This window comes from Tamandua tetradactyla, chromosome 14 (genome assembly GCF_023851605.1).
Source record: "Tamandua tetradactyla isolate mTamTet1 chromosome 14, mTamTet1.pri, whole genome shotgun sequence".
Taxonomy (NCBI): Eukaryota; Metazoa; Chordata; class Mammalia; order Pilosa; family Myrmecophagidae; genus Tamandua; species Tamandua tetradactyla.
Window position 1 is genome coordinate 26,901,304 of NC_135340.1, and position 72,089 is coordinate 26,973,392.

The window sequence follows — 72,089 nt, forward strand, 5'->3', positions numbered from 1 at the left end:
TATCTTACCCTGTTTCTACCTCCTGCTGGACTCTGTTATCAAGGACATATTCCAAATTTATTCTCAAGTGTCTGTTCACATCAGGGGGACCATACAGTATTTGTCCTTTAGTTTTTGGCTAGACTCACTCAGCATAATGTTCTCTAGGTCCATCCATGTTATTACATGCTTCATAAGTTTATCCTGTCTTAAAGCTGCATAGTATTCCATCGTATGTATATACCACAGTTTGTTTAGCCACTCTTCTGTTGATGGAGATTTCGGCTGTTTCCATCTCTTTGCTATTGTAAATAACGCTGCTATAAACATTGGTGTGCAAATGTCCGTTTGTGTCTTTGCCCTTAAGTCCTTTGAGTATATTCCCAGCAATGGTATTGCTGGGTCATATGGCAATTCTATATTCAGCTTTTTGAGGAACCGCCAAACTGCCTTCCACAGTGGTTGCACCCTTTGACATTCCCACCAACAGTGGATAAGTGTGCCTCTTTCTCCGCATCCTCTCCAGCACTTGTCATTTCTGTTTTGTTGATAATGGCCATTCTGGTGGGTGTGAGATGATATCTCATTGTGGTTTTGATTTGCATTTCTCTAATGGCCAGGGACACTGAGCATCTCTTCATGTGCCTTTTGGCCATTTGTATTTCCTCTTCTGATAGGTGTCTGTTCAAGTCTTTTTCCCATTTTGTAATTGGGTTGGCTGTCTTTTTGTTGTTGAGATGAACAATCTCTTTATAAATTCTGGATACTAGACCTTTATCTGATATATCATTTCCAAATATTGTCTCCCATTGTGAAGGCTGTCTTTCTACTTTCTTGATGAAGTTCTTTGATGCACAAAAGTGCTTAATTTTGAGGAGTTCCCATTTATTTATTTCCTTCTTCAGTGCTCTTGCTTTAGGTTTAAGGTCCATAAAACCGCCTCCAGTTGTAAGATCCATAAGATATCTCCCAACATTTTCCTCTATCTGTTTTATGGTCTTAGACCTAATGTTTAGATCTTTGATCCATTTTGAGTTAACTTTTGTATAAGGTGTGAGATATGGGTCGTCTTTCATTCTTTTGCATATGGATATCCAGTTCTCTAGGCACCATTTATTGAAGAGACTGCTCTGTCCCAGGTGAGTTGGCTTGACTGCCTTATCAAAGATCAAATGTCCATAGATGAGAGGGTCTATATCTGAGCACTCTATTCGATTCCATTAGTCAATATATCTATCTTTATGCCAATACCATGCTGTTTTGACCACTGTGGCTTCATAATATGCCTTAAAGTCAGGCAGCGTGAGACCTCCAGCTTCGTTTTTTTTCCTCAAGATGTTTTTAGCAATTCGGGGCACCCTGCCCTTCCAGATAAATTTGCTTATTGGTTTTTCTATTTCTGAAAAATAAGTTGTTGGGATTTTGATTGGTATTGCATTGAATCTGTAAATCAATTTAGGTACGATTGACATCTTAACTATATTTAGTCTTCCAATCCATGAACACGGTATGCCCTTCCATCTATTTAGGTCTTCTGTGATTTCTTTTAACAGTTTTTTGTAGTTTTCTTTATAGAGGTTTTTTGTCTCTTTAGTTAAATTTATTCCTAGGTATTTCATTCTTTTAGTTGCAATTGTAAATGGGATTCATTTCTTGATTTTCCCCTCAGCTTGTTCATTGCTAGTGTATAGAAATGCTACAGATTTTTCAATGTTGATCTTGTAACATGCTACTTTGCTGTACTCATTTATTAGCTCTAGTAGTTTTGTTGTGGATTTTTCCGGGTTTTCGACGTATAGTATCATATCGTCTGCAAACAGTGATAGTTTTACTTCTTCCTTTCCAATTTTGATGCCTTGTATTTCTTTTTCTTGTCTAATTGATCTGGCTAGAACCTCCAACACAATGTTGAATAATAGTGGTGATAGTGGGCATCCTTGTCTTGTTCCTGATCTTAGGGGAAAGTTTTCAATTTTTCCCCATTGAGGATGATATTAGCTGTGGGTTTTTCATATATTCCCTCTATCATTTTAAGGAAGTTCCCTCGCATTCCTATCTTTTGAAGTGTTTTCAACAGGAAAGGATGTTGAATCTTGTCGAATGCCTTCTCTGCATCAATTGAGATGATCATGTGATTTTTCTGCTTTGATTTGTTGATATGGTGTATTACATTAATTGATTTTCTTATGTTGAACCATCCTTGCATACCTGGGGTGAATCCTACTTGGTCATGATGTATAATTCTTTTAATGTGTTGTTGGATACGATTTGCTAGAATTTTATTGAGGATTTTTGCATCTGTATTCATTAGAGAGATTGGTCTGTAGTTTTCTTTTTTTGTAATATCTTTGCCTGGTTTTGGTATGAGGGTGATGTTGGCTTCATAGAATGAATTAGGCAGTTTTCCCTCCACTTCGATTTTTTTGAAGAGTTTGAGGAGAATTGGTACTAATTCTTTCTGGAACGTTTGGTAGAATTCACATGTGAAGCCATCTGGTCCTGGACTTTTCTTTTTAGGAAGCTTTTGAATGACTAATTCAATTTCTTTACTTGTGATTGGTTTATTGAGGTCATCTATGTCTTCTTGAGTCAAAGTTGGTTGTTCATGTCTTTCCAGGAACCCGTCCATTTCCTCTAAATTGTTGTATTTATTAGCGTAAAGTTGTTCATAGTATCCTGTTATTACCTCCTTTATTTCTGTGAGGTCAGTAGTTATGTCTCCTCTTCCATTTCTGATCTTATTTATTTGCATCCTCTCTCTTCTTCTTTTTGTCAATCTTGATAGGGGCCCATCAATCTTATTGATTTTCTCATAGAACCAACTTCTGCTCTTATTGATTTTCTCTACTGTTTTCATATTTTCAATTTCATTTATTTCTGCTCTTATCTTTGTTATTTCTTTCCTTTTGCTTGCTTTGGGATTAGTTTGCTGTTCTTTCTCCAGTTCTTCCAAGTGAACAGTTAATTCCTGCATTTTTGCCTTTTCTTCTTTTCTGATATAGGCATTTAGGGCAATAAATTTCCCTCTTAGCACTGCCTTTGCTGCGTCCCATGGGTTTTGATATGTTGTGTTTTCATTTTCATTTGCCTCGAGGTATTTACTAATTTCTCTTGCAATTTCTTCTTTGACCCACTCGTTGTTTAAGAGTGTGTTGTTGAGCCTCCAGGTATTTGTGAATTTTCTGGCATTCCGCCTATTATTGATTTCCAACTTCATTCCTTTATGATCCGAGAAAGTGTTGTGTATGATTTCAATCTTTTTAAATTTGTTAAGACTTGCTTTGTGACCCAGCATATGGTCTATCTTTGAGAATGATCCATGAGCACTTGAGAAAAAGGTGTATCCTGCTGTTGTGGGATGTAATGTCCTATAAATGTCTGTTAAGTCTAGCTCCTTTATAGTAATATTCAGATTCTCTATTTCTTTATTGATCCTCTGTCTAGATGTTCTGTCCATTGATGAGAGTGGGGAATTGAAGTCTCCAACTATTATGGTATTTGTGTCTATTTCCCTTTTCAGTGTTTGCAGTATATTCCTCACGTATTTTGGGGCATTCTGGTTCGGTGCATAAATATTTATGATTGTTATGTCTTCTTGTTTAATTGTTCCTTTTATTAGTATATAGTGTCCTTCTTTGTCTCGTTTAACTGTTTTACATTTGAAGTCTAACTTGTTGGATATTAGTATAGCCACTCCTGCTCTTTTCTGTTTGTTATTTGCATGAAATATCTTTTCCCAACCTTTCACTTTCATCCTATGTTTATCTTTGGGTCTAAGATGTGTTTCCTGTAGACAGCATATAGAAGGATCCTGTTTTTTAATCCATTCTGCCAATCTATGTCTTTTGATTGGGGAATTCAGTCCATTAACATTTAGTGTTATTACTGTTTGGATAATATTTTCCTCTGCCATTTTGCCTTTTGTATTATATATATCATATCTGACTTTCCTTCTTTCTACACTCTTCTCCATACCTCTCTCTTCTGTCTTTTAGGTTCTGACTCTAGTGCTCCCTTTAGTATTTCTTGCAGAGCTGGTCTCTTGGTCACATATTCTCTCAGTGACTTTTTGTCTGAGAATGTTTTAATTTCTCCCTCATTTTTGAAGGACAATTTTGCTGGATATAGGAGTCTTGGTTGGCAGTTTTTCTCTTTTAGTAACTTAAATGTATCATCCCACTGTTCTAGCTTCCATGGTTTCTGCTGAGAAATCTACACATAGTCTTATTGGGTTTCCCTTGTATGTGATGGATTGTTTTTCTCTTGCTGCTTTCAAGATCCTCTCTTTCTCTTTGACCTCTGACATTCTAACTAGTAAGTGTCTTGGAGAACGCCTATTTGGGTCTAATCTCTTTGGGGTGCGCTGCACTTCTTGGATCTGTAATTTTAGGTCTTTCATAGGAGTTGGGAAATTTTCAGTGAAAATTTCTTCCATTAGTTTTTCTCCTCCTTTTCCCTTCTCTTCTCCTTCTGGGACACCCACAACACGTATATTTGTGCGCTTCATATTGTCCTTGAGTTCCCTGATACCCTGTTCAAATTTTTCCATTCTTTTCCCGATAGTTTCTGTTTGTTTTTGGAATTCAGATGTTCCATCCTCCAAATCACTAATTCTATCTTCTGTCTCTTTGAATCTATCATTGTAGGTATCCATTGTTTTTTCTATCCTTTCTACTTTGTCCTTCACTTCCATAAGTTCTGTGATTTGTTTTTTCAGTTTTTCTATTTCTTCTTTATGTTCAGCCCATGTCTTCTTCATGTCCTCCCTCAATTTATCGATTTCGTTTTTGAAGAGGTTTTCCATTTCTGTTCGTATATTTAGCATTAGTTGTCTCAGCTCCTGTATCTCATTTGAACTATTGGTTTGTTCCTTTGACTGGGCCATATTTTCAATTATTTGAGCGTGATCCATTATCTTCTGTTGGCGTCTGCCCATTTAGACAGATTTCCCTGGGTATTGGATCCAAAAGTTTGGAAGATTTTTCTGTGAAATCTCTGGGTTCTGTTTTTCTTATCCTGTCCAGTAGGTGGCGCTCGTGGCACACGTTTGTCTGCGGGTCGCACCAGTAAAAGGTGCTGTGGGACCTTAAACTTTGGAAAACTCTCGCTGTCCGGGGGGTTCGCTAGCCGAAGCGGCTTGAGCCGGCCCGGGGTCCGAACGCAGGGAGGGTTGCTGGTCGCCACAGCCCGGGAATGAGCCCGTCCGAATTTCCTAGTCGGCCCTGGGCGACAAGCGTGGCGGGAGAGCGCCAGCGGCAGCAGCCCGCCCGAGAGAGTGCACGTTCCCCGGGAGTCACAGGTTTGGAAGGGGCCTCCCCCACCCGTCACCGTTCTCCGCGGCCTGGGGGTTTCCGATCCAATTCTCTCAGTTGGTCCGGGGGGCTGCGCGTCGTGTGGGTGCCAGCCGCCTTGGTTTCAGGGGACCGCCTCTCCAATTCTCCCAGCCGGCCCGGGAAGGGGGAAGGAAGTGACTCCGGCTGCTTGCCCCCCCGCCCGGTGAGGCCCGTGCGCCTCGGCGATCTCACCCGAGCTGCTTCTCTCAGCCAGCCAGCTGTTCCAGGATGGGGTATGCTGTCTTTTTTATCTCTGTTGTGGCTTTGGGCGCTTTCTGTATCGTTTCTACTCCCCTAGTAGCTGTCCTGGAGAAGAAACTAAGATTCACGCGTCTTACTAAGCCGCCATCTTCCAGGAAGTCCATATTCTCAGCTTTTAGAAGTGTAAGTTGTACATAGCGGGTAATATAAATATTAAGTACTGAGAAGTTTAATACTGAGCAGCAAAAAACTGAGCATAAGAACAATAATTACAACTAAACTAGTAGGCTTCCACAGCTTATTACCATATCCTGAGAACCTATTTTTTTTCCTGATCTCTGTTGTCATTTCTTCTCCACTCACAGACCTCAAATTTGGTATTAGTGTCCCAGATCAATCAGCCTTCTTCTTACTTCTGGCCATTTCCAGAGTGGTATTCACAGAAGGAAACACCTAGTGAATGTTAATTCTCCATCATCTCTCTGGAAAAACTTAGCTTAGTCTCTACTCCATAATTTTTGTGGTTCCAAATCCCCCATGTCTGTTTTCTGTTTGTTACTCCCAATTATCCAAATTTTCTTGGATAATTTAAAATAGTCAAGGATTGGGTCAATCATTGATTAGTCCAGAATTCATATTAGTCTCGTATAGGATGAATTTTTTTTCTTTTTTCTTTTTACATGAGCAGGCACCAGGAATTGAACCCGGGTCCTCTGGCATGGCAGGTGAGCATTCTTGCCTGCTGAGCCACCGTGGCCCACCCTAGGATGAATTTATAAAGGATATATTCCTTGGTGCCTTCTAGTAAAATATCACAAAGCATCAGCAAGGAATAATTTATATGTCATTAATTTCCGATCTCCAAAATTTGGAGTCTGTCAACTATTTTGCTATAAGAATGCAAATATAAAAGTTCTGAATAATGAAATGAAATAAGTACCCCTAAAAGCAAGTTTATACTCAGATTTTCTTAAAAGGGGAATAGATAAGAAAATATGCACCCTGTCTCTGACCCTTAATCATTATGTAATACTCAGAAGCACATTTCTTCTGAGGCTGTTTTTTCCAGAGGTAAAATAGGGACAATAATGACTTTCTTGCATGGCTCACAGAATTTCACCAAGAGTAACAGGAGATAAATGTTTATGAAAGTGTTTTATAAATATTGTAAAACACCATAATTATGAATGTAAGAGGGATGCGTGCTTTTCTTTGTACTAACTTTTCTGTTTCCAGCTGTTTGTTTGATTTCTAAATTTTAATACTGTTTTTCAGGTACATAATGTTTAACCACTGGCGTTTTTATATTAAATGTTTTCTGCAAAATGGTATGTAAATATAATAGTAATTTTACATACCAAATGGCTTAGTTAGAAATTCTATTGTGAACCCTTTGCAAAGAAAATAATTACATTCTAATTTAAATTTTGTGCAAATGAGAATAATTAAATATTTGGATTAAATAAGATAATGCATAAAAGCTGAATTTTCTTCCAGTTGTTGCACTGTTAAGACTAGTTTTAATTTACTTAAACTTACCAAGTGTTCCCAAGCAGAAGCAAACAATTATCTGGGTAAGTAAAACATTTGATCTAGAAAATTTTGGTCTTCAGATTCATGTAATGCCATCATTTTCCTCTTTTTTGTTTGGGACACTTATTCTTAATTAGCCATAAAATTGGGTCAATTTTGCACTTTTATTTTTCATTTTTTAAGTTTTAAATATGATGAGAGGAAAATAGAAGGCAAGGGAAAACTAAGACAGGAAAAGGAAATTGTAACCAAGTCACATAGACAATCTAAAGTCTTTGATTTATGTGAAATCTTCTGTTTGGTTGAGGATATAGAGGACAGAAAGGGATATTGAATTTCTGACAATACAGACACTTAGTACTTTGTCTAGCAGTGTGGTGAGCACATATGTATTTTTTCCCCTAAGCTTTCCATATTGAAACCTGTACATGATGAGCTTACTGTACAAATGAATTGAAAAAACAAACAAACAACAACAAACCCATGGTCTTTATTTTCTATTAGTCTATTTTCTCCTGATGTGACTGCCCCACACAAAGCCGTTTTAACCTCCTCATGTCTTTGACAGAGTGAGCATCTTGACATGACGCCAATCCCAATTCTGATGCATTGAAAGAATAAAAACACATACACTTAAAAATTGTAAAGCCTATTAACAATACCACAGAAGGCATTCCACTTTTGATAAGTCCATTAATTTTACTTTTGTTAACATGTTACAGCACGATTGAGGGATCAAGGTTTCACTCTATACAGATTACAGCTGTAGCAACTGCAGCTGCCAGGGAAAATAGCAAAATATTTTAAAAGCAAAAACATACAGCAAGGTTGCCACAAATACATATGTCTTCTCTCAGTTTGTGGTGTTTTTCTTCCTTACTCTAAATGTATATAGTGCAATACCTTCATCACAGTTATCATCCCTAAATTAAAGCTTAGAAAAAGAAGGAAAACATAGCCTGGAATTGATTTGCAGGCCATTTTACCCTGAGCAATGAGCACCAAGAGCGTTTTCATTTGCTTCCTCACTGGAGCTGGCTGCTGTGCATCTTCAGTGGAAACAGCACAGCGCTCTGTTTGTATTCTGGGGGTTGTTAGCTGCAATGTCCTGTAATGATAATGATCTATAGCAAAAGCATTTATGCAGATCATTAGAGTGGCAGACTGTGTTTTCCTAAGTGATTATCAGATTCTTGTCCACCCTAATGTCATCAAGGCCATGGACAGATTAAGCACAAGGGGGAAAGCCCCAAAACACACAGCAAACATCACCCGAGGTGGTGACACTTGTGAATGCTGTAGGCATATCAGTCCTCTGATAACAATGCAGTGCTAAGGACAAATAAGAGACTGTGCTTAAACTAAGATTCGGAGTGTGTGGATTACTGGGAAAGGCTCTAAAATTTATACCCTGTTGGTTTTAGCTTGCTCTGGAGCTAGAGCCTATACAAACTAGCAACAGTCAAACAGGATTTGTTTTTCTCTCCTTTCACTCAGAATTGGAATTTGCTTACTGCAGTTTGGGTTGTAGAGTCCACGGCGTATGAACTTGAGGTAAAAAGCCATGTAAGAAGGGGAATTTATAAGTGAGAGGGCAAGCTGAACTTACTGGCCTGCCTGACCTCTCCTGCAAATATTACTCACAGGATCAGTAGCATTCAAAATGCTGACAGAAAGATAGTAAGAGGTCAGCCCAGGGTGAGCCTGCCTGGGCAGCAAGGGACAGGATCTTTGAGAATTACAATATACCATTAGCTGTATATTGGCCACAATTGAAATGCAACTATGCAATTTGCTCCTTTTTTTGCTTTTCCTGACACATGCTCAAAACAATATTGCATAATCCCTCCTCTGTTGTGGAAACAATATATAAAAGCCTCAGAAGTCTAACCATGGATGCTTTAATAAAACAGTTGATAAATATTTGAAAATAGAGTATCATAGAGGCTTGCAGCTTTGTTCCCTCTGTTTCCTTTGTTTATGCCTTACTAAGAATGACACGGCCCCTACCATCGTAATCTTTCTTTCCATAAAGAAAAAAGGATTTTGTTGAGGCAAGGGCATTTCATAGATTTCCCATATGTCTATTTTGCCATGTAACTATGGCTTCTGGATTTTGATTCATAGTTAGATGGACATTCACCGCTCCAGGGACACAAAAGAAAGTTCCTATGTTTTCTTCTAGAAACTTTGTGGTTTCATTTTTGTACCTTTAATGTTTTGGTCTGTCTGGAAATAATCTTATTAAAACCAGTAAGAGGTTTAAGTCAACCAAAGTTTTTTACACTAAATAATAATGTTTTTCTTTCCTGATGTGATTCAGTATTTATCTTTTTCTAGAATTTCTATTCCTTTCCATTTATCAATCTTCTATTCATGTTTATAATTTACCTAAAGAGTATGAATACCAAATTGCTTATTATGTTTTAAAGGATAAATTAACATGTAAAGAGATAGAGAATATTGAATATTGAAATATGATGGTGGCACCGAGTAAAAAGGAAGTGTGACTTATAAAAGGGCCAAAGGGGTACAAATTCACATTTGTGCAATGTTTGGGTAGTGGGGAAAGATCAGGAACAAATGCAAGCTGACTGAAAAGTTTCAAACCTGGAAGCTTAAAATAGGCATAAAAACAGGAAAATCTCAAGGGTTGTGGAATTTTAGATTAGAGAGATAAAACATGCCCTGATTCTCTAAGAATTGGGGGATCGATTAAACTTCCCATCAACTTCTTCTTTTAGATATTTCACTGCCCTTCTCTATCAGGCAGATTCATGTCCATCATTGGTTCTCCTTTTATAATAACTTACATCTCTTAAACTATTAGCTGGAAGTAAAAGTAAGTCCACCTTCGCGATGGATGCAGAGATTACGTATAAAGCAGAAAAGGCAGAGAAGTTTTCAGATCTGGTTGATTTATGAGTCAGGACTCTTAACAAGTACCTACGCTCTTTCTGCCTCTCTACTCCCCAGTCCATATATAAGCTTTGTCCTACTTCTAATTTAGAAATCAGCAATGCAATCTTTCTAATTCAAATTCAGTTAATAAAAGGGAAGGGATATTCCCCTTTGTGAATAAAAGTCTTTCTACCCAATATAATTGAGACAATTTGATTTGTCTTCTTTTCCTTGGATAATGATTGGACAAGGCCTTGAACTGATTGGCTTAATGTATGATTTTTCTGAAACAGTCACTAGAAATGGGGAAGGAATGATCAGAATTACCATAGAGTATTTAGGGCATAAGTCTGAAACCCAAGGCCCTGAGGCTAGGTCAGGTTAGCTTGGATAACTGAATGAAATAGGGATTCTGCTGAGAAAATAATGCATGTGGGTTAGGCAACTAGCAATGCGCACTAGAGATTGTTTTCTTAAGAATTCTGCTGGGGCAGTCACTGAGTACTCCACATCATCTATGAATCTTATCCAATTTCTGCTCATTGATAAAATTTATCTGAGTGAGAATTTCTTATGTGACTCTAGTTTGTTTTCTAGAATGGCAGCTAACTACTTGATAATATTCTCTAACAAAAGATTTTTGAGTAGCTGATAAAACATACTTCTTGAAACTGAGGAAATGACTTGGGAAACTGAAAACTTGAGCATGGTGTAAAAGTGAAATGGATTGCTGTATTAATCCACATTTTATGTTATGCTCTATATTATGACAAGTATTTTAAGATTTAATTGATTAATCCAAAGCTATGATTAAAATAGTGAACACATTTTACTTCAGGGGAATTACTGTTAGGAATATACTTATTTTTAGTTGTAGAGAAATCTTAGTGGCTCTCTAATCAGTCAGTTTTGTAATTTATTACACATAAATTCATGTTGGACTATAAATGGAAAGTGTTATATCACCTCAGAATTCTTTGGCAGTGAGCATCCTCTATTGCTTTAACACAGCCTTTGTGGGAATTTAGCTTATTTCTTTTCTTCCCTCATCGCTCCCTTGTTGGTCTCTTGAAGCCCTGTATTTTACATGTTTTTGAAACATGTAGTAGCTGATGAACTTTCACCGCTAAAACAAAAAATCCAAGATACATTCCTTTTTTCCATAAAACCTAAAACCTGAATGAGAAGGAAAGGGATAAGAAGGTCCACAATCCATACTCTCCTTTTATTTGGGGAACCCTGAGGAAATAAAAAGGCATCTTCTTGTAAACCTGCTGGCAGGCCTGGCAAACAAGCTAAGGGTATTAGCTAGTGGAAGAGTACTTAACTAGGGGGTGTTTTCAGCAGGATGTGCCTGGTTTCCTAGATTTTATTATGTTGAAGAAACCTGGAGTCCATTGATATATATTGGGCAGGGCTTCCTGGAAAATGTCTTGCAAGTTATGTGCCAATTTGAGTAAAAAATTCAGATTTTTCCTGACTGATAATGTTCTGTTCTGTGTTAGTAATGTGCCAGAGTCTGTTCAGTGCAGTAAGAACAGACCTAGAAATCTGCTTTGACATTCTCGGACCTCTCCCTGCTTCTCCCTGGGCCTCTTGATAGCAGTCTCCTGTGTTCTCAAAAGCATTAGTAAATCATAGATTCATGTTAAATCTGATTTGACATTGCCATCCTTCATATAATCTCATTAACAGCACTTAGGAGTTATTTCATGTAGGTTAGATTGTTTTCTATATCAGTTAAATTTATAGAAGATACGTGGCCTGTGTGATCTGATGATGAAACATGGAGCATTGACTTTTCTACAAATCCTTGGCATTAAACAATACACATCAACTTAACTCGAAGGAATATCTACTGAATTGGAAATACTTTGATTTTATGGTATCATCTACCAAGAATGAGATATCAACTAGTATTAGTCTTTTTTCATCAGAGTGTTATTCTGTTGGAAGTGAGCCTGAGAGATCTTATTCAAATAATCTTTTACTTCAGGAGTTTGTGATTATAGATGTCAGAAAAATAAAATTATCTAAGCATAAAACATCAAAAGAAGGCTTCCAAGTCTCCCACGGTAACACATCACAGGGGCTAATAACCCTAAGAGTCAAAATGATCCACTTAATGTCTCAATATAAATCCCTCCTGTTCTTATAGAAAAACATTCCCTATTCTCTGCTTTCAGTGGTCAGAAAGAACAGCTGGTCACCATTTCAACCCCCCTTATTTGTTTGCGAAATGCAATTCTATTCTGGTCTATGGCAAATCTATACATACCTTTTTCTAATAATAAAAAAGTAAATGGTATCCCATGATGACATCAGCCTAGCTGGATAGGTGTAAACTAATTTTATGAGGTGATAGAAAATATTTTTGTCTCATGCTATAGAAAGTGTTACTTGCCATTAAAACCATGATCATGATATTTACAGAGATTTTCGAAACACTTTAATGAAATATACAAAGTGATGATCTGTATGAAAAGAGAGCCATCCCAGTTGGAAAGAACAATTTAATGTTTGGATATGTCGTTAAGGGTTTTTATCTTGCCTGCATTTTCAGCTTAACTACACTAGCCAGCTGTGAAACTGTACTATTCTTAAAAATTGCCATGGGAAGGCAGTTCTATAACTTCACTTGATGTTATATGTAATGGTATTTGTATTCAGAATGTTCTGTGTCTAAAATGAAATATTTAGCTGTAATTCATGACAATTATTTCCAATTGGCTTTTCCCTCCTTCTCCCAATCCTCCGAAATAGGCTGCAGAGTTATTATAATATACTGTTCCTTCTAATTTTACTTTTTTTGTCGTAAAGATTTCATAAAGACACAGTGTCTTAAACCAAAAGTTTTGTTTTAACATTGAAAATTTCAGAAACTTTGAAAGGCCATTGAAGGAGACATTTTTCATTGTGAGAGGCATCTTAGCATGTGTTGAATCACGTGATCTACTCAACATTATTCTCTGATTTCAGATACAAATGCAATGAAATTGCTTGGTGAGCCTCCTGTTTTCCCTCATATACTGTCTTCTTCTTTATTCTCTATTCTTTTTTTTTTTTTTTTGCATTTTCATTGTTACTTTTGTCCTAATGTATTTTTTGAGTGCTGACTATGTATTAGACAGGTTTGAGAACATAAAGTTTAGTGCATTAAAGTCTTCTACATAAATTATCTCTTTACCCTCTTAAAATACTTGTGGTAGAGGAAAAAATGTGTGAATCATTCAGTCCTCTTTTGTTGAACCCAATAAAATGTATTCATCTGAAATAAAGTATTTTCTTTACAAGAAGGAGTGTGATTTTACATGCTGGTCTGGAATACAGAAATACACGTTGCTCTTTCATAAAATCTGGTTTGTATTTTAATTGTTTTATCCTGGTAGAAGTATCATTATAGAATAAAATGTCCATTGCAATGACAGGAGGGAAATTTGGTTCTGCAACTATAGATTTATCTTTATAGACGTACATGTCTGTGTCTAGAGAATGAGGAATTAGGTTTACATGCTTCCTAATATTCTCTGATGTTCTAGTTGATTTTCTGTTCTTGTCTGTGAGCACAGCAGCTGGTGAAAATTACAATGCTTGACCCTAAGGAATATCAGGTGATAGGACTAAATGTCTTAAATAATTCTTTCTTTTTGTGTGGGGGATAAAATTTGTTTCCCAAAATAAGTAAATATAAAACTATTTTTTTCAACAAAAATTATTGCATGTGAGTCGTGCACACCAATGCGATTACTTGTTTTTGGAGGATAGAGGCCATCTCACATAGCTTCATGCCTCAAGAATCTTATCACTTGGTAAGTGCAATAAAACAATTACTGCCTGTAGGAAGCACTAAATGCCCTAAGTGATGGACAGGGAGAGAGGTAAGAAGGGGCCAAGCAAATGCTAATAAGGCCCAGATCTCAGGTGATGGTGATAGGAATCAAATGAATTGAGCAGGTTTAGAAGAGATAGCAGAGTGAGTCCTAAAAGAAAGAAACATGCATCCATGGGGTCTTTGAACTCTTGAAACATATTGCATTTGAATCACTTTCCTAAGTGGTGTATGATTAACCTTGTCTTTAAAATAAAGTAAAATGTTTATTAAAATCCTGTAATTTTTTTAGTAATAGCAGATAATAGCAGAATTATATGTGCTAGGAACAATTACATCCATAATTGTGGAAAAGATGTAAGGATTGAGCTTCTCTGACTTGCTAGAAACAAAGGATTTCGTTTTCTTTCTTATCTGTTACCTCCATTAAGGTTGTCTTTTCCCCTTTAAAGCTATAAAAAATATTCTGAATACTAATGTGACAACACCAGATGCAATCCCCAAATACCATATTTGCTTAATGATAAATACCTAGTCCTTCCTTTTAAGGAGATTCAGACAATTCAGTTTGTCCTGTAGCCTTGGGGTAGTCAGGAAAGTTAGGCACAGTATTTTAATGCTCATTCCTTCTCTTTCGCTTTTAGCTATCATTAATCCCTAATGCCTGGAACGGCATAAATTTTCTCTACAAAGGAAGCCCACAGGTCGTTTTTATTTGGAGCACTTTTTTTTTTTATATGCACCACAATATATTCCGTTATGTATTACCTCGTCTGAATGCAAAACTGTTTTATATGCAGATTTAAGGTAATGAGCACTCAAGTTTAAAAAATGGCTCTGGTATCCTGTAGCTTCTCAATAATAATATCCTCTTACATTCCAACAGAGAAGGATGGATTATGGGTTTTTCAATTTGCATCAGGCATATTAATTGCAGAGTAGGGCTTCCACATAAAATATCAATGTACTGGAACAAACTGTTAATGTACCAGAATATGAACACTTACATTCATTTCTGGAGGTTTAGAAAGAATCGGCCTTTTTTTGTTTGTTTCTGTACCTCTGAAGATGGTTCCGTTTTTCAGCCAGTTAAAGAGAACCACTTAGCCACCTTTCTCCCAAAATTCCTTATTAGATTAAGTCCAATAAGGGCTTTTCTAGCCATTCTATTTGGGAACAAATACAATAAACCATTAGGGAAAGAGAATAATTTAGAGGGTCTGGTTGAAACTTATTTTAGAGTTGTTTTTAAGAAACATGACATGGAAGAGCAACTTTATGTTGTGGTTGGAGGGAAGGAAGCCCATTCAACTTTTATTTGTATTATATTTCTCAACTGTGAAGAGAATACCTAAACTACTAAAACTGTAATTGAAAATTTTATCAGGGATTTTTAGCTGAGGTTTTGTACTATAGGTTTAATTATAGTGAACTGTGTATTATGATACTCTAGTTCATATAAGTACGTAAATTATATATTCTCACCTATTCATAGTCTCGCGAATGTCCTTTTAAAATAAAGGATTACAAAAACATAAGTTAAAATGTTTCAGTTTTAATTAAAAGGTTCAATTACTATTAAACTTATAGATACATTGGTTAGACCATAACACATATTTGAATATTCAAAAATATGTTCTTGGATGGTGCAATGGAAGCTCGGTGGCAGAGTTCTCACCTGCCATGCCAGAGAAGAGGGTTCGATTCCCCAAGCCTGCCCATGCCAAAATATAAAAATAAAAACAATTTTCTTTACATTTTTCAATATAGACATCTTCCTATATTGAAAAAAATAAAGCAGAAATAAAGTTTGAGATTTAAACACATGCATACTACATTTTTTTAAATGAAGGCTGTACGTAATATGCAAAAGCTAAGTAATTGGTGAATAGTCATTGGATAAAATTCTCATCTATTGTGTCTTAAAATTGTCACTTCTTCCACACTGATGTTACATTCCGCATTCTTTTTGCTACTTAATGAAGTTTGTTATTTTATTACCCTCCAACAACAATAAAATGGGGACCCAATTTTCAAAGCCACTCGGAAAGAGAAAGTTTTGAATTTACATGCTACAGCTTTAAGAAAAGACTTATCTCATTGGTAAAGAAGAGAAATACCACCCGCATAATCCAACAGGAGACTTGATTCATTTTGTGTCTGGAACAATCGGTGCAATGCTACAAACTGAAATGAGTTTCCTTTTCAATCTTCAGGTGTAAAAAGTAGTGAGAATGCTATGCTTTCTCTATCAATGTAAACTTCTTTTTATCTCTTTCTTAAGAAGCCCTGTGTGTATGTGTGTGTATGTGTATTTCATTTGCAAAAGTAGCTTTGACTTCATCGTGCTGTTATAAAGCTGAGTGTGTCCTGGGTCAGAAATGATGGCAAGACTGACTTTCTCAGCATTGAACACAACTGAATCTACAGAAAGACTAATTTTGATACTGTTTTAAAGAAATAGCCTTGGGAAATGTGAATGTTCTTTTGCTTTGCAGCACACTTACTAGAAAACAGGCACAGATATATGCTCGATGAAGAGATCAGGGTAAATCACTAGAGCTATAAAGACTGTCCGCACATGTCGGGTACTACCATTTTGAGAAATGATGAAAATGTGTTATTTCTAGGTTTGTATTGCATTTAGTGGGTGTATTTTAAACTCAAGGAATCTGATTTCCAGTAAGAAAGCCAAATAATGTTGTTGCAACTGTTTTATTTATGGGAAATTCCTCCAACTGAAAGACTTTTATTTCCACACATGTTTTTACCTCTTACTTGAAATACTGTATAACCCAAGACGCTGCCTGTTCTTTGTGCCTTTTTAGATTGTGTCCTCAGATGAGAAGTAGGTTCAAGTATCTCATTTGAAAGACTAACTTAATTCCATCAGTTGAAAAATATGTCTTCAGAACCTGCTTTTCTTGTTAAATGTTATTAACAAACGTTTAATGTTTATGAAAGTTTCTATAAATCTTTGACATATATGGTGATTTCAGTTTTTTTTGAGCTTTTACTGTTTAATAAAATATTTTTGATTATAAAATGACACTTTCAGAGGTAGTGATAAATGGACATGCTCCCCCACACTGCCATTGATTCTTTCTGTGTACTCTGACAAAAATCAAACAAAAATTAATCTCCAGATTCAAAGTGATGTCAACTGTATTCAAGAATGTTATGATGCCCTTTACTTCCTTTGAGCCATCAACTGATTTTACAACTACAATTTCAGCACATCTGTTGATTTTTAGTTGTAGTTTTCAATTTTACTTTATTTTTTAAGTACTGTAGAAAGAGAGATTTAATCTCTCCAACTTTTTTGGTAAATTACATTGATGAATGCATTCTGACAGAAAGCTTTATTGAAATGAAAAGGACTCATGTGCAAGGGTGGAGAATAACTATTCTAAGAGCTTTTTCATGGTTCACGTTGCCAGGGAAACCACTGCTTTGTCTGTACGTGTTTGGAATGACTGCCTCATTAGAACTCAGGCTTCCAGACAGTCACTTTGTGATGCTGATGAAACAAAAGGAACAAACCTATTTTAGTTGATTAACTCCAAATTAAGAAAAAAATAGTAAAAATACAAATAGATTCTCTAAAAGCCAAACGTATAGAATTTATTCAGCTTTGGCTATGGGAAAGCAGGGAAACTGTCACATTAATATTAAGTCTATTCTGCCACTGGTGTGACTGAAAGAATATTTTTATTATTTTTCTTCTCTTTTGCCTATTTACATATTGATGGGGGAGGAAGCAAATGGACTATTATATGCTAGTGCCATCACATAAACATCAGATGTGCGAGATCCTCATATTTGCACAAATACACACATATTTCTCTTTTGAGCAATTTATTTTTCCCTTGCAGTGCCTGGCCTATGGTGTGGCTACAATATTATCAGAGTAGACTGGACTCATTGATTCAGGGGCATAGAAAAGTATTGAAAACCTATGTTGGAAGCCCACTTTGGGAGAGTTTTTATTTTCCTTAAAAGAGCAAAGCAGTGGCATACTCAGAAATTATAAGAACCAATCTTAACCACGAGGTCAATATAACTTTCATTATTGCTCCAAACTTAAAATACTAAAAGAAGACAGCTAGCAGACATGAAAATATCTCAATTTCAAAGGAGGCTCAGACTAACTCCCAATACAATACCACTTCTTCCTTCTTTTTACTCTGGGATAAATTTCCTTTAGAAAGAAATCCATTGGCATTTAAAATATCTGTCCTTGACTCATAAAGGTGATACGAAACACATTCAAATTCCTTCTCGTTCAAAAACAGAAATTCCATAGATTTCTTGTTTTCATGGTACATAATTATTCTGAAGGTACCAGAATCTTAAATACTATTAATTTAACTTTTTTTTTTTCCTGAAATAAAAACATATGGAAAATCCAAAGAAAATCTTACCTGACCACCCAATTCAAGTAAGTTAGCTACTTGGCAATAGTGACTTTTTCTTTTTTTTTAATTTGGAGTACCATTTCTGGAAGTGAAATGTCAAAGTGATATTCTGGATTTTTCAAGCAGACTTTTTGTTGAAAAGTTCAAAACATTTTATTCATATATGTGAGGTTTAAAATGTCTATTAGACATTCAAGAGGAGATGATATTAAGGATTCTTTTAGAAAAACAGAATGCACAGTAATTTATTGCTGACTGTGGAACCAGAGTAAGGTGGGGATAAACTCAGCGTTTAACATGACTCCCAGTGTAAAAAGTGGTGCCATTCATTGAGATAGAAATTCAACAGTGGTGGTTCTCAATCTTTTGTATTAGCATCACCTGGGAACTTGAAAAATACTAGTATCTGAAATCCAACCTCAGAGATCCTCATTCCATTGAGATGGAATCAGGTCTAGAACTGGTATTTTAAAAAGGGTCCTCTGGTGATGCCTATGTGATTCTATATTGGAGTGCTGTGACCCCAGAACTCATTCTGGAGCTTCTTAACCTGGTCTAAACATTAGAGGCACCTGAAGCACTTCAAAAACCCTGACGCCCAGGCAGCACCCCAGATCGATTAAATCAACATCTCTGGAAATGGGTCTCAGAATGTTAATGTTCCCTAGGTGATTCCATGGAAATTAGGCTTGAAAATCATGACTCTCAAGGAAGATTAAGGTGCAGGGGCAGGTGGCAGAGAGCAAACCTCGAATTTGAAGTGGCTCTGGAACACCCACCTGAAACTACTGAGCGATTATTTGAATATGGATTTGAGGCTGTAGAGCAAAGGTCTAGGTATAAGATGTGGATAAAAGAACCAAATATTTATATAGGAACATGAAGAGAAGGGCAGGGAAGGAAGTCTTTAGTGCCCATTAAGAGAAAGGAGTGAAGAAAGGCTAAAATAAGACGCGTGGGAAACACTGGCTTTCAAGAGGAGAGAAGAGTGAAAAGAACCAGCACTGATACCAGAGAAAATCACAGGAAGGGGTTTGGAAAGCACAATGCCACTCTATTTTTTAAAGAAAAGTAGAGTGGTCTATCTTGACAGAGGCTCAATATGAAAAATTACTATGAAAACTGAAGAGTTCATTGGACTGGGCAATCAAGAAAATATTAACTACCATTTAAGAAAGTAGTTTCAGGGAAGGAGTACAAGTAGAAACTAAAGTGAAAGAGTGGGAAATAAGCAACTGTTTGAGTGAGTAGAACAGTGGTTTTCAAACCTGGCTAGAATCATAGGAGGGATTAAAAAAAATACCAATGTCTGAGCTCAAGGCTAGATCAATGGAGTCAGAATTTCTAGAGGAAGGAATTGGTCATCACTATTTGGCCTAAATTCCGGAAGTAGTTTTAATTTGCAGCCTGGTTTGAAAACAGTGGCACAGAGTATTATTTTCAGAAGCTTGACTGTGAATGTAGGAGAGTGAGATAGGGTAGTTTCTCCTTAAAAGCAGTCACCAAAAGAGGGAAACAAGAGACTTGAAAATATGAATTGTGAGAGTATCAACTGTGTCTGAACAGAAGTTGAAAATACTGAGATTAGGATCCATACTATGGAAGAAATGCAAGTATAGAAATCAAGGTCATTGGTGAAGAAATTGTCCCTAAAAAGAAAGTGGTGACAATCTCACTTTCTGAGATCAAAGGAAAAGTGTGTAAGTGAACACAAGTATAATTGCACTTTTAAAAAGTTTATTTTATATAAAAATCAGGGCAGGAAATTGAGGAAATATGACTGACTGAAAGTCACAATTTTCCTGATGATTAGATTCTGCTGCAGTAGTAGTGGTGATGATGTGAAGATTTTGAATGTGGTAAACATTCGGAAGAACACATTAGGACTGAGAAAGGTAATAGATCAAGATCATTTTCATATAGCCCATTAGACTATGTGAAGTTTAGAATGTTATGGTCTACGAAATATGTGATTTTCTCAAATAGAATTATAATGCAAAATAGAAAAGAAAGAATGATTGGAGTGACCTAATACTTGTAGGTGTTATAGGAAATATGATATTAGAACAATAGATTAAAATATTGAGAATTCTCTGTCCATCATTTCCATAGATTAAAGAGAACTTTGGGGATGGGGGTATAAACTGAGATGAAAATGGAAGAATCTGGAATTTTCAATAGGGTCAAAACAGATAGATACAGAAGTAATAGGGGAGTGGGGAATTAAAAGAATAAATGTTATTTTAGATAGCACTCTCCTAGAAGTTGAGGTTTCACATTTGAAATAGTTTTGGTTGAAGCAATTTCCAAGAATAGCAATAGACACTATAAACCAAGAGAGTGACTCTCATGTGGTAATATGTGAGATAATTGATAAATTCAAGTCAAAGAAATTAGAATTTATCATACTGAATATTTGTCTACCTGGATATTATATTGCCCATAATAAAAGCAAAATTTAGGGTGAAAAGAAATATAAATATCAAATGAAAGAGAGTGAAAAGAAGAGGGAATATGAATAAGTTGGGCTTATGGTGTTTCGACTACTGATGGTATGATACAACTTCTTGCAGTGGGTTGCAATGATGCCATTGCAAAGGTCAGGAGTTGTGTGGAGAAAATAGTTCTTGGCCAGTTATATACTTTTGAGCTTGGTGAGAGAACTGAGAATATCCCTGGCAGTGAAGGTAAACTTCATACCTTCTGTTCTAGTTTGCTAGCTGCCAGAATGCAACACACCAGAGACAGATTGGCTTTTAATACAAGGGGATTTATTTTGTTGGGTCTTCAGAGGAAAGGCAGCTAACTTTCCACTGAGGTTCTTTCTTACATGGAAGGCACAAGATGGTCTCTGCTGGTCTTCTCTCCAGGCCCCTGGGTTCCAACAACTTTCCCTGGGGTGACTTCTTTCTGCATCTCCAAAGGCCTGGGCTGAGCTGCTGGTGCTGAGATGAGGAATGCTGAGCTGCTTAGCAGTGCTACGTTGCAACCTCTCATTTAAGCACCAGCCAATTAAGTCAAACATCACTCATTGCAGCAGACACGCCTCCTAGCTGACTGCAGATGTAATTGGCAACAGATGAGGTTCACGTACCGTTGGCTTATGTCCGCAGCAACAAGACTAGGTATGCTCACCTGGCCAAGTTGACAACTGAATCTAACTAACACACCTTCATACCTCATGGCATGTAGGTAACCCAAGACAACTCTGGTTGGCAGCAATAAGAAAGGCTTTTCTTCAGGTATGTGCAGCTTTTATTGATGGGAGGTTAGGGGGCTCGATGATGTAGGAGAAATTGAAAAGTACTTACTGAAGTGTTAGAATAATATTAATTTCCTAATATTTTATAAATATCGACAGTTTTATAAGACATGGATTTGAAAGCAGAATTTAGAAACAAGAAAGCTAATTGGAAGACCATTGAATTAATCAAAGTGTAAGGGATAAAGGCCTTGGATATAAATCTTGAAAGTAAAAAGTGGATAAGAAGAGAAAAATGTGAAAGAGGTTAAAATGGTAAGTGGAAGAACTCAATGATAGATTAAATTTTAAAGTGAAGAATAAAGAGTAGAAGACACTTTCAAAATATTTAACTTGAGTCATGAGAAGATGTGTATAACAGGTGACGGTATAGGATAGTTGAAAGGAAATTTTTTGTGTGGGATAGGAGAAGTGATTTCCACTTAAGAAATATTAAGTTTGAATTTAAATACCGGTCATTTATGTGACATTTTGAGAGTCAGTTCACTTGTCAATGTGGGGCTGCGATATATGAGAAATGATAGGACTAGAGATGCTGCTTTAGGTGTCATCCATGCAAAAGTGAGTCTTCAAGTCTTGTGATTAGATTAGATTAATGAGAGGTTAATTATGACAGATGAAGGTAAGAGAGCCAAAGAATGTTGAGGAAACCCAGCATTAAAGGTAGATACATTATGGTATAATAACAGAACATAGTCTCTGAAATAAGACTGAATTGTATTTGTATTCTGGCTTCAAGGCTTATTAATCATGTGATTTGGACATTCCTTTTAACTGATCAGCTATATTTTATTCTTCTAAAAATTGAGGTTAATAATCTCTTCCTCATGAGTGTGTATGTGTGTGTGTTCAGAAAGAGAGAGACTGAGAGAGAATATGAATGACACATAATAAATATTTCTATTTTATGGAAGTCTATAAATAAAAACTAAAGAAGTTAAAAGTCATCAGGATTGGAAGCTATAAGAAAAATGCAGTGTTTTAGAAACCAAGGGAAGTTACAGTTTTAAGGATGGTGGGTGGTCAACACTGTGAAAAGAACACTGGGAAAATTTAACTCCTAAAAGATAAGTGAATAAATCAATCCATTATAATAAAGTCTAAGTATCACAGCTATTACTTTGCTACTTCTCTAAATTGAAACTTGAAGTACATGTATGCACATTATCTTATTAATCTTGTTACTGTCTAATAAAAAAAGGAAGCAAATAATTTCCAGGATACTTAAAGGTATATACTATTCCCTTAATAACGTCTAACTTTTAATTGGAATGGTGATGCATGAACAAAATAAAAATGAAACAGTACCAAATGGTTTGCTTATAAATGAAAGGCTTCCCCTGACTCCACTTACCAGATCTCTCCTTAGCAGCATCTACTGTCAGTTTCTTAAGTTAACTCAAATGTTTTTTGTATGTGCATATACAAACATATCTGCATCTGGTTATATTTTTATACAGACACAAATGCATAAATCAAATATCCTGATACGTTGGAGATAATTTCCAAAGGCACATATAAATCTTTTCTCATACTTCACCCTTCCCTTTTGTGTTAGGGTTCTCTAGAGAAAATGAACTGGTAGGAGATATCTGTAAATATGAGATTTTTCTAAGAATTGTCTCTGGTGGCTGTGGGGATATACAAGTAAAAATTCCGGAGGGCAGGCTGCTACCTGGGAACTCTGATGAAAGTTTTTAATAAATTCCCTAGGAGAAGCTGGCTGGCTGAAATAGAGATGGACATTCTCTCTTCTGACTGCTGAAATCATCACTTCTCCCTTTAAAGCCTTCAGCTGATCGGATTACAACAACTTTCATTGTTGAAGGCACTCTCCTCAGTTGACTTTAGATGTCATCAGCCATAGATGCAACCAACTTACTCATGATTTACATCCACAAAATATCCTCACAGTAGCAATCAGGCCAGTGCTTGCTTAGCCAAACAACTAGGCACCATAAACTTCCCAAGATGACACATGAACATAACCCTTACATATTTTCCTGGCCCTTTTTCACTATTTCTCCACCTTTTCTTCTTTCTTCAGGTTGCTTAATTTGCATTCCATGGTGTACCAAAATTTGTTTAACTAGTTCTTTATTGATGGACATTTAGGATCACATAATTTCTGGTAAACCTCAGTAAAATGTTTTGACTCTCATAAATAACAGAGAAAATTTTCAGAGAAAATTGCTATTCCCCCCCCCCCCCCCATGGACCTATAATTGTATCGCTAAACATATTTTGGAACTATCAGGATATTTCTGGGTTTTCACCTCACTAAACTCCAATTCTAAGAGCAAAGGACTTTTGAAGGTAACACATGCTGAAATTTTCATATTCAGTATTACAACAGAGAAGTTGCATTGGAGAAGTTATTAAAATCTCCTGGAGGGGATCAGCAGTGAGAAATCCAGATATATGGAACCCCTGTGGCTCACTAAATTACATCTGTGTCTTTGGCATTGCAAGGCACTTTGATTGATCATTACTGTGTGTATGGCACACATACTTTTTTATGTATTGTTTCACAGAAAGGCATATGTCCAGTCCAGTATATTAAAGCAGATGAAGAGGATCTCATGGGTTAGGTAGTCTGGTTTGTCTTTAAATTTTAGACCCTGTACAACAATAAATATAACTTCCTTATTTCCAAGTATAGCCCCTAGGAATCTCTAATATAGGAAATAGAAATGCATAATTATTCATCTCATGTGACTTGAGATATGTGAGAACATAGGATTCAGAGAATTATTTGAATTCATATAATTGATAGATAACGCTCCCTAAAATATTGATAATTGGTTGGTTGTAGTCTTGCCTTATCATCTTCCAAATAAATGGTTTTTATTATTATTGTTGTTACAGGAAGGTGGTGGCTACCAAATAGAATTGAGCTGAATGGAGTTAAAGAGAAATCACAGCATGAAATTCACTGCAAAAGAAAAATTCCATTTGTATAAGTAGAAAGTTCTATATAGTTTTCATTAAGCTTAGATGTATTTCTAGTTGTGCTTTTGGCTTTACATCACTCTCAAAACAGTCACTTCCTAGATCCCCCGTTTTCATATAAAATCGTAAATTTCTTCTTGAGATTCAATTTCTGAATATTCACAGGGTGAAAATTGTGTTCACCTCTGTTCAAATGGAAATTCTTTGAACTGTACTTTGATGACTGTTTCACAGACCAGACCTCAGACAGAACATGTCACTTTTAAATGATGTCTTGTTAAAGGACCCAAACTGTGCGTGTGTCAGCATCATATGGAATCTTTGTGGACGGATAGACACGAAGCATAAAATCATATGCATAATAACATGATTTTCATATGTTAATTAAAAATTAAATCATGTCTTCAGTAGAGAGTAATACAAAGCAATTTTTAACCTTTAATTTTTATTTTCATATCTGATCATTTCTACCATGACCTCTATTTTTTCAGGAAACATTAAAAACTGCAAGTAAATGAACAGGTTTAAATTCTTTATTTACATAAATATGTTTACATTTTATCTAACTTATATATTTCTCAGAAGGACTTATATTAAATCATTGTGTTTTTTTAAACAAGGAATACATTCTTAAAGATATCGGAGGTTAAATTACTTCATTATTTCATAGGAGTTTCACATTTCCCTTATAAAATACCCTTTAAGTATCCTGAATATCTATTACAAAAGGAATAGTAAAATTATGTTATATCCACTCAATGGAATACCACGCATGTTATTGAAAAGAATGACACAGATCTCTATGTATTGAAACAAGAGAGCTAATAAGGTGTGTCATTGGGTGAAAATCATACTATTTGTGTAAATAAATTGCACACTTTTATTTGTGTACATACTTGCAGGGCTGTTGTATTGTGCAACTTTAGCAGGTGCATAATTCATAGTGCTATTATATATTTATTAACAATATATAATATATGCAATCTGTATATAGATCAGAGGGAAGAGAGTTGATTAGTATCTTGAAATGAGTGTGTGTGTATGAAACACTGTAAATTATCAACAGTGGAACCCCTTAATGCATGGTATGGTGGAAAGAGTAGGAGTAAGGTTAAGGAATGAAAATTTCATTTTGCTTAAAACACTTTTTATTGTTTGGACTTTCCCATTGACTTTGCATTACTTCTGCAATATTTTCATAAACTATAACCATAATTGGAATTCTAGTTTGTGAATTGTTTCCACTGTGGTCGCTGACTTCACAAAATTTACAAAATCCCCCAGTTTTAAAGAAACAAAAATAAAAATAAGCAAAAATAAAGATATGAACAAAGTAAAGAACTAATCTTTTAGTAACATCACTCTTATTGCAGGCCTTGATATGAGATGGCACCTATCTTTGGCTCCTCTATCCCTTGAAGATGCTTGATTTATTCAATAATTCAATAATCAAATCCCAATTCCACATTGACCCACAAAGCTATCCTTTACCTTACATCCCTTTTAAACTGCTAGCATGATTCAGGCATTTATCTTGTATGAATTAGTAGTAATTTCTCCTCTGGGTTCCCTTCTTAATTTCTTATCTTTGCAGTCAACCCTACATATTGCCAAAGAGTTATCATTCTAAAGAACAGATCAAATCATGTCACCCCACTTATCATTGTATTTATGGGCTCCATCATCCACAGAATATCTCAAGGTTGGCATGGCATCTCGGGCCCTTAGTCCTGGTGAAAGTTTACCTTTTTAGCATCACTTTGAAGTGTACCCTTTGAATCACTTCTAAACTTCCATAAATATAGTGTGTCATTTCATGTCTCTAAGATTTTCATCTTATTCTTTTCATTTTTCAAGGCTCTTCACAACTGCCACTCATTCTAGGAAAGTTCCTCTTTTATCTATCAATGGTATTAAATACTCCTGCTCTCCTAGATTACATTACTTGACCTATATTGCAGATCTGATTTCATTTCCATTTACTTTAGTTGGATTTTCATTGTTTTCACTCTTTACTAAATTATTTGTTCCTTGAAATTGGGAAATATCTTCAATTGACTTCTAAATTCACAGGATTCCTGAAAAAAATCATGTTCTATGAACTTATTTTCCTTTAAGTTCAATTTATATAGAAAACCTTTAGCCATACACTTATGAGGAAACACTAATGATGAGGGTGGTATAGATGGATATGGCTACCATAAAATAAATGTGTCAATTAGTTTTATTCTGAGATAAGTATACGCCATACATTTGCTTCAATATATTCAGTAATACTGTACTTCCAACTACTTGCAGATTTGTATCCTTGTCTTCTTGAAGCCCTAAATCCTTACTATTCAAGATGGTAGGAAAAATCACATATGGCTATTTATGCTTATATTTAAATTAAAAAAAGTAATTTAAAATTTTAAAATCCACTTCCTCAGTTTTGCTAACTATATTTCAAGGGATCAATATTCTATATTATAGAAATTTCCATCATCTCAGAAAACACTAGTAGACAACAATGCTCTAATATTTAAGCTCAAAATATAATTATTCCTATTCTAAAATGGCAATGCTTTGAATAAGAAATGCCATATTTTACAATTAAATCTTAGCACCACTTTTACCTAAATTGTATAATGCTGTACTACAAGCTTACTAGGCAACTGATAAAAAGACCAATACTATGATTTCTCTATCACCTCAAAATACATTCATGAATACAGTTGACTGCAAATCCTCTCTAGTACATTGGGGCTCCATGGATTCCTGAAATAAGCATCGGCTACTTTGGGAAGAGGGTATGGAGATTGACCATGCATATTTGTGGAATGTTTATTATTAAACAAAAGTCCCAGGTATCTATTATAAAAGATCTGGTCATTTTAAGCCTGCTGTGGACTATTTTTGAGAATGAATGGCAAAGAAGGGAATAAGAAAGACTCAGAACCTAAATGCCCACTTGTTCTCACTTCTAGGGTCAAATTACCTCATCCTTCCACGTCAATAATGCACAATGTCATGCCTTTAAGCCATAAGGTATGGCATTTACCTCATTTTCCTCATCTTTGGAGTCTCATCTTCTTCTTTCCTATTTTCTCCACACAGTTATGATATCTGCAAGTACAGAATGCAATGAGTAAAGGAAAATTCCCCCACTTGGAATGAGAACTACACTCTCTTTGATATAGTTCAATCCTGTGGTAAAAGGATGCTTTATGTAGATTTTACATATATATTTTATCATCTAACTTAGAAATTGAAATGTTGGCATCTAATTGACAAACAATGCTTTGCTGACTCCATTTTACACTTACAAAGGAAATTTCTGCCCTTTTATGTAAACTAGATGAGATATACATATGTATATATATATTCAATTTGAAAATAAATACCCCTTATACTTTGCTGGCAAGAGACTGATTCACAACATTCTTCTTCTCTATTATTAAGTTACTGTAGTTTTGAGTTCATAATTTTTAGCAGAGTCTTTCAACAATGGAGTGAACACAAATCTAACAAAGGATCGAATTGTTATTACTGGGAACATAATAACTTCTACCAACTGACCTTCAGTAATAGAGAGAAAACTCAGTGGGAACATGGCTTTCATGTCACACTTTCCTGATGGGGAACTTATTGCTCATAAAATCGGTGAGTATGTGTATAGCATGACTTTTGATATAAGTAAAAAGACAAAAAGCATTAGAAACCTATAGAATTAAGTAGCACTGTTATTCTTTTTTCTAAAGTGGAAGTGAAAAGGATCTGAGGGAAGATAAGCCTCTAAAATGTGATCTTAGCAAGTAATAAATAAAAGTAGTTTCTCTGTTTTCTTGTAGAAGTTAAATTTTTTCATTCATATGGTAAAGAAAAGCTTCCATGCATATAAAAGGTAAAATTCTGATGAAAAGATTATTGGTTAAAAGTAAAAATTGTGAAAGCAATAGTTATATGTATTCAGGGAATATGATTTGCTCCTATGAAGAGAAGTGGTTTTTAAAAAGTGCATTCAATTGTATCTTTTAAGTGCAATTATTTCATTAATTACATATTTCTGATTAAGCTGGGTCATTCTAAAAAAAAACCCTTTATTATTATAAATAGATTCTACATGTGGATCACAAATGCTATGTAGACCTATGTTAGACTTAAATATATTAAATAATCTATTTATCATATATAATTATATAGGATAATTACACATGTGCATTCTTAAGTATATTTTATTATAAATCATATAACCACCTGCACCACCAAAAGTGAATGAGGAATTGTCATTCACTGAAACTCATGCTAATTTAGCTTAGTATTGATGCATTAAATATTAAGAACAGCCACTTACTTTCTACCTCCCACCAGCATGCACAGGAGAGCCCAGAAAAAGGCACTTCCTCTACTAAGCCTTAATCATATTTTTCTAAGTGCATATATTCCTTATCTGCAGTATAGACTGATAGCCTCCATAGACCCATATTGACAGTCTTTCTCTGTCTGAAAGATGCTTAAAGAGATAGAGGTGAATTTCGTGTTGATTTGGTTCAAGTACTCATACATATCAAAAATTTTCTGATAGAAAGAATTCCTCACAAATGAATACAGCACTGGTCTCTGAATGCATTCAGCAATGTTAATGGAGTATGCTGTCTTACTGTTGAGTAATTATAATTTTTAAGTGAGTCTATGGTTTTAATATATTCGGTACGCATTTAGACATTGGTTTAGGTTTGCTTTTGTTTTTATGCATGGGCACGATTACGTTTGCCTTCTGATGTAATACTGAGTAAGTTGGTTTTATTTTTGACAACCTTTCAGCTATTTGAAGACAATTATTTTCTGTAGTTGATTATGGTAGCTATAGTTTTGCTGTCCTGCTTGGTTCTTAATCCTCCAATTTCTGTTTACATTTCCTTTGGAGATCTTCCTCTCCCAACACCAGGTGGATGAAGTCTCAATACTATTGATATTCTGAGCCAGGTAATTCTTTGCTGTTGGGAGCTGTCCTTTTCATTATGACCTCTAGAAGCCATTAGCACCCACACATATTTGTGACAACTGGAATTTTCTCCAGATATTGGTAAATGTCCCCTGCCAGAGCAATTAAAGGAAAACTTTTCCCAAATCCATGCAAACAGTATTTGCTGTGCATTAAGGAAATCCATGGAGCAGCATGTCTGGGGTGTTAATGACTGTGACACCATCAGTGGCCCCCACAATAAATTCCTTTTTTTTTTTCCCCTACTAACAGAAGTCTGACTGTGTTTGTGGTGGTGTGACCTTGTTGAAAAACTTTTCCAGGTTCCTAGACAGTTGGAAGAAGGTACAGGATACAAATGTGGCAAATGAAAAATAAATAGATATTACTGGGTGTTGCTTCTGGGAAAACTCTATAAAAGGGAGCACAATTATCTAGCGACCTTTACCTTTTGCCCCTCTGTCTTCACATTAGTTAGGCTATATATATATTCAATGCAACGTCACAGAAGAATAGTTTTGTAACCATGAGAACAAAGTGAGTCTCTAGAATATTGGAGTGGAAAGATTTCAAGAGTCTTATTCTTGAAATATCCTTGCTAATCCTTGCACGAGCTCTGATCTAGCTATTCCAGATGTCTTGGGGGTGGGGGCGGCTGACTTCTATGGAGGAATTTAGGTTAATATAATCCATAACTAGTAACAATATATTTTCTTTAGGAAAAAATAAAATCCATGAATGCCCATATATAAATATTCCAAGTGTTCTCTCCTATTTAAGTTGATTTTGAATATTCTTTATTATAGTCATTCCATATTTATAATTATCTGAACTACAATAGGCGAGCTACCCTCCTGGGCCAGAAATGAAGATTTCAAAGATATATTTTGAAGATATCAAAGTATACTTATATACTCTTGGGCTAGGGATACCAAAATTATCAGAATGCTAATGTTTTGTTATGATCCTGTATAAATTATCAGGAGATGAATAGGGAGAGATTAGACTGGATAAAAGATGAACTTCAGAAAGAAATAACAAAAGCAATATAATAATACAAGATCAATGCTGATTTATTTAAAAGGTATGATAAAGGCAACAGTTGATATTTCTGAAAATTTCATAATTTTTAATATTACCTCTGCATTATAAATATATGAAGGCATAAAACAAAATCTTAGTTTTTAATTTCTAAAGCTGACTGTTGGCTATCCATTTGATTTGCCTTTGTATGTCACAGGCCAGCATATTTTCAAGCGCCTGACTAAGCTGAAGTTTATTTGCTTCATAATATGTCATATCTTTTCACCCAAAAGACCTTTCCTGAGAAACTGAACAAATTGTTTTCCATAGTTACCTCATTCTGAACAAGCTTTCTGCTAAGTAAGCTCCCACTGCACCAGTGGACATGCTTCTGCCTTCCACACCCAGCTCTCCAGGCTTCCTGTTTGCATCGCTTTCCCATTGTCAGATTTGTTTCATGAGCACTAAACTGTATCATTAGTTATGACTCATTGGTTGTGGCATAATCATATCAATTCCTACCCAATGTCTTCTGTCTTCATTTAAATACAGATTTTTCTTCTATTGCCAAGGTATCAAATATATTTTGTTCACGGGCTCTCATAATAAAAGGCAAAATAGCACAGTCTGTACTCAGCAGCATGAGGAAAAAAGTGTTTGTAACATTTAAATTATTGCACGCATTGTTCTAAGAGATTTCTTTATTTTTTAAAACTCTAACAACCAAAAATCAAGTATGCAGAGCTGCTGGTTCTAGTTAGTGATTTCAATATGTTGCTAGGAAAAAAAAAAATCAGGAAATTGTCATCATGTTGAGGTTTTGGTTTTTGTTATGTGTGTTTTTTAACCAATCACCTAGTTATCTGATTCAAAGTATGTGGCTTCTGATGATACTGTAAATCAATATTTCCTGAATACCAAAGTTCTGAAAGGAAAAAGAAACTACAGCTTCTCAAACTTCAAAATACAGTACACTCAATATTATGAATTGATTTTCTTTAATTTTAAAGGAAAAACAAAGAAAGGTAGAAAAAGTAGTTGTTACAGTTTTGCTTAAAATTCTCTTTTAGTTTTATTCATTCAAGCACCACTTTGAGGCTCATTATGTTCTCTATTCATATATATATAATTCTTTACATGCTGACACCAGGTCTTTTTACCATTACTTCCATGAAAGATTTCTTATCTCTTGAGGTTAAGAGGCCAGGATACTTTGCCTTCACTATCAATTTGTAAAGGATTTAGACTGCCTCCCCTTTTAGGGTATCAGAGCAATTTTACTTCTGAGCTGTGATTTATGCTCTTTGCAGTGTAACAATTTTATCCATTCCCAGGACATGGGATTTACGGACTTTGCTTCACCAGACATTCCTTGACTTTCCCTCCTATCATTTTGACTTTTCTTTAGATTGGCTAGAATTTTTTTTCTTTTGCATGGGCAGGCACTGACAATTGAACCCAGATTTCTGGCATGGCAGGCGAGAACTCTGCCTGCTGAGCCACCATGGCCCATCCTAGATTGGCTAGACTTTTTTATACTCAGGATTATGGAGATATGGCCCAGCTATGGCCTCCGGGGATTTACTGTGCTGGGTCAAACCTTTCTTGAGCCGGGACTCTCCTCAGAATAATGTTTTCTAAATGCGTACAGTAAATCATGTAGATGTAAATGGAACCAATTACATTGAAAGATAATTATCAAAATATCTTTTGAAAATGATAGTAACATTGCTTGTTATTAGTGCATTAATTGGACAAAATATTTTAAATGCAAGCAAAGTAAAATGGAATTTCAATTGTTAAAGATAGATTAGTGTTAAAGCAGTTTTTTTAATTTAAGAAATCATTAAGCAGTGAGGTGATATTTGACGAGACCACGTGCATATCATGCTGGAAGTGCATATATTTGACTTAGTTTTGTTTGTTTGCCAGTGTTGAATTTTGATTTGTAAAGATTTGTTGTTGCAAGTGGAATTTAAACGCCCATAGTTCACACACAAGGTAAAGCCAGGCTTCTCTCTAGAAATTTTACAATTTTAAAAGATTTTTAAGTTATACTTCCAGTATAGTAATATTTCTGAGTTCTAAGGCTAAAGTTACAGTTGGGAAAGGTAATCTCTAAATTTCAGTATGGTTTTCTACTTCTGTTTATAATGTAGAAAGCTATAAAGAATGGTGCTTCCTCACTCCTGTTAACTCTAAATAGAGAGTCTATAAAAGTTTCATGCGCCAAGTCTACTTTCTTGAAATCTAAAACCTCGAGAGGGTTCCTATGCCAGATAAATCCTGAAACCCAGGGAATTCAGCCTCTCCAAGACTATTAACAAAGTACAACCCTTATCCTTTTTTGTTGACATCGCTTTTCAACATGAAATAGTTAGAATGGGCATTGCCCAAAGATCCCTATAGATTGGGAGAAGGATCAAAGGAGAAGGAGGAGTGATAACAGAAAATAGGACTTAACAAATGAGTATGACTGCTGAATCACTCTATTGATATTTCTTTTAGCTTCCAGTGCTTTGGAGCAGCTAGAAGGAAAAAAAAAATCTGAAACAGTAGAATAAAGTAACCCATAACAACTCTGAAATCTATTCTGTAACTATTTGTTCAAATGTACTCTGAAAAATATTGCTTTTTCTTTCTTTTTCTGAATATACATTATATTTCACAATAAAAAACGCTTTTTAAAAGGTGATGCTTCCAACTTAACTATAAGAAAAAGTCAAATGGTCTAGAAAATCACAACTTATCCTCAGCCAATCAGAGAAATGAGGTTACGAGGCAACCAAATCACCTTAAACTCAAAGACAGATAGAGCTTCTAAAGGGACACAGGACACATGAACTATCTCACATTTGGCCAATCATAGGATGAAGAGGCAGCCACGCTATAAGCGGTAAGAAGAAAGGAACTTAAATTTTAGTTGTTAGATGCCAAGCGAGGGCAAATTTGTCAGTTGAAATAGACCCCAGAGGAGGAGGGTTCGCTCTCACATACTTTCCCATGGACATTTGGATGTTCACAGAAAGATTAGAGATGGCAGGAGATGAAAGAACACTCCCTGGGTGGTAAAAGCATGCAAACAGTGATCAGTGGCTTCTGACCAAGCTTTCCCACTTCTGTCAGGACATTCTCTCCTCAGAGGCAAAAGCCTAAAATCCCTGCATGAGAGTCAGTATACTTCTTATGCTCACTGAGACTTTGGGGAAAGGCAGAATAAAAATCCTCTGTCTCTGGGGGGAGGGGCTAAAAACAATCTTCGTCCAGGACCCTACAAGGAGAAGCCTAGAACCACTGGAGAGAGTAAGAAATTCCACCCAATACCAACCACAGATACATTGGAGAGTTTGACTGTCACGGGATAATTGGGTAGGATGCAAGAATACTCAGAAAACCCATTTGCAAGGTTCCTCAGGAAGAGGTGAAAAATCATCATGATGGGAGATAACGCCCAGGGATGAGTCTGGCCCTGGCACCGTGGGATCAGCAATTTCATCCTGGCTAAAAAGGGGAAAAGACATGTAACTAATAAAGTATCAGTGGTTGAGAAAGTTCAAGGAGAGTCAAGAGGCTACTCTGGAGGCCACTCTCAGGCAAGCTTCAATTAGACATTGCTACCTATCATAGGTTGCCAAACACCTACCAGGACCATTCCAGCCATTGTGGAGAACACCTAGAGCAATAGAATTCTGCAGGGGTTTCATGTCCTACGATGACTTTCCAGAGGCCTGCAGCCTCTAGATGGGTCCCTGAATCAGATAAGTACTGAAACATAGAGGGCCCAGACCTCTCCAGAACATAAGCTAGTTCCAGCTCCCTACTCCATTTTATTGACAGTCCCTTCCAATGTGAAAAAGTTAGAATGGCCATAGCCCAGGTGCCTCTAAGGAGTGGAATAGAAGGATCAAAGGTGGTGGTGGAGTTATATAAGAAGGTAGGGTTTAACAGACAAATGTGATAGCTGAATCATTGAATTGGTATTTCTTTTAATCTTCAGTATCTTGGAGCAGCTGGTGGTAAAAACCTAGAATTATGGACTTGTAGCCTGTGCCAAACTCTGGAATTTGTTCTACCACTAATTGTTGTGCTGTGTGCTTTTTTTGTATATATGTTATTTTCCACAAACAAGAAAAAAAATTATTGTGATGATGTATATATATATTCCTTCTTTCTAGCCTCCTATGTTCTGGAACAGCTAGAAGGAAAAATCTGAGATGATGGCATGATAGCCCATGACAAACTCTGGGATCTGTCCTGTAACTACTTGTTGCAGAGTGTTTTGAAAACTATTGCTCTTTTAAATTTTTTTTGCTTTGTATATATGTCATATATATACAAAGGTATAATTAAAAAAAAGGTAAAATCATCATGACAAGAAATAGAAAAGTGAATGGAAGCACGGACTTCATTCACACAGTACCTGTCTGAGTGAGGCTGGGATTATTTGCAGTGGTAATCTTTTATAGATCAATGAGTATTTGGAAGTTGACATATTTGTCAAACACTTTTCTTATCATCTTTTCTTATTTCCTAAATCTCTATCGTTTCATAAGTCAATTGGTTTCTTATAATCCCAGGATAAGAGAGAATATTATTCAAATCATTTATGTTTCATTTTTATTATAATTCAAGTGTCTGTAATACTTTTTTTTTGTTCTTGATTACGTATTCTCTTTTTGAATTTATTGACTTTTCCAGAAGTTCATCTTTTACATTTTCTCAAATAATTAGTTTTTGGTTAGATTAATATTTTTTCTTCTCATTTTTCAAATTTTTGTTCTCTATTTCATTAACTTTCACCTGCATTTTTAAAACTGGATTAGCTCTGTTTTTGTTTCTCCAAATTCTTCTTTTGAATATGTAGTTGGTATAGTTTTAGCTTTTTGTAGCAATTATATATATTTTTTATCTCTCTACATATATGTATTTCTGTATCAACATACACACACAGAAGCAGATATGTGATATGTTTATCATGGGGAATTTTGTTCACAATGTCTTTTTGTGGGGAGTGCATGGGTTGGGAATCAAATTCAGGACTCCAGCATAGTAATTACATTTCAAAATATATATTTTAACCTTAAATTATTTATATCATATGAATATTACCACCCTGGTTTTCCTTTAGTTTATATAACCAGCCATTTTCTTTAATGATTTTAATTTTAACAGTCTGCATTAATATTTTTCTTTTAAATTGTTTCATTAATATAATATTGTGGCTTTTTAAAAGTGATTATCCTTTAATTAGTAAGTTGATCCCATTTAAATGTATTGTAATTATTATATTTGACTTAGTTCAGCCGGTTTAGATCACAGTGTTCATTTACTGATATGCTCTCTTTACCTCCCTCCATTTCTTCTGCCTTTAAGACATATAATGAGTTTCCCTGCTAGTTTAATAGTTTTTTTTTTCTTTAATAGTTTGCATGTAGTTGATCTAAATTAATCCTTATACCACCACGCTGGAAAAAAAATGCAGTCTTCTATGGAAGAAGATAATGTAAAACAGGGTTTAGAACTTTATCTACAATTTTCATTAGCAGTGGTCATCATTTAATTATAAACCAAAGGGATGATTAAAGATAAATTAGACTGAAAAATGTGAGAAAAATAAAAGATTGACAAAAGAAAAAGCCAACACCTGATTTCAATAATTTTGAGTCAAAAAAGAAATATATGGAGATTCTAAAGCAAAAATTGATCATCAAAATGAGAAAATCAAATAGGAAGCCTAATAGCAAATTAGACTCAGTAACACATGTATAAGGTTAACCATAATTAACTAGTAACTAAATTCCAGAAACAGAAAGAAGAGCTAATGTGTAAAAGTCATTTCTAATTTGGTAAATACTTAACATTTTCAAAAGCGTGATGAAAACTTTAAGCCACAGATTGAAGTGCTACAATGAAGCAGGATAAATAAAGCATGCAACACAGTTCCTATTGTAAAACTAGGGGAAATTATTGACAAAGAGATATATCAAAAGGAGTTCTAGAAAAAGACATATTACTTTCAAGATCTGTACTTATTCTAATTATTTCAAATAAGTGAGATGCAAACTTTGTACTTTTTTGTGTCTGGCTTATTTCACTCAACTTGATGGTTCCATGTTTCATCCATGTTATTGCATATACCGGGACTTCATCCCTTTTCATGACTGTATACTATTCCATCACATGTACATACCACATTATATTTATTCATTCATTGGTTGATGGACATGTGGGTTGCTTGCAACTTTTGGCAATTGTGAATAATGTCGCTATGAACATTGGTGAGCAAATACCAGTACAAATCCCTTCTTTCAATTATTTTGATTATATACCTAATAGTGGGAGTTCCAAGTCATAAAGTAGTACTAGCCTTAGGTTTCTGAGGAATCACCAAGATGTCTTCCAGAGCAGTTGCAGCATTCATTGCCACCGGCAATGAATGAGTGTCCTTTTTCTCCGTATCCTCTTCAGCACTTGTAAGTTTGCTTTTTGTTTTTTAAGTAGTAGCCATTGTATTGGGTGTGAAATGGTCTATTTTTGTGGTTTTGATTTGCATTTTCCTGATGGCTAATGTTGAGCATCTTTTAATGTGTTTTTTGGCCATTTGTACATCTTCTTTGGAGAAATATTATTAAAGTCTTTTGCCTATCGTTTTGTTGTTATGTTGAAAGATTTCTTTACATATTTTGGATATTAAACCTTTATCAAATGTGAGGTTACCAAATATTTTTCCCATTGTGCATTTTTTCTTTGAGGTACAAAAGTTTTTAATTTTGATGAGGCCCCAGTTATCTATTTTTTCTTTGGTTGCTTGTGCTTAGGATGTAGTCTCAGAAATTATTGCCTTGCACAAGGTCTTGGTGATGCTTCCCTATGTCTTCTACCAAGAATTTTATGATCTTGGCTCTTATATTTAGATCCTGTTCCATTCTGAGTTCATTTTTGTGTAAGACACAAGGTAGGCAACCTCTTTCTTTTCTTTTGTGCAAATGGAGATACAGTTTTCACAGCACCAGTTTTTGAAGTGACCGTTTTTTCCCCAATTGAATGGCTTTTGCACCCTTGTCAAAAATCAGTTGGCCATAAATGTTAGGGTTGTTTTCTGAGCTTTTAATTTGATTCCATTGGTCTATATGCCTGTACTTGGGCCTCTACCATGCTGTTTTAATAACTGTAATAGGTTTCAAAATCAGGAATTGTGAGTCCTCCAACTTCATTTTTCTTTTTCAGAATGGCTTTACCTGTTCAAGGTCTCTTACCCTTTCATGTAAAATTGATGATAGGCTTTTCCATTTCTGAAAGGAAGCTTGTAAGAAATTTGATTGTGATTGGCACTGAATCTATAAAGTACTTTGGTTAGGAATGACATCTTAACAATATTCAGTCTTCCAATCCATAGACATCAAAAAGAGAAGGGATCATTCCTTATTTCATTCTATGAGGGCAGTACTACCCTCATACTAAAGCCAGATAAAGATACCACAAGAATTGAAAACCACAGGCCAACCTCTCTATGAATATAGATGAAAAATCCTCAACAAATTACCAAAAAGTGTAATCCATTAATAAAATTGCATATTAAAACAATTATATACAAGTTCGAGTGTGATTTATCTCTAGTAGGTAAGGCTAGATCACCAGAAGGAAGTCAATATGATACACTACATTGACACAATGAAGGGAAAAAACACACTTGAGTATCTCAAGTGATGCAGAAAAAGCATTTGACAAAATCCACCACCTCTCCTTGATAAAAATGATTAGAACACCAAGAATGCTGTCACTTTTTGGGTAGAAAACATTAACTTGATGATGCTTTGACTTGGAAATTTTCGTGGGTTCAGAAGTGTATGTTAATAAATTTCTATTGTTTAAACCCAACTTATTTCATACTATTCACTTTGAACAGTCTTGTAAATTAAAACACTGATTCAATCTCTGTATTAAGGTAGGTAGTACATGTGTTTCTAAGAATTTGTTCATTTCATTTAAGTCTCAAATTCATTGGCATACAACTGTTTATAGTATAATTTTACAGTACTTTCATATTTCAGCCGGTTCAATAGTAATGCCCCTTTGCATTTCTGATTTTTGTTATTTGCTCCACTCAGTTTTTTGTTTGTTTGTTTGTTTGTTTTTGTCAGTCTAGCTAAAGATTTGCTAATTTTATTGATCTTTTCCAAGAAACATCCTTTAAGTTTGTTGATTCTCTCACTTACCTCCAGTCTAAACTTTTTTTTTTCCTTCTGTCTGCTTGCACTGCATTTAGTTTGCTGTTCTCTTTTTAGTTCTCTGAATTTTGAGGTAGTTCTCTGATTTGCAGTCTTTCTTCTTTTTAATATAAGAATTTAGAGTTATAAAATATCCCTCTCAGCACTACCTTCATTGCATCCCAGAAGTTTTGACATGTTTGTTTCCATTTTTATTTGCCTTAAGATATTTCCTAATTTCCTTTTAAATTTATTTTAAATCCATTGGTTGTTTACGAGTATGTTGGTTGTTTTTCACATATTTGTGAATTTTCCATTTCTCCCTCTGTTATTCATTTCTAGCTTCATTCTGTTCTGGTTGGAGAAAATACACTGCATAACTTTCAATTAAAGTCTCAACTTTAATTTGTTGAGACTTATTTTGAGATCTGACATGTGGAGGATGATCCATGTGTTCTAGAGAAGAATGTGTATACTATTTGTTGGGTGAAGTGTTCTATATTTTGTTCTAGTTGGTTTAGATTATCATTCATGTCCTGTCATTCCTTATTGGTCTAATTAGATGTTCTGTCCATTATTGAAGTGGTGAATTAAAGTATCTTATAACATAGATCTATCAATTTCTCCCTTAAAAACTGTCAATATTTACATCATCTGTTTTAACGCTCTGCTGTTAGGTGTGTGTGTATATATATATGTATATATAATTGTAGCATTTTCTTATTGAATTTTCCACTTTGTCAGTATATAATAACCATCCTTATTCTTTGTAACTTTTTTTATTTAAAGTTGAATTTAACTGATATTAGTAAGGTCACCCCAGCTCTATTTTGATTACTATTTGCATGGCATATATTTTTTCCATACTTTTGCTTTCAACCTACTTGTATCTTTGAATTTACAGTGAGTCTCTAGCAGACAGTATATAGTTGCATCATGTTTTTTTATCTATTCTGCCAACCTCTGCTTTTTGACTGGAGTGTTTAATACATTTACATTTAAAGTCACTACTGATAACTCAAGACTTCCTTCTGCCATTTTGTCTTACACATTTTTGTCCCACAATTCACAATTCTTCCAATAATGCCTACTTTTATATTTATTTGATTTTCTAATTTTGTACCATGCTGTTGATTTTCTATCTGGATGTATTATTCATCTATTTTCCTTGTGGTTACCATGGAGTTAAAATTTAACATACTAAATTTATGATAACAATATTTGGTTTAATATGTAATAACATTAAACTTTTCCCATAACTTTCCATTCCTCCACTTTTTTTTTGTTACTTATTACCACTTTAATCTTTGTATATTGCATGTCCAAAACCACTGATTTATTGCTACTTTTTCTGCATTTGCATATTAGCGAGTTTAAGAAGTAGGAAGTTGGGTTACATACCAAACAATATAATACAATAGTGTCGGCATTTATAATTAACCAAATGTTTCCCTTTACTGGAGGTCTTTGTTTCTTCAACCACTTTGAACACCTGTCTAGTATCCTTTCCCTTAAGTCTGAAGAATTTCCCTTTAGCACTGATTTTTGGGCAAATCTAGTGGTGATGAAATTCCTCAGCTTCTGTTTAATTGAAAATGTCTTACTCTCACCCCTATTTTTGAAAGAACATTTCATTAGATATAAAATTCTTGCTTGGCAGGCAGTTGTTTCCTTTCAGTACTTTATATCAGCTCACTGCCTTTTTGCCTATTTTTTTCTGATGAGAAATAGCACTCAATCTGATTGGGATTCCCTTGTATTTGATGTGTTGCTTTTCTCTTGCAGCTTTCAGAACTCTCTCCTAGTCCTATGCATTCCACAGTATGACCAAAATATGACCGGATGTATTTTTCTTTAGGTTATTCTCTGGGCTTCTTGAATGTGCCCTGGGAAAAGGAACTGGAAGGGAGGGGAATTGAAAGGGCATTGACATCCTCTTCCATGGCTCTCTAAAGCTGAACACGCTTTGCTTGCCCAGCAAACACAGCCATTCATCTAACTGTGCTCCACAGCCCTGAGAAAACCTAATGTCTTTAAGTCTCCTCCATCATGCCTTTGCCTGGGGCAGTTTGAAACAAGGGCTGCAACTTCCTTGGCCAGGGTGGATTGAATCAATGGTTACCCTCAGAGTTGGGGCCAGTAGCATAATTAGCCTTTCAAAAGCCACAATCAGTGATAGGCCATGCCCATTTTTAGGGAAGAGGAACTTTTGTGTCCCTTTCTGTCACCAGCAAGCCAACCAGATGCTGCATTTTATGGTGATCTGCCATGAGAGTGGGTGACGAGCGCCAGTAGCTGCACACAGAGGGAGCAATCTATTGCTCTTTACATAATTTATCAGCTCTTTCTCTCGCTCTTGCTTGGGTGCTGTACAGTATCCTTCTGGCCGCTGGAGTTTCAAAATACTTGTTTTGGACAGTTTCTACCCATTTAATAGTTTTTCTGGTGGAAGGACTGAGTCTTGGAGCCCCCTTCTCTACCATCTTCCCACAATCAGAGTCCAGATAGTATTTTTTTACCACTCCTACCCCCCAAAAAGACGATGTTCTGATCATAAAACAAGTCTCAATAAATTTCAAAGTGATCTAATCATTGAGATGATGTCATCTGCCAAAATACCTGGCAAAAAGCAACATAGTTTTTTTTTTCCTTTCCTGCCCTTCAAATTTTGCAGAGTATAGATGTATAATTTCTGATAAATATCAGATAATGTTAAATTTGTCAGGTTCTTCTTTTGTGCCTTCCATGTGTGACAACACTTATGGTTTGTATTTTTGTCTCTTGTTCATGGTGGTGGTGGCTCTTATTTCTTAATTGGTGCAAGACTTTCTTTTTTTTTTCCCTTGGGTTTTTAAAGTCAACTTGTTTCTAAAGTGCTGACATTGATCAAGGCAATATATTTTATGGTGATATAATCTATCTCTCATCATTTTCTCAATTTTGCATAGTTAACAGATTTCAAAGTTGAAGTTTTTAGCTGCATTTCTTCCAGGTTTTTGTACTATATCTTACAGAGTAGAGAGAAGTCTAAAACATAGATGAGAATTTTCAATTCAGTAATCAAATAATGAAAGTTTTAAAACATTGCTATATAACTGTCAACAAGCATGACACCTGTCACTATGACGTTTATGGATTATAATTTAGTTATTCATTAGATGTGATCTATGAAAGGAGAAATTAAGGGTAAATTTCTATAATCAGGATTGATTTTGGATTTCTAAACCAAAGATACAATCATTCATTAACTAAGCTGGGAGAGTGTAGAAGCATTGTTTGTTGGGAGATGAGAGGAATTTAGAGTGGGCAAGGAAATGCTCATCCCTACGGAATGAATACCTTATACACATATTAGACAAAGAACATGAACCAATGAAGTGAACATAAATAAAAACTTCAAAAGAGTAGAAACAAAACTTTGTGTCACAGAACACGAAAGAATCATTTCAATGAGTACTGAAGCTAGCCAAAAAAAAAAAAAAAAACCTATGAAATTGTAGGAAAATACTTTTTAAGAGTAATAACTAATATCATTTTCTAGGTAAGTGAATATTTCTGAACAAATAAAAATAATTTGGATCAACTGATATATTTTGATGAACACTTTTCCTTCTAATTCCATTCTTCCTGCATTCCAAACTAGGGAGGATAGTTATGATAATTTGTAAATCAATTTCTATTATTTTCTTGCTACCACAATAGATTTTATATAAAATCAAAGTTCCAATCTCTTTTCATTGAGTTCTCATGTCCTCAACTTCTTAATGGGACATCTGTGTACTATTGATAATTCCATTTTAAATGAGTTATTTTGGGCTGTGTGATGGTGGCTCAGTGGCAGAATTCTCGCCTGCCATACTGAAGACCTGGGTTTGATTACCAGTGTCTGCCTATGTAAAAAATAAAAATAAAATAACATAAAAACAAATGAGCTCTTTTGAATGTTTTCTAGAGCATATTCATGGAGGGTATCTGTTTTTGATATTTCAGCAAGTATTTGAAATAATTATATACAAAGAGAAGGATTTGTATACATGTAAAAAGTAAACAATGTCTTGAAATTCAAGAAGTAAATTTAAGAAGAATTATATATGTTTAAACTGATCCTTTACTTAAATGAAGAATTTCAAGATAGGTTACATTTAATGAAATCTTCACATATATTATTAGAGGAATATTAAGGAGGAAAATATTTGAAAATTTAAAAATTTCATAATTTTGAACTAGTTCATAGAGGGTGATAAGGAGGTCAAGTATCAATAATCTGCAAAGTGTTTATATTTTTAATAATTTGCGATGAGATGACCATAGAAAAGAGTATAGAAAATATTGGATAATGAAAGAAATTCATACAATTCAAGGTCAACAATATATGGAAACTGATTGTAGGCAAGTGAGACAATTGCATAATTAGAGAATAGAATGTGAGAAAGAGCAGATGAAGAGGCACATGTAATTAATGTTCCATTCAGATTTCAAATGGAAAAGATGAAGATATATTGAAAAACAGAGAAATATTCTTATGAGACTTCTTTAAAGACTGCTTATTGCAGAATATGTCAGAGAAATTTTTTTCATGAGTGGTCATAAATTGTTGTCCCATTGTTTCACAAGAAATATAAAACAATATTTGCACAAGAAAAATGCATAAGCCATTAAACATAAAACTCAACTTACAGCTACTGAAGGGTTTAAAAAAGTAAAAAAAAAAAGTAGAATTCCATAGAATTATAGTTGGATGGGGGTATAAAAAATATAACTATCTGTGTTGGTGAAGTCCAAATGGGGTGGACTGTGCCTTGAAAATGTCAATAATTGCTTTAGGAAGATGATTTTTTAGTTTGGTAGATAAAACCTAAGATATAAGAGCTGATGTATTAAAATGAAAAGAATTCAAACAGCAGCATTTTATATTCAATTTAAAGAGGAATAAATGAATTAGGGAGTAAAACTAGGATTTGGAGAGGAGGGCAATTTGATAGAGATACTTGCAAACAACAATGATGACATTGGAGAGGGATAAGCTAGGTTACAGGAAAACCTGAAAAAAGTAAAAAAATACCTTATAGGAAGAATATATAAGGAGATACACTACTATAACCAAAAGGTATGACGAATGACAAAATACACAATCATTTTCAAAATATAAGAATACCTATTCTCACCAAATCTGTGGAGAGATGTTTTAGGAAATTACAATTTACTGATACAGTGAATGGTAGTAAACAGTCTCATGACAAAATATATAACTGGTTATTTATTCCTACTTCATTTTAACTCTTTCTAAATATTAAGAAAAATTATCACGCTGTTTAATTTTCCCATATTTTTTATTGCTACCTAACAAATTACCATAAACTTAGTAGCTTAAAACAATGCCAAATTATTGTCTGTAAATCAGAAGTCCAGGCAGCCTCTACTAGGGTTCTTTACTTAGGAATTCACAAGGCCAAAATCAAAGTGCCAGCCAGCCTGAGCCCTGATCTGGAAGCTCTGGGAAATAATCCACTGCCAAGTTCATTCCATTGTTGGCAGAATTTCATTTCTTGTGGTTGTGACTCAGATACATTGAGGAATTATTTTTTAATATGGTATCTAAAAAAGTTCAATGTTTGTCATTTAACCTGAAATTTCAATTAAAAAACCCTTCCAAGCAGAGCTATTCAGATTCTCCTCACTTAGGATTCCTAAATAAGAAAGAAGAAAGTTCCATTGAGCAAAGGGGAACTCTACATACTTGACTCTAGGAGTCAAGGACACTGGACAGGCTCCTGTTGTCCCCTTGGAATATGGACAGGATCCAGGTGTAGACTGGCAGGAAACAATAAAGAAGTTCCAGGATCCAAATATTTATCTGATTAGTAGAACCAGCTACTCAAAAAATCATTCTATTACTTGTTAAAATTTCCATTGATCTGTTGATCACATTGAAATCATCCATGGAAAGATTTAGGAATTAGAGTAAGCTCCCTACTGGTTTTCTAATAAAAATTTTGGATGGTGTATCCAATATATGAATTGTAATTATAGAGGTACTTATATATTTATCCCTAGATTCTCTTGTTTTCCTCAGGTCTCCATGGATTTTTTCACTCTGAGAGATTCTTACCTGCTGTAGAAAAGAACTATTGAAAAGAAAGAAAAAAATAGGTATCTGGGTGGCAGTTACTGGTGAATGGGAAAAAAAGAGTAAAGTTTCCATTTTGAATAACAGTGGTTGCCAAAACTTGAGAATTCTTGAATATGCAATTCTAAATGTTTAAACACATACATGCTAAGATTGTGTTTTACTTGAGCCTTTGAGATTACAAAATGATACTGAAAGTTTAGAAAATCACATACCTATTTTAAACTGGAACCATAACAGCTTCCCTAATCACATATAGTTCCTTAGTATATTTGGGTAAAGGATAGTTTTACATAGGAGAGATCAGGAATAGAGCCAAACTTTCAAGTCTGTTCAATATGAACAAAGAAACTTAGTCAATAAATTTTAAATATACTATATACATCTCCAGGAAATAGATTTCCTTCTCCCTCTATCATTGTTCCTCCCCTAGTTATTTTATTAGTTTCCCTTTCTGTGCCTGTTCATTAAATGTAGTAAGTCACTGAATGTGTTTGTTTTATCTATTCTGTGCCAAACTTTATCTCCCTGGATAATCTCATTGACATTCTCTTGGAAGTGATACTTCTGACCTTCGACACTGCCTTAAGGCTGGTAACTGAATGACCTGTTAGGATTTTTTGGGAAAAGTGACATAAGTGAAAAAAAAAAAAAAAAGGTTGACAAATATGACTATGCTTAAGGGTAATTTAATCTCATGTAAAGGTAATTTCAGCATGCAATAGACGCAATCGGAATTCAGCCTATCTCCCTGTCTTATCCCTTATTCCACTGGGCTGGACCTATTTTTTTTTACAGAAGTGCTCCCATCATAAACTACATAGTACCTCACTTCAAATCCAGTGGAAAGAAGCTTCTCATCCTGAACTATCCTAACCAAAGTCTTGCAGCAGATTCTCATTGACTTAAATTGAGTATATTGTCTATAATCTTTACCTAGTAGCAGTGGCTTCCAAAATATGTTACGTCAACTACTGTAAAATAATTGAAGAATTGAGGGTTATATTCAACCCACTCAAATAAAACTGGTTGAAAGTGAGAGAACATTGATAGAAGGGAATTTGTACTATTCTTTACCAGAATACAGGTAAATAATGCTGAGCAGGACAAAAAATTCTTTCTGTATATGTCCATAGGCAGACAACAAACAGAAAATATTCTTCCTTTTCTATTTATTTATGACATTCTTACCCATACTGGAATCGAGGTTAGGTATTTTGGATTTTTTCCCAATTAGTTCTTCTTCTTTATCTTTAAAGCTCATCAGGTTCTATAATATATGGATTATCTTTTTCTTTTATCTCTACAGGTAGATTGAAGAATTGTGCTAGTTTTCTCCAGGATACATTAAACAGCGTTGCAGTGTTGTGGATTCCTAGTTCATCTGGAACTAAACAGTATTATATAGATTGTAATAAAGGTTGAGGTGGAACTTGATGCAATCCATTTCCAAAAGCCTTGAACTCAGCCTAGTGATGTGTGTATTTCAGTTGGCTCTTGGAGTTGGAGTAGGGTTTGACTCTGAGCCATAGAAATTGAATGAGCTAATGAAGGAATTATAAGCACATATATGAAATATAACATTGAAATATTAGGAGATTATTTGAAATAGGGCTTCCTTCCATCTGAGCTCCATTCTGAAGATGGATTAAAGTCCCCTGTTGGGAGGACACTTGGGCATATGACAAAAAGAAAGCTCGCAGAATATCGGTACCTGTTATAAAACTGCTGTTAACAATCAAGAAGCTGATGAAACACAATGTATTCAAAGCACGGAATGTTTTTTACTTATCTTTTAGAATGGCTCACTTTTTTTTATATATATAAAAACTTACTTTCGACTTTGCAGAATGCACCAACTTGTAATGGAAAGAATTTTTCTTCCAGCTCATGGCAAGAAATTTTAAATTTGTAGTAAATAACTCAGGAATTAAAATTTTCACTGAGAAATTGAAAGAGGAACTTTGCAGTACTTTGAACTATGGGACAATAAAGGAGTTAAAATGATAGAGGGAGGAGGGCTGGGGACATAAATGAAATCAGAAAGAAAGATAGATGTTAAAGATTGAGATGGTATAATCTAGGAATGCCTAGAGTGTATAATAATAGTGAAATGTACAATGTATAATTTAAAAAATATTTTTTGCATAAGGAAGAACAAAGGAATGCCATTATTACAGGGTGCTGAAAATAGATGGTAATTAATATTTTAAAATGTCACCTTTTCTGTGAGACTAAAGCAAAAAATGTTTGTTACAAAATTTATATTTTGACTAGTGCATTTCCTAATATAACTTATATAGATAGTTTGATTGAACGCCATAAGTACTTGGAATCTCAGGTAGGACATGAGATTTTGTTGGTTTGTCCGGAATGATGCCCCGATGAATCCCAGAGTGATTCGATTAGTGAGTGGAAAAGTATTTGCAAGCCCCCTTCGGGGAATGGTGAGAGTGGGGAGAAATTCAACTTCCCCACATTGAATTCTTGATATTCTCACAAGCAGTGTGGATAACCAAAGCTATAGGCTGAGCCCCCAGTCTTGGGGTTTGTTCATATGAAACTTAACCCCACAAAGGATAGATCAAGTCTACTTAAAATTTAGGCCTAAGAGGCACCCCCAAGAGAGCCTCTTTTGTTGCTCAGATGTGGCCCCTTTCTCCAGCCAACACAACGAGCAGTCTCACCACCCTCCCCCTGTCTACGTGGGACATGACTCCCAGGGGTGTGGACCTTCCTGGCAACGTGGGACAGAGATCTTGGAATGACCAGAGACTCAGCATCAAGGGATTGAGAAAAACCCTAGAATGAGCTGAAACTTAGCATCAAGGGATTGAGAAAACCTTCTCGACCAAAAGGGGGAAGAGGGAAATGAGACAAAGTGTCAATGGCTGAGAGATTCCAAACAGAGTCGAGAGGTTATTCTGGAGGTTATTCTACGCATCAAGTAGATACCATCTTGTTATTCAAGACGTAATGGAGAGGCTGGAGGAAACTGCCTGAAAATGTAGAGCTGTGTTCCAGTAGCCATGTTTCTTGAGGATGATTGAATAATGATACAGCTGTCACAATGTGACTGCGTGATTGTGAAAACCTTGTGTCTGATGCTCCTTTTATCTACCTTGTCAACAAAGAAGTGGAACATATGGAATAAAAATAAATAATAGGGGAACAAATGCTAAAATAAATTTAGTTTGAAATGCTAGTGATCAATGAAAGTGAGGGGTAAGGGGTATGGTAGGTATAATCTTTTTTTTTTTCTTTCCTGTGTTCGTTTTATTTCTGTTTCTATTGTCTTTTTATTTCTTTTTCTGAATTAATGCAAATGTTCTAAGAAATGATGAATATGCAACTAAGTGATGATATTGTGAATTACTGGTTATGTATTTTGATGTTTTATTTGGTTTCTTAATTTTTTAATCAATAAATAAAAAATAAAGGTGTTAAAAGATTTCTGTGGTGATCAAATACTATTTCTTCTGGATGAGATAAAGAAATTAATTAAGCATAGTTTAAAAATTTCATCCTTTGGAAAAAAGGACTAGAACAAATAAAGATTTACCTGGTTAACTAAGTGTTATTTTTTAAAGGATAATATTAATTGTTTTAATATATGTGGTGGTTCAAAGTTCACTCCAGAATTGTATCTTCTCAAACCTTATCCATTCCTGTGGTTGTAAACTCATTGTACTAGGATCTTTTGATAAGACTACTTCAGTTAAGATGTGACCTACTGTATTCAGTCTGGGTCTTAATCCAATAACTCAGCCCTTTATAAACAGTATGAATATAGGGAAGAGGGTGAAAAGTCCAAGGAAGCGAGAAGTTGAAATCAACAAAACCCAGAAGAGAAGGGAGAGACCTGAGATGCTGCCTTGTGCCTTGCCATGTGGCAGAGGAGCCAAGGATTGCTGGTCGCTGGTCTTAGAGAAGAAAGCATTGCTTTGATGATACCTTGAAATGGACATGTTCGCAGTTTCAAAACTGTAAGCTAATAAATTCCCACTGTCTAAGCCAACCCATTTCAAACTATTTGCTTTGAGCCATCTTGGAAATTAAAACAGTGACTCAATCTCTGTATCGGTAAGTTGAGATCTATTTCTTCTTAAGTCAACGTAAGTAGTTCATGTATTTCTTAGAACGTGTTTATTTCTTTAGATTCTCTAATTCATTGGTAGACAACTGTTCATAGTCTCATTTTATAGTACTTTCTTATTTCAGCAGGTTTGATAGTAATGCCCCTTTGCATTTCTGATTTCTGTTATTTGCATCCTCTCTCTCTCTCTCTCTCTCTCTCTCTCTCTCTCTTTTGTTAGTCTAACTAAAAGTTTGCAAATTTATTGGTCTTTTCCAAGAAATAACCTTTGGGTTTGTTGCTTCTCTCCATTGTTTAGTTGTTTTCTATTTCATTTATCTCCATACTCATCTTTGTTATTTCTTTCCTTCTGCTTGTGTTGAGTTTAGTTTGCTTTTCTCTTTCTAGCTCTTTGAGTTTTGAGGCTAGGTCTCTGATTTTGAAGTCTTTCTTCTTTTTTTAATATAAGAATTTAGATGTATAAATTCCCTGGGAAACTAAATCAGAATATAGTAGTAGAAAACTAATATGAGGAGATAAAAGAAGTAAAACAGGGAAAAATGGGGAAAATTATGTATAAATACCTTTGTACAAGGAGATAATTTATAATCATTTATGCATAAAAGCTGTATGTAGAGTTAATTAATCAGAAAGTTTTCAGGGAGTTGAGGATCTAATATATAGCAGCTGAGAAGAGAATCAAATACAATCAGAAAAAATGTTATATATCATTCAGATATTGCAAAGAAACCCATACATATAATTAATAAGGAAAGAAAGGAGACTGGCATCCTGGAGAAGTTTATTTATTTATTTATTTATTTATTTATTTATTTATTTATTTATTGAAAATGAGCTAGGCCATTGTTCTAGTTTGTTGCCTGCTGGAATGCAATATACCAGAAATGGTATGGCTTTTATAAAGGGGAATTTAATAAGTTGCTAGTTTATAGTTAATTCTAAGGTCAATATAATGTCTCAATTAAAACAAGTCTATAGAAATGCCCACTCAAAGGCATCCATGGAAAGATACCTTGGTTCAAGAAGGCCGCTGAAGTTCAGGGTCTCTCTCTCAAGCGAGAAGGCACATGGCAAACATGGTCAGGGTTTCTCTCTCAACTGGAAAGGTAAGTGGCAAACATGGCGTCATCTGCTAGCTTCTTCTCCTTGCTTCCTTTCATGAAGCTCCTCGGGAGGTGTTTTCCTTCTTCATTTCCAAAGGTCGCTAGCTGGTGGGCTCTCTGCTTCTTGTGACTATGCTGTTTTGCGCTCTCAGAATCTCCCTTTCTCCAGAATGTTTCCTCTTTCATAGGATTCCAGTAAACTAATCAAGACCCACCTGAATGGGTGGAGACACGCCCCTACCTAATCCAGTTTAACAACCACTCTTGATTGAGTCACATCTCCAGGGAGATGATCTAATTACAGATTCAAGCATACAGTATTGAATAGGGATTATTCTGCCTTTATGAAATGGGATTTTGATTAAAACATGGCTTTTCTAGGATATATACATCCTTTCAAACCGGAACAGCCATGAATACAATTATGATTTATTGAAAGAAAGCAAAATGTCCAGCTGAGGCTAAAACAAAGTTTCATTCTTTATTTTTCTGGCATTGGACACCCCATCTCATTGTAATGGCATTGTACTGAGAGAGCTCATGCAAATCAGGTAAGAAGTGATTTGTAGTCCACTTAGTGTCTGTAAAGTCCTAGCTTGGAGGGAAGGCTGTGGTACAATCTAGGAGGGTGTGATCACGGAGTGGAAGAATTTGAGTTATTTTTAGAAGGAATGTTTTTATGAGCACCTGTTTTAGAAACTTCCTGAGCTCTATTGGTCCATAGTTTCTTGGATAGACTCTGATTGAGTCAAGGTATATAATAAAGCTTTTATCTGCATTATTTTATCTGTTCTAACCCCCTGCTTTGTTGTTTGTTGGCCTGGAATAATGCAGAAGCTCCTTCCCCTGATAACTGATGTAAAGAGTTCAGATTAGGTTGCTGTCTGTACCCACTTTATCCCTTGGGAATTTTCAGCTTGCTGTGACAGAGTTTAGAATAGGGAGTGAATTGGTTCTAATTTGCCTAAATGGATTAAGCACATCCATTTAGGAAGGGATTTAAGATCCTCCACTTCTGGTTTCATCCTGTCTTCCCACCTTTTCTACTAGTTTCCTTTTATTGCATCAGTCACAAGAGAATTCTGAGTTGTTTTTTTCCTACAGATTCATACAATTCTCTCAATAAATGCTTAATGAAGGAGTGAACGAATGAATGAATTAATACTGCTGAAGATGTTGTTCCTTTTCCCCTTCTTACTTCAGCTTATTTTATATCTTGCATCCATTCTAAGTTGAAGTTAAATGCAATTTCATCATGAAAGTTTTATCGTTTCTCCAATTAACATTTTTCAATTTTTTGCATGCCCAAAATGTGCATGTATAATTAAGCTCTAATAGATTCTGTCTTGATTATTTTTGCATTGTTTTTCATCATCTTTCTCCAAAGTGTAAAATAAATGTCTGTTTCTCTATTCCTACAACACCTAACATGGTTGTTTCACAATGTTATTTAATAAATAAAATACTTGTGATTTGATATTGTTCCATGTTATTTCCTATATATGCATGTGTATCAGTTTTGTTCCTTAACTGTTCTCAGCAGGAAGTCATTTGAAGAGGCAGAACTGCATTTATTGTATAGATCCAAGCAGTAACTAGTAGAATACTATGTATAAAATGAACACAAATAAGTAACTTTTTACTTACTGCTTATTAGAATCTTGATGTACCAATTACCCAGTTTTATATTGGTTTTAATGTCTATGGAAAACATTCCTTCTCTATAACTCAGAATAATGAGATTATGTTCCTGAAGTATTTTAAACCCTTCTGAACAAAGACCTTATATATATTTAAGTACTATATTTTTCAGATAGCATTTAAAAATAAGTATTTGTACTTATTTATTTTGGATATAATAAACCAAGTCTTACTTATAATGATGGAAAAAATAGATACCCTGGAAGATGGGAAATTAAAGTAATACTTTCAAATCATTCTTTTCCACATATCCAATTCATCATTTGCACAGGAAGAATAATGAGATAAAGATATATTTTAAGTCAGATTGTCGATGTTTTGACAGCATGCATCCATTTTATGAACTGTAGCTTAGAATTCTCTGTTCATTTTTATTTTTTAAACCATAAAGCCCATTGAATTTTACTTAAACATTTTTGTACAAAACACATAAAACTCAAGATACATAAATAAGGTTTTTATTTATGGGAAATAACTTGCTTTTTTGTACTGATAATTAAAGGTTGTTGAAATCATTGAGAAAAATGGCATTTAAAAAATGATTCTTATGTATAGCAATGAACACTTTAACTTGATACACAAAAGCAATAGAACAGCCACAGGCAGTATCAGCTCAATGTGGAATAAGGTAAAATACAAAACTCATTCAATAAGTTTCATGTTTTTTCTTAATTCTAACCAGACTTCAGCTTCCAGAAAGATAGTAGACAAATTAAAATCTATTTTCTCATGTATAAAGTCATTGCAACATTCACATTTATTCCAAAACTCTAAATGTTATATCTAGATTTTGATATACTATCATTTCCTTGGAACTTCGGGTACCTGTGTGACTCCTAAGACTCAGAGTTGGAGTCCTGAAGCGTTGAAAGTCAGCTTTGCTACATAAAACTGTTAAGGAAACTGAAAAAAGAGATCAATCTTCATTAGAGACAGGAACAAGCCCATCTGGCTGGGACTAAGGTAAATCAAAATGCAGGATAAAGTACGACAGTGTCTGTATTTTAAAACTTTACCTACTGTATGAGACCAAAGGAAGAGAGGTTGATTTTGTCCCAAATCTAAATTTTCTGTAGCACACAATCTAATTAAACCTGTGAGGATAGTTCATTTAAGCAACTCAAATACATGGAACCTGGAATGCGAATGAGGGCTTGTAATTCTGTATAGCTTAATGTAATACCCAAATACATTCAGAGTATCATGGGCAGATAATTTAAAAGTATTGCCAAAGTCCCTTAAGGGACTGAAATAAAAATATGGAACTATTAAGCTTTTCCACTTGGGAAACCCCTGATAGTCTCTCAAACACTAGGGACTCCAAAGTTAATAGGCCAAGCTCTTGACCTTGAGACTTGCTCTTATGAAATTTATTTCTGTAGGTGAGAAGCTAAGCCTCCTATGATTACGCTTAAGAGTTATTTTCAGAGAATCTCTTTTGTTGCTCATATGTAGCCTTTCTCTCTCTCTCTCTCTCTCTAAGCCCAGCTCTGCAAGGGAAATCATTACCTGTCCCCTACATGGAACATGACATCCATGGATGTGAGTCTCCCTGGCAATGTGTGATGACTCTCAGAGATGGGCCTGGCCCTGGCACCATGGAATCAACAATGCTTTCCTGACCAAAAGAGGGGGGAACATGTAAGAAAATAGGTATCAGGGCTCAGAAAGTTCAAATAGAGTGGAGAGGCTATTCTGAAGGCTACTCTTAATCAAACTTCAGCTAGATATTGCTAATTGTCATGGTTTGAAACACCCCAACTGACATCATTCCCGTTAACCCTGAAGAACACCCAGGACTCTGTCTGCTATCTTACACAAATTTCATACACTAAGTTTACTTTTTAAAAAGCCTAAAATCTGGACCAGGTGAGTCCTGAAACCCAGAGGTGCTAGTCGCTCTAAGAATATCTACTCCCCTCCAAGAACATCAACTACGTCCGTCCACCTACTCCGTATTGTCAACATTCCTTTTGAACAAGAACAAGTTAGAATGAACATAACCTAATTATTCCTAAAGACTGGGAGAAGGATCACAGGGGAAGGAGGGGTTATTACAGAGAAGTTAGGATTTGACAAATGAGTATGACTACTGAATCATGATACTGATAGTTCTTTTTGGTCTCCAGTGTCTTGGAGCAGCTAGAAGGAAAAGCATGCATTTGTGCAACTGTAACTCATACCAAACTTTGAATTCTGCTCTAGAACTGCTTGTTAACATGCACTTTGAAGTTTATTGATTTTTTTACATATGCTATATTTCACAATAAAATATGTGAAAAAAAGAGATGTGAGTGGGACAAAATATCACATAGCCACTAAGTCTTGGGATCAGCATTCAACCTAAGCCAACTAACCCCAGAGACTGCCCTCATAATCCCTACATTTCTAAATGAAACTATCATGTTTTGGGGGGCAATGGTGAGGGAAAAATTTGTATGATTGTTTCTACACCCATGTTTAGCATAATGTTTGTATCTTCAATCATCCAAAACATCTCAGTGAAATTTTAGAATATTAGAATGTGGATGTTTTCTAATTAAAAAATCAATGCAACAATGAAAAAATTGATTTTGATATTCCCCATTGAATAGTATCCCAGTCCTATGATCCCAGTTATAAGTTGAGCAAAACTCATGGAATAATGACAAAGAAATTCAATGGCATGAATGGACTTTCACTTTCTGGCATGGATTTCTGACTCATTACTCTTAATCAGCAGTGTGCATAGAAGTATAGAAGGAAAAACAATTCAACATAATTGCAATCTTGCGTGTGGCTATTCTAGATGATATATTTGGTTTTTATTTCTAAATAGATTCACTAACCGAAAAATCAAATATGCATAACGGTAAATATTTTTTAGTTTGTGAAATTTATTTCCAATAACCATTTTTTTAAATGCCTTACTTTAATAATTAAAAAAAAAATTCTCCCAATTTGAGATAAAGTGAATTTTCAGCCACTTCTTTATTATTTTTGTTTCATTTTGTATGTGGCAATTAATATAGATGCCACAGAAAGAGTAATAACTCCTATTAACTATAGTTTGCTGCATGGATCTGCAACAAAGACATCTTTTCTAGAGTTTTCATTGAAAGGAATTTCAGTGAAGGAATTTATAGGAACTTCTTGGCATACATGAAGACATTGTCTTCCTAAACAAATGGTTCCCTAGTACATAAACTAGTTATTTTCCTCCACAGAAATGCCAGTATGAGTAAAACATGAACTAGATTTGGGTACTGTAACAGACCATAGAGTCAGTTTCTGTACTCCATCCCCTGGGGTCCCTCCTTTTGTTGATGACATTGAGTTATGTATATTCAATTTCCAGCCTTTTAATCTACAGCTTTTTCTTATGACTAAGGGCTCCTTACTTATTTCAAGCACATGATATCCAATGGCTCACTAATCCTTATTTCTGGGAGACTATAATATAAGTGCTGTGTAAAAGCCCGAATTAGACATAATTGTGTCCCTGTAGCTATTGACATTCTTAAAACTACAGACAAGAGACTCATTCATTCTTTATCACTGCTACTTACAGATCCAAATGGTTCTATTATTTCTATACTGTTATTTCTGTTATATAAGACCACTTCATCTCGATGAGATTTGACAATGATCTGGGAAAAAGTAAAAAGTAGGTTTGAAAACTGCTGAGTTCTATATTTTCTAGCATCTCTCTCATCTAGCATCTCTCTCACCATCCCCATTTTCTTTAATTCCCATTATTTCTACTAATCCCCGTATATTATACACAGTTACTTCGTTGTATTGAAGAGCAGAAAGAAGCCAATTGACTGGTTTTGTACATGCACATGGCAGTCACTACCTCAAAGCTTGTTCAAATTAGGCTTCACTTGATCCAGAAACTGTGATTCATGCTGAAAATGGGTGGGTGGGGGGCGTCATATAAAAACTGTTCAGTTTGCATGACGAAGTGCAAACATAAATTATAGGATCCCATATACCAATGACTCAAAGTTCTTTAAAATGTTGGTGACTTTTCAAATAGAATGTGATGTGAGACAGCAAATAACATTAAACATGTAGTAATCTTTAGGATAAAAGTTGGCTTTCCTATTCGTATTTACATTTATGTGGGTTCCATGCAAGTCATGGAATCACAATAGGGAAGTAAATTTTCCAAGAATAACTGTTTGTATGCGGAGTGGAGATAGGATTTATTTTGAGGGTATTTTCACGTAACAAAACCCAGCTGATCGTTGGGAAGGTACACTATACTGCAGGGAGCCAGAAGAGGGCTCTCCACCTGGTGGGTCCGAAGCATCAGCAGCCTTCCAAAGGAAGGTAAGAACCGCCTGGTGCAGACAGTTTGGGCCTCATCCAGCAGGAAGTACACTTGGAAGCATCAACAGGGAACCCAGGATGCTGAAACTTGGTGTGTTGCCAGCCCAGCAGGTTTTCCAGCCTGTGGCCTCTGCCCTGCAGAACACAGACCTGAAGGTTTTCTCTAGGGACTGTGGTCAACTCTAGATCTACTGTGGCACTGGGCACAAGGAGCCAGAGAGAGACCCCACGTTATAAATCCAATTATAAATATCACAATGAATATATATATATATATATAAGGGTCTATTTCATATCATTTCATTCTGTGAATCACAGAGATACGTATCCCAAAGAAATTAAGAAAAAGACATACTCAAGGCCAGTTAAATTATTTACTGTGGTTTTGATTGTGCAAAAGTTTGCTGTTGATAATAGTTGTAGGGACACTTTTACATTTATGGAAGTTTGGTAGTGATATGTTTGCAGCAAAATGAAAATGGATTTCTAGACCACAAGAACAGCAATATAAATTAATCTGTTGTAACTACTGATAGTATGGGAGACAGTGACATCTTTAAAAATTATCAAATTATGTAACATTATAGTTCATGCATTGGATATGCTTTATTTGAATAATAACTACTGTTGCAATAATATATTTAAAGAGGCTTAACTTAACCCTTTGCCTAAAATAGTAACCCATGTCAACAACATGTACTTTAATTTACTCTTCATCAGAATACTTCTTACTCAAAAACTGATACCATATTCTTCATTCATTATATTTCTCAGTAGAAGGTGAACTTCAGGGTAGGAACTTTGCTTTTTATTTTATTCACAACATTTAGAACTTTACCTGGAAGTTGATGCATTTATTAGAATAGACTCAGTTATTCTGCAGTAATAAGAAACTCCCATAGTATCAGTGGTTTATAAAAGATTTTCGTTTGCTTTCTGCATGCTGCATGCAGGTGAGGGAGGGGCTTCCCCACTGTAGTCAGTGAGGGATCTAGGAGGGTGGAGAATCCATTTGACAACATCTCCATGGTCACAGAGCCAGAGAAAGTGAACATGGCAAAGCGAAAACTGATTCTTAGAGATTCTGTATTCTCTAGCAGGGCCTCAACAGGAAATAGATGGCTAACTCAAGAAAGACCAATTTGAGGAATGTCTACATACAAAGGAAGGAGCATTGGGAACCACAAACAATAAAGCTGGAGCTCGAGCTAGATGAGGAAAGAAGAAGTTAGCAAACCTGGAAAAAGGAAACTGCAGAGCACGCCATCTCGAGAACAGCAGAATGAGCCAACTATATCTGGCAACTTCACAGGCAAGAAAATGGCAGAATCAACACGATGACACATATTTCCTTCCTACCTACCTCAAGGCAGAGTGATCCACAGGCTGAAGCCAACCTGATATAGATGGGAAGGAGCCCCCATGATGTAGTCCATAAGAGGGTCCCAAGTCCAAGCTGGGTCAGGAGGGATGAGCGTAAATCTGAGGTGTAACTGAAGATATTTGACACATTATTTCCTTTTCTTCTATTATAATTGTTATTTCAAAAGACAATCATATGTCAGTCTTTATCTATGCCTCAAATTGCTCCTTAAGATATATTCCTGGGATTAGCTTGCTTTATTTTAAGATAGTTAATAGGCAGTCTATAAATGCTGGCTTTGTAGCTGCTCAAATAATGATTGAATCTATTTACCCTTGTAATTCATAATTTCCCACAAAGCTTAGACTTATTGTAATTTTTATCTTCATGGAAAGTAAAAGGTTCCATTGTATAAGGATGGCAGTGTTAAGTAATATAAAGCTTATTGTGCATAAGACACCTTCTTGGGATGGTTCCAAAGAATAAGAGGGCCTAAATTAAGCTTTGAGTTACTTACAGCAATATGCTGAACAGGAAAATATTGTTAATCTATTTAGAAAATATTTTTAACAGTGTATATTTAAATTGGTTTGCAATGCTTTCAATGTAGACACCCTGACACCATTTCTAGTCATTATCTATGAAACTGGATTTCTACATTGTCTTTATTATTACAATGTGGAGTACTAGGTAAGTGTTGGCTATATTGATTTATTTATTGGATATATATTAAGATCATAATTTTTTAAACCAATGAACAAACCACAAATGAACCTATATGCTAGGTGTTGTGTTAAATAAAAGTAAAAAAAATAGGAAGGTGTTTGTCCTCAAGGGAATCACAATCTTTTTGGCCACCAATTATATCCTAATGATAACTGTATTAGGCAGCATGATGGCATAAATAGTACACTAGCTGTCAGTTTATGAGAAGATTTTAAGTGAATTTGGGAAAAATAGGCTAATTATTTAACTCTGAATTGCAAAATCAGAAGAGACTTCTTAGAAAATATTGCATTTGATTTGAATACCAACGAACAAGCAGTATTCTGTAGTTGAGAAAAGAAGAAAGAACTTTACAGTCTGAGATTAACAGAAGCAAAAGTATAAAGATGGAAGCGGTACCTTCAGGAAAAAGAACTAATGGTACTGCTTAAAATGAAAAAGTCTTGAATTTTGATGACATTCAATAAAAAGGAGCAAAAGACTGAGAAATAGGCCTAGTGGTCCCTCCATTTTTGTTTTTGTGAATATACATTTTTTATTTGAATGGAGAGTCAAATACAAGTGAGCGAGAAATGGAAGTAGGCTCAGGCTAAAAGACAGGAAATAAAATCCTTACATTCCTCCTTATAGCTGCTAACCAAAGTGGACTGAGCAAAGGAATATATGCAAAGATCTATGGAATAAAATCCTGTTTGCCACAAATGTTTACAGTGGCCTAAACCCTTCATAGGATCTACTCTTGGCATTCTGTCGGGGAAAGGACAGAAATCTCTGTTCAGAAAACAGAGATGAGTGTTGAAAGGGAGGTAACCCTTTTTCTTGCATCAGGACAGATGTGCCAAGATAGGGGAGTTGCTGTTGGGATTGCATATCAAAATTTTGATTGTTTATTGTTCTAATTTTATCCCAAGCACACTTAGAAAGCTGAATGACATTCCCAAAACCTAGTGTATAGCTCAAATTATTTGGCAAGAACCCCTTAAGTACTCAAGTAAACTAGCCTGCAGAGACCAGGAAGGTGAGCTTTGTATTATCTTTGTGGAAATGGGAAGCCCAAACATGGGGCTGCTTCAATGCACGACTTGAATAGGCACCATATATTTTAAAGTTTACATAAACTGTTGAATGGCATGGTTTTTCATGGATGAATCAGTTGTGCTCCCACAAAATAATTTTAAACCAAAGATGAACAATGAAAAAAAACCAAAATGTAAGAAGTATTCAAAGCAATTGTATAAGAAATGAAGGAGAAGAAAACAATTTTGAAAGAAAGTAAAGAAATAAAGTGTAATTTAAAAAGCATGTAGAGAACACTTTGGAGAGATGATTTACTTTAGAAAATATTCTGCTGCTTTGATATATGAGAGAATTTTGGGAGTTCATATTCTTTATGAAATATGAAATAAAATGCATTATAAAAACTGAATAATATTTATGGGAAGGCCTTAGACTTAAGGCAAGGCAAAATTATAAAACTCCAAAAGTATAGCAGAGTGGTCTGTGATGGACATATATATCTGCTACATATATACCCCTTCCAAGAAGGTCTTAATGCTCAATCTTGCTTCATTCCCCCCTTTCCCCTTTCATGTGTGTTCCACCTGATTGATGTGTCTCAACATATATGAGTCAAAACAAGGGATTTAACTTTGAACTTTATTTCCTTCATCTATATATTTAGGATAATAATGTTATATACCTTTTAGTGTTGTATTGAATATTGAATAAGTTATTTGCAAGGTATAGAGTGTCTAATTTATTTTCATTCCTTTTTCTCTGATAGGTCACATTATTTTACCTCAGTTTTCCAGATTAGATCTTGTGGACCATTTCCATAAGCTTTCTAATAATTTTGTTTCAGTAGTCCAAACATGACTACAATAAAATTACATGCTCTCTCTATAACTTTTTTTGGGTTATACGGACTCTGCTGGGAAATAATACTGATAACATAGAGCTATGCTATATTCTATGGCTGAATTCTCCTGTTTCTACTTCACTACTTCAATGGGCTCCTAAATACTCTCTTCACTTCCACTTCTGCCCCTTTATTAAATTCATGCTTAATATTAGACCTTGAAAGGTGTATTTAAAAAAAAATGAAAATGCAATCGTCATGTTTAATTATAATAGTTTTCCTTGTTGTTAGAATTAAAATTAAGCTTGTTATGAAGGCCTCAAATGCACATTTGCCCTGGCTTTTCAATGCCACTTAATGTCTATAATCCAGCTATTCTTGCCTCATAACTGAATTTTCTAATATTCAATTATCTTTCCCCTCTCAGGGCCTTTGACCCAATTCTCTCACTGCTTAGAACTCTATTTCTTCTTTCTACCTCTGCCTAGTAAATTTCTATGCAGCTTCTTCGTATTTCAGATGGAAAATATTGGGTTCTCTTCGTGTATTTTTCCTTCAGAATTTGTAAGTACATACTTGCGTCATTATTATTTAAACAATATTAGTTCCCCCTATAGAGTAGTATATAAGCTACACTAGAGCACATATTATGCAATAAAAATTCTTTAAAATATTTATTGACAAGAGGAGAAAAATCTCAGAAAATGCAAAGTAAATTCCCATCAGGATGAGAGATTTAGTGAGAAGATGGTGATTCTATAGGAGCGAAAACTAAGATTCCGTGTAAAGATGATTGGTGCTTTTGAAAGATGTAGGATAAGAGTGGAACAGGAAAACAAACATTTAGGGACAATTTTCTGAAATAATAGAATGTCTGAGACTTTATATAAAAAATATTCAATATATGAGAGAGAAAATGTTAGCATAATCATTGAGAGATATCCTAATGAATGCAGTGACCTTCATGGAGTTAAAAAGACTCTTACTGGTAATCGTCTTGTCCATGGAATTAGTCTTTAGAGAAGGAAAAAAGATATCTACATATTTTTGAAGGAAATTACATTTCTCAAATTATCATGTATATGTAAAATGTAAAAAATAAATCCTTGCAAATTTTGGAATATTTTAAAGATAATAGGCACTACCCCATCTGAGAAACTTGTCATAAACTAGTCCTCCAGACATTTGTTTAAGGAATTAAAATTCAAAAATTGCAACACGGTAGCTGTATTATGAAATACCTGATGATATTTATTAAATTTTGTCAACATCCTAAAACAATGTACAATTCTGCCCATAGGATGAGTTGTGTGATTTTTCCATCATATTTGATCAAGCTATACTGTGTTTGACAGTATTTTCTCTAAGGATGTGCTTTATACTAGGTTGATTACATGGAATTGTATTTCATATGTCAGAGAATAGTTGGAAATGTGCAATGCCATGAGATTCAGGCTTATTCCTAGAAAGGATTTTTAGTTTCAATGATGCTAAGATAATTTTAGGAATCATTTATTTATTTTATAAGTCAGATTTTTACTACACATCTTTGCAAGTCTATTCTTATGCCACCATCCTTCCCTGAAATCCATGAATGTTTCTTAATTAGATTTCCTAGCAAGCTCCTTTATTTCAGACAAAGTTAAAAAAAAAAAAAAAACCTTGCCCAGAACAGAATAATTAAGTTAACCTTTACTTGCTCTAAAGTTCACTTGTAAAAGTCATTTTGATTTATAACAATATCAATGTATCCTCTCAATGTTTAACAATTAAATCTATTTTCGTCCTTTTTATCTTCACTTTGAACTAAAATTCAATCATTTTCATTACTCAAACAGGTGACTGTATGTTATTTTCATACATAATATTTCAATCAATTGAAAGTAAACATTCTTGATTTAAACACTTTTATAATTTAGTGTTTTGTTTACAAAGCCATATAATGAAACAAAGCACAATGCTTGTTGAGTCCCAGTATTCTGCTATTAACAAGAGATCCATTTTGCTGGGAGATTCTGGAAATATGGCAACCTAGCTACACTTTCCTTACCCTCCAATCCTAAATACAAGCTGCTTTTATGTCTCCCAGCCGGGATTCTGTTAAGACAGGAAAACAACGTGGAGCAGCAACGTCTACACTAAATTTTAGAGGGTTCCCTCCTCAGTGATCTTGAAACAACAGCAACAAAAATAAGTGGAGTGCATGGAGAGAAACAGGAGACTGAAGACCAGAGCAAGAGTTGGTAGTCAAAGTTCTGAATATCTGGATCTAAATTTAGTTTCAAGTATGCTGGTGCAATTAACCTTGAAAAAAGTTGGGAGAGGGCTGAATAAATAGATTTTTTAAACTACTAGATTTGATAACACATTACGGTTGAAGATAAGAGAATTTCTCCAGGTGTCAGATGAGGTATGTGAATGCCCTGCTCTTAACCCAAAAGCACACAGAACAAGAGATTTCTTTTTTTGCATTTTTGCCTTTTTCTAAATGTGAGATTCCAACATTGCTGGTATTTCAGACGGGTCTGAAACTCAAGAAGGCACAAAATAACTAAAAAGCTAGCACTGGATTTCTCATTTGCAAAACTGGAAGGTAGATGCATTCTCAAGGTATCATGGTATAGGAGGAGGAAAAAACAGCTGAGAGGAGGGAAAGGAAAATTATTCTAAACACCATGTTCTTCTCTTGAAGGGGGAAGTGAATTGAAGTGCCTTGGTTGAAGAAAACTATATCTTAGAGAGGAAAATGCTTGATGTTTTTTTTTAAAAAACTAAATAATATTCATCATTCATAATATGATTATTACAATAGCTTAAAAGATAGTGATTATTTAGGAATAGAAGTTTGGAATAAGAACGAAAAAGTTAAAAAAGTAAAAAAAAAAGATCAATTCTATAAACCTAAAATTATTAGGGGTGAAGAAAAAGAGGAAAAACAATTTATTGTAATTAACATATATATAGAGTAAGATGAAAGAAATAAAATAAAACATATTACCAGTTACAAGTTATAGGGTGGTTAAAAAGGAAAATTTTGCAATATGCTGATTATAAGTAATACACTTAAAGTAACAAAGAAAATTGAGCATAATGAAATGTGCAAAGAGTACCAAGCAAGCAAATCAAAGAAAGCAAAGTGTAACTAATAATATAAAAGTAGGATTCAGGTTAAAAAGAATGAAACAGGATAAACTCAGGACGTTATGCAATGATAAAAGTGTAAGTGATGAAAAATTAATTATGATCATAAAACTCTATGCATCCAACATAGAATCTAAAAACATAAGGAAAATAGTGAAAATGTGAATAAACAAAACAAATAAAATTATACTGAAATAGTATCATAGACACCTCTCAGAATTGGCCTAATAGGTAAACTTTGCTAAGATTGAGAAATAGTACAATCAATAATCATTATGCAATAGATACTTAAAGAATGAGTAAATGCATTGTAACCTATTCACACAATGTAACACTACACAGCCATAAAAGAGAAGGTATGGATGATAATTTGAATGATTCTCACAGACACACACAATGAACAAAAGCAGAAATAGAGACATGGTACGAGTCTATGAAAATACAGTTTAAGAACTGGAAAAACTATTTGGGATTTGAAGCTAGAAAATCACGGAAGCAGCGATGGCTAGTATCATGTACAGCCTGGGTAGCACCGGTAAACGCTGGGTTTTACTGTGCATGAGATGAGCAGTGACAGAAGTTTTGGAAAACAGAAATGCTATGGTTTGCTATGTTTTAAGATGGTTACTTACCTGCTTTGAAAACAAGATGCAACATCATAAGAGGGTAAGCAGGGTGAAGTCTCTTATAGACTTTTCACCTAAAAATATCCCTCATATAGGAATAAGGTAGTACCAAATCACACGTGTGCCAAAATGATGTGTTTTTTTTTTTTTGCCAGATACGATTTGCTTCTTGACATTAATCACTCAAGTTCTTTAGAAATGCAACCCTTCCCTTTTGGTGGGGCATACGGTATCTAGTCTAAAGACTGCATTTCTCCCTGTGTTTTGCATATACAGTGTGAATATGTGACTACATTCTGGCCTCTGAATGTAAGCAAGATGGTTTGGTTCCTGCTTGTGAGATGCATATTTGCCATCAGGGCTGGAGCTGCCACCTTGAGACATGAGGTGACCTACGAATTTAATACCTGCTCAGCAGCACACGGAGGGAAGTCTGAGAACAGCACTGAGGACCACAGAATTCTATACCAGCCTTGTTCTACCCCTTCTGGCTTTTCGTTTGAGAAAGAAAGAAACATCTATCATTGCTAAGTTTCACACTTATTGTGGGGTTTCCCTCACACACGGCTGAATATAATACCGAACGATACACTTCAGCAAATGAATTAAAGCATCTGCCTGAGCTTTAGCCAGAGAAAATGTTTCCTTACACACATAAGCTAGCTACGTGATACTACTAGTACTAATGTTTTAGTTGAACTTTTTGTGAAAAATTATAGCAGCAAAAGTGTATCCATAACTACAAATGAATATTTTGAAAATAATTTCTAATAGTTCATTACCTTTGAGTAAGTGAGCTCTATTACCAGGGTTCCAATTAGGATTTCATAACTGGATTTATTATCTCTCCCTACCAATCAATTCTAACTACTAGCTACTAAGTTTTCTTCTCAGGAAATTGGAGCAAATGGAAATGAATTTTTTTTTCTTTCTTTTTTTTTTTTTTAGTATGGGCAGGCACCGGGAACCAAACCCCGGTCCCTGGCACGGCAAGCAAGAATTTTGTCACTGAGCCACAGTCGCACCACTGGAAATGAATCTTTTTTAGTGTAATTAATATATATTTGATATTTAGTAACTGCTTTAAGGATCAGATCACTGATTCCAGTTTATTTTTATACATGGAGTATTTTTTTCCCATTACCTAGATTGGACCAATGCTTTCTATAGAAAAATAACAGACAAGGAATCATATGCAGTGGATAATTTCATTTAATTTTGACTAGTTTCCCTAATTTTTGTGACTTGTTTAGTGGGCCAGTGCTTAATTCTATGGCTGTCACAAAAGTTATCATTTTAAAAAAGAGGCAAACTGTTACCAAAAATTATAAATACTCAGGTTTACTCAACAATAAGTTCATGGGTCAGTTTGGCCAGTTTAGGGTTCCAAGTTGTTTGGTCAAACAAGCATTGCCTGGTTATTACTGTGAGGATGTTTCGTGGACTTAAATCATCAGTAAGTTGATTTGCATCTATGGCTGATGACATCTACAGCCAACTGAGGAGACTGCGTTCAACAATGAGGGCAGTCTCATCCAATCGGTTGAAGGCTTTAAAAGGAGAAGTGATGATTTCAGCAGTCAGAAGAGAGAACGTCCATCTCTACTTCAGCCAGCCAGCTTCTCTTGGAGAATGCAAGTGAAAAATGTATGAATTGACAATTGAAAACCTTTATGGTAGTTCCCAACTCATGGTCTGCCCCATGGGGTGTGTTCTTGCCCATCTGCACAGTTGTGTGGGACAATTTTTATTAAAATCACATATTTATCTGTATCTCTTGTTGGTTCTGTTTCCCCAGAGAACTCTAATACAATAATTGAACACTATTTTATATTTCCTCATTATTAATAAAATGCATGCACTTTTAAAAATTTGGAAAATATAAGATATAAAATCACACTGAAATCATTTTAAGAGATATATGTGCACAATCAGTTGTACCTCTTTAGCTTTATAATTATTTTTCATTTTATAATTTATAAATCTCCTTTTATCCAGTTTGAAATAATTTACTCACAGAATAATTTGAATACTGTTATTTTGAAAGTATATATAATATTTAGTGTTTACATTTGTTTCCAAATTAAATTTAAATTTCATAAAAATTTCCTGGATGCATGCAAAACACTCAAATAACTTTTTAAAATATTAGTCAAATCAAACGTGAAGCAAAATGGTTCTCTGGCAAAATAAAACAGACTTTTCAAAAGCAAACTGCTCTAATTTACCAAATAAAACAACTTATTGTCTTAATAAAGTCAATACATAAGACCATGGTAATATATATCCTCATAAAGTTACTAAACTTCAAGGAAGAAAAAGGAAGTACAAAACCCTACAAAAATCTAGGCTGAAAAATAGGTCATCTAAAAAGGAAGAAAAAAAAAAATCACTGTGATTAATTTATAGTCTTCGACAACCCCTCAACATCAGAAGGCAGAAGACAACAGATTAACTTGGAAAAACCCATGCTGATGACTCTTTGCCCAATTACGTTGACTATTATTTGTAAAGGAAACAGAAAAAAAATTTAGCTATTTAAGGATTCAAAAATTAGTTATACATATATTTACTGAAGATTTTATTTGAAGAGAACATTTTGTAAAATGTATTAATTAACTCACATTTTAAGAAAACACTGCCATTTAATTCTCTAAAAAATATGGAATTCATGTAAAAGATTGCTAAAAGGCTGCTCTTTGTTGTGAAATATGTCAACATACATTTTTACATAAAGTAAAAATGATAAACATATGTAAACATGATTCCAACTCATTTAAATATATGAGGTAAAATAGGCTAGTTTCTTTAATTTTCGTCTCAAGCGTAAAAAATCTTGGCTAGAGCAATTTATTGGCTCATTCATATTCCACTGGGCTCTGTGTTTCGATCCTCTCCAGTTACTCCTCCCCCATCCAATAACACAGCTAGAGAAATACTTCGAAAACCTAAATCTGATCATGTAGTACCCTTGAATATAAGCATCCAAGGGCTTCTGTCACCACAGAGAATAAAATTCTCCTTACTGGAGTTTATGAGTCCCTATGATCTTATACCAACTTCAGGTTGGTTCTCTCTCCTTCCTTCAGGGAGCTCCAGTCACATCTGTGGAGGACATTTTCTACCCAAAGTTTCTTCACTTAAAGATCCCTCTGCTTAGAAATCTTTTTCACCTTTGCTTGGTGGACTACTTCTCATCCTTCAATGCTGAGCTATAATGTAAACTCCTCAGAAAGGTTTGACTTGATCACAAAATCTGTAACACTTCTCCAGTGTTTGGTTATATATATATCAGTACCCTGTCTACTTTAATTATAGCAATAATGTCGGTAACTTTTAGTTTATTTTCAAAAAATGGCATTTATGTATTTCTTTACTATTTAGTTTATGCTTTCAGTTTTAACTTAACTTTAGTTGAGAATATATACATGTGTGTTCATGTATATTTGTACCCACACATATATAAGTATATATATTATGGAAGTGACATACCTTTGGTTATAAAATCTATCACTCCCTTCAATCTGGTTAATTGATTAAGAGAAAAATAATACAAAAGACTGAGGGCTGTATAAGTAATACATTCTGTCCAAGGTGATTAAACAAATATTACCACAAAAACATTGACGGGCTTTCATTTGAATAGCTTACTGTTCTGAATAAAGTGTTTCAGCAGTAGCATTACTTCATCTTTTCTTGCCTCATTTCACTGGAAGCTTGTACTTTGCAATCATAGTTGGGATTCTAAACCTTTGGATAAATTTTGTAAGCATCACCATCATCTTCAATGCAAAACTCTTACTGGTCACCCTGCTTTTATCGTATTCTACATTCAAAATTGAGGTCTTACAATTATTTAAAAATACATATTTTAAATTAAGTTGTGGTAAACAAAAGCCTTGCTGACCTTTAAATAACTGAAATGCACCTTAATAAATATTTCTTCCAAATGAAAGCCTTTGAAAAATAATCTTGATGGCAGTAAGCTGTTATTTTTGGTGTCTAATGTTCTTGAAAATGAAGTGATTCAAAACCATTTTTACTAATGAAGAGATATTGATGCATAAAAATTGTTTATAATGATAAATATTAATAAAACTTATCCCTGATAGGTGTGGCCATGTTTGTCTTTAAATGTCTTTGTTTTGTTTTTGTATATATCTAAAATATTCATTTGCTCTTTGCATAATTAAATTTTCAGTAGTATAACAATTCATTTAAAAAATTTATTAAACACCTACTAAGTACTCATGTCTCTTCTAAGCTCTTAAATGTCAGTGAATAAAACAGACACAGACCTTGTTCTCATGGAGTTTATATTCTAAAGAGAGGATATAGTGCAAGCAAAGTCCCTCATGAATAAGTAAACTATATAATATACTCACAGGTCAAATGTGCTAAGGAAGAAAAGGGAAAACCTTAAAGGAGATCAGGAGTGCCTGGGGAAGAGAAGTGGTTGCTACTTAATAGAGACAGACTTCATGGGGGAGCTCCCAATGAGAAGTGACTTTTGAGTAACTCCTTGCAGGAGGTTGGAGAGAGACTCAGGTGTGCTTCCAGCGTGGAGCCTCACACAGAGTGAAAAAACCTTACAGTGGCCCTAAGGACACTTCCCATGTTTAGGGAAGTACAAAGAAACTAGTAGGACTACTATGGGCTGAGTTTATAAGGGGATAGTGGCATAAGAGAAGATGAGGGAATTCAATGTATTCCTAATGACCTTGCATCTCTTCCTACTCAGATATAGCCACAGCTCTGCTGACGAACTGAATTGTCTTAAAGGCATTTGTGTGTGTGCTCTAGCTCTCATCATGCCTGAAAGCCTTAAGTTGGGCTCCTGTGACTTACACACATGCAAAGATAAATGGTTTTGAACCCTGACTTTACTACTAAGGATGTGTATACTAGGTAGGTATTTGCCCTTTCTCAGCCTTATTTTCTCTTATGTAAGATTCATACAGTAATAGCACATAATTATGTAGTTTTGCTCTAAGGAGTACAAGAGGTGATAGCAAGAAGAAAGTATGTAACATGACATAGGTTACTCATAGTAAGCGGCCACATTTTAGATGTTTTAATGCTATCATTATTATTACCCTAGAATCATAACTGTGTCATTATTTTCCCTCTGTTATCTCCCATTATTCTCATACCTAGATCACCTGCTACAGATAAAATGGAATAGATGCCAATTCTACATTATGCTTATATCTCTTTTGATGATTTTATCTAAATTATAAGTTTCTATATACTTTACCAAGTACATGGTATATGTGATTTTTTTCCTGTACACTTTTTTCTGTTTATGTGAACTTTCTGTATACTTTCCCTCACCTTGAAAATCTTATACCACTCGATATCTATGCCATTAATTTGGCACTAGTGAAAGCTAACATTTGCTGTTAGCTTTATTTTATAGCTTATAGCCGGCTTCTTTCAACTCCTTAAAGATAGGAAGACTGCTTCTGAATAGTTATTATAAAAATGTCTTCTATGTGGTAGGCACTCCATCAATTTTGTTGATTTAGGGTTTGGGAAAGAAAAAAAACATGTTCTTTTTATTGCAAAACAGAGTCGAGTTTGCAGTTGTGGCTGGGGTCACTTTGTTAATAAAAGAGCTACTGGCTCGATGTCTAAATTACGGTTATGCTGCTAACGTATGCCACGAAATGAAGTACTACAATTTTGTGTGTTACTTCTTCATCCGGCCTGGAGAGAGAGGTGGTAGTAAAGCTGTTCAGGGTGATATAAAACTTTGAAAAACCTGCTGGAAAACTGCAGAAAACAAAGTGGGAACTAGGACTGAAATGGCAGGAACGTAGGTCTGGTTGCCAGAACCATTGTGAAGTAATAAAAGTCTTCCCACCAGCATCATTTAGATCACTAACACCTGCCCCGGCTGCCTAGGAAGCCCTGGGTTGTCTGCTGGCGCACCAGGAACCCAGCTGCTGCTGCCATTTTATTATTTACCTCTGTTTGCTTCACTCTATGTTTGCCAACGTGAACCAAATCCTAAAGCAGTCCCTATAGTAATGCTCTAAATTAAAAGATTGACTGAAAGGTCATATATCTTTCCCATATACATAGTTACATCCCATCCGATGTGAAAAGTGGGAACTTAAATACCAGTAAACTAGAAGTATTATAAACTAGAGGGATCCAATCTTTGATGAAAGTGAGGGTCGAAAAAAGTGTACAGGAAAAAAATTGCATAAACCAAACTAATAATATTATTAGAACATTTTCAGGGATTCTTAACTGTAAAATTTATTTTTAAATCTAGCATATTATATTTACACTATCTGATAAACTCCATAAAAATAAAAATCATAACTAATTTAACATATACTTACTATTTCTTTTAGTGCCATATATTTTACAGTATTATTTTCCAAACCTCATATAAGATGGGTCAGTCTCAGTTTTAAAAGGAGGTCAAATCCTTCTAATACATCATTATCGAGGGACCAATTACAAAGAAATGTAAACACTAAATGTGACCATATTTTGTAAACTAATGATGCAATCAATAAACCACTTAGAAAACCGGTAATTGTAGCAGGAAAGCACTAACGAAGACTTTCGTTTGTTTTCTCCCCAAAGAGAATGAACAAGCAATGTGTTGAATGGTGATCCTGGACCAGTTTCTTGTCTTTTCTGATGTAAGTTGGATTTTAAACACCAATTCTGACTTGGTGGTGGGGTCAGATGGAAGCACATATGCTTTGGTATTTCAGCACCTGACATCAAATCCTGCCTCATCATTTGTGACTTTTGTAAGGAGTCAAAAGGTAGAGGCACCTCAAGCGTCAATAAAACAGGGATGATGATAATAGCAAACAATGGTGGCTTCTTGGGAGTATGTCATGAGGCAATGCCTGTATTTAAACATGATGTTTAAGTGCTTAATAAATGTTAGCAATGGTTGTGAAAATTAAATGAATGTTTGCATGTGAACTGTGGCACCTGACATACAATTTCACCTACTTTTACTTAAGTTTTAAGGATTTCAAATTCCTTACAGATGTTGGATATCAAGTTAAGGGAAAAAAAAAAGCTCTAAGCAACAGTCTCATAAAGATAGGATTAATTTATAACCAAAAGTCAAAGGAAGACTTCTAAGATTCAGCAGAATTGGACAGAGTCTCAGAGGAATCTGTAGCTCATGTATACTCCAGTAATGTTTGCACTGTATAGTAAGTAAATAAAAATGGGAATAGACAATAAAACAGGTAGTTAATTAATCTATTTCTTCCTCAGGAAAGTAAGGTAGGATGTTTGCTGGATAAGATTACAGAATAAGAATATTTCATCAGTGGCAAGGAAAGAACCATCCCTCATTACTTTAACACCTCTGAATTTATACAAGATGAATTTTTTTCTTTCCAAGCAAGTAGGATTTAAAACTGCTTCAGAGTTAAGTAGCTACGGAAAAAATTTAGTAATGTACTACTCATTTTTAAATGGTACTTTGCGTTATGTAGAGGTATATGTAAGGTAAGCATGGACAATTTAACTTACGAAAATATATTGTTAGAGAAAAATGTTTGTCATATATTGGTTTAAGGCATGTGCATTTTATTATAGCATATAAGATTTTCCAAGAACTGGAAAGTGAAGAATAAAAAGATCTGCAGAATCAGATGAAAGAAGTCATATAAGATGGAATAAAATAAAATTATATCTCCTATTGCTTTGTTAAAAAAATTAGAAAAGAAGAATTTAAGGGAGATTGGACTCGGAATTGAAATGACTGTAAGTATTGATGGGAGCTTAATGTACTCTGTCGTGGGAATGGGGAAAGTCTAAAGTCTGAGAAATGTATAGGAAAGATTTTATGGAAGGTGGCAAAAATGCAATAATGAAATTGGGAATGAGAAACATTTGAGATATTATGGATATGTAAGGACTAGGCATCCAGCTTTTAAATTTTATTTCATTTTTAAATAAATTGCACACCAAGTCTTTGCAATTCATGCAACAGAGCCTCCAAGTAAAGCAATGTTATAAATGGTCTATTTTTAAGCTGGCACTCTCAGTTTTGACTGAACTATCAAATATACTGATTTTGTGCGGAAAAACAAACCAAGCACGCTAAATTAGGTGGGGTGGGCAAGGTAACTGTTCTTTGAAGAAGAAACATCAAATTGAAAATATTTTTCACAAGTGGAAAGGGTACAGATTAAACAAATGAAGATGCAGTATTCTTAGATGAACTATATGAACATTATATGGGAGAATATGGATTTGGTGGCTACAATAATGACTACAAGAGTCTAAGAGTCACATTTCACAGGTGAATTAGCCATTCAAACTCTGGACACAAGAACAATGCATAAGATGAAGAAGTAATTCCCCCAGTACAAGCCTGGACTCACTAAGTTAAAAAGACCTTGGAAAACTTGAAGAAGGTTTAAGGACAAGCAATAA

General features: G+C 34.8%; 1 long non-coding RNA gene across 1 annotated transcript; it reads left to right on the top strand.

Annotated features, from left to right (window-relative positions):
* Nucleotides 1-27,992: 27,992 nt before the first annotated feature.
* On the top strand, nucleotides 27,993-53,691 carry LOC143654853 (uncharacterized). The gene is made up of 3 exons (XR_013162006.1): nucleotides 27,993-28,050; nucleotides 52,416-52,591; nucleotides 53,117-53,691. It is a non-coding gene; the product is annotated as an uncharacterized LOC143654853 (long non-coding RNA).
* Nucleotides 53,692-72,089: the final 18,398 nt, after the last annotated feature.